The following is a 60948-nucleotide window of genomic DNA, read 5'->3' as shown; positions in this document are numbered from 1 at the left end:
CGTCTATGGCAAAGGAAAAGATCTTTTTGCCCTTTATTGTTTTCAGCAATTGGTGCAATCATACAACCAGAATGGTACAGATATATAGACCTCCAGAGTGGGAGGAGCGTGATGCACATAGCCCTGGTTGGCAAAGACTCTGGTTACTATTATTATCTTTCAAAAAAAAAGAAAAATTCCTTTGTACTCTGTCAGTTCACTTTCAGGCAGTTTTGAGGAATTTTGTTCACTTATTTTCCTCTTAGCGATAGCACACTTCAGAAATCTCCATGGCAAGTTCCAGGCATTCACCAGTCTCGTGGCAGGACTCAAAAAGGCTGCAATCAATGTCACAGTCACAGTTGCAATCGTTGTTGGCGTGGTCTTCATTGGAGGTCTGGTAGTATCTATTGGATGGACAACAGGTATCTGTCAGCCAATGTTCACAGGTATCAGGCAGCATTATAAGAAAGTCCCAAAATTGGCAGAACAAGCAGGCCAGGATAAGTGTTGCGCATTCATCTAAGAAAAAGGAAAAGCAGCGAGACATAAGAAAAAGGGCATGCTTGATTACCCAGGTTTGGGCTAGTGTGACTACACAGAAATGAGATGCAAGGCAGCACTCAGAGCACACATTGATGGTAACTACTTCCATAGAGTAAAATGAAAAGATTTAATTTCTATATTCTTTGTACTGGAAAAACAACGGCGGCATGAAAATAATTTGAATGAAAATATTCTGTGTCAGTGAAGTTCAGAGGAACAAGTAGAATCGTAGTACTCTGAATCAACTTTGTGGTTAGACTCTATGATCTTGAAGGTCTTTTCCAACCTAAATGATTCTATGATTCCATACTCTTGAAGTACTTGGGCTATAACTTTTAGCACAGGAGTGAACCTCACTCAGCAGGGATGCTCTGCTGGGGGTTCCGCAGTCTTGCAGGAGTTTGGAAGTGCTGCTGCTTTGTGATGCCACTTAGGCTACCTGACCAACACATGTAACACCAGAGTTTTTCTTTTTCATAAGAGTTTGCAATTAAAGATAAAAATCATCAGGCTGCTCCTGCTATTTCCAGGAAGGCCAAAAGAAAAATCAACAAAATAAACCCCAAAAATCTCTCAGGGACATTTTTGTCTGCATATTTATGTCTTGCTTTGTACATGGTTAGTCTGGATGCATGGGATAGTTCATCCCTGGCCTATGATTTCAGTTTGGCATCTGGGTAATCTTCTGAGGTGATCTTATGAACAAGACCAAATTCACACACGAGGAAAAAAAGAGTACAGACTCATCATCTGCTTATAGTTTTATTTCTGTAAGTATTCTGTTTCAGTAAAAAATGTTTAAGGAGAGCTAGATTGCCTAACCAAAGATAGGGGAGCAAAAGCAAGTCTGGAGAACAGCATTTACAGAGGGCAGTGAGATGATCGATTCTCAACCCAGGGTCCTTACCCTTCCCCACTTAAATGGGTTTCTCACATTTTCATTCACAAACCTGTTAATTTTTGAAAGGTGACGAAAGTTTAGAAAATAATATCAGCTGCGACGCGTATTTAAAACCAGTGAGTATTCCTGAAAGCCTGGCAACAGCAACGAAAACTTTGTGTTATACTTGTTCCCCTCAAAAATCAACTAATTAACTACCCACGGTTCAAACTACAGCATCTGGGGAGGCTGCCTCCCAGGGCTCGGAGCAGGTGTGAGATTCCGACTGTGTGAATCCAGTTGGAGTGCAAAGACCCAGACCTTTCAATTTTATTTTTTTTTCTCTCCTTGTTTTTGGAAAGGAAAACTGCCTTCAACAATATGAATGCCTTTTCATTGGTTCTTTCAGGAAAGCATATGGTTATAACCACATTTCTTGCCCTAGGATGACTAACTGTGAACTCATTCAACTGCATTGGTTCTGTTGTGGCATTTTCTATCTCACGTAACACAAAGTTCACTGCCAGGAAGTTTCCAGAATTATGCTCTATTTTTTTTTTTTTTTTCCTTTTTAAGAAAGCTTTCTTGATGAAAAACAAAATTAAAATATCATTCCAGCTTCTTTATAAAAAAAAGGCAGCTAAAGCAGGTAGAAAAAATAAATAGCATGTGATTGAACTTCTTTGTAAGTAGCACATCATCACCAATGTTATAAATTTTAATACTTATTTAAATATGTCAAAATCTATTTAAGTTCAGACAAGCACAACTAACTTATAAGTCAGTTCTGTAGAATAAGAATGACTAGATTTCAGTGATACTTAGTAAATTCATGCTTATATTTTTTCTAACTAAATGAACTGAAATAATTACAAAATTGAAACATTTTATAAGGTGACACCACTGCATTTAATTGTATGAAATTTACAGTGTAGAAAATGTAATCATTTTATCCAGTAGTCCATGGTGTAATTAAGACTATTCTTTTAAGATATCTTATGTTTATGAAATTTCCTTGCTATATATAGACATGAGAGATGAAATCCCAATTTATATATCAATTAAGGATCTTTCAAATTTTTTTCCTCTCCAAAGATGTGTTTTCTAGTAACAGTTTTTTTCATGAATGTGTTAACCATAATGGTGCTTATGTAATATGGAGCAAATATATATGATTCTTAGGGCTTCATCCAGAGAAGAAAGCACACAAAAAGCACAAGATTTTAATAATAAAGTAATGTTTCAGCACAGAGTCTGTGATGTGCAGTAAAGATGCTTTTAAATTCCCATCAGAGCACACACCATGAACTGTGATAATGGATGTAACACATTTCGAAAAATCTGCATGTATGAGGCTTTTTTGTCCTGTTTTAAGTGGGGTAATGTATATAAATAATAGATATTAGCAATTAAACATCCATTCCTATGCATTCATTTATAGATTTGAAAATAAATTAGCCACAAACTGCATAAAAGAAGCAGCAATCTCCTGTTTTCTCTTCTGTTTTCCCTGCTGTTTGCAAAACGGCATTACTGCATTTATCTCAGTGAGAACAACGACCTCAGCTCTCGTTCTCTGCATTAGCAGATTAATTACCACAAAATAAGAACTTGTAATAATTTTGCTAGCCTGCCTTATCTCTAAGTTTTCCTGCTCTTGTTTGGAGGTTGTCAGCTCACCCTCTGCTCATGCAGATGATACCCTCAACAAACCTGGTCCAAAGCTCACGGCAGCCACAATGGCCACCCTTGGTGACACCTGTGAGCTTTGGATCTGCTCCTCTCAGAGCTCTGGGAACAAAATAACCAAGCATGTCCTCAGCTATTGCTCTGCCTTCAGAGGTTCTCCATGCACCAGCGAACGGGATTTGGCCTTGTGTGTGGAATAAGCAGTAACTTGTCAGAGTAGAGTGAACAGAGTATGCAGTGACAACCACAAATCTGGCTTCCTTTGGTTTCCTTGGCTTCCATCCAGCCCTTAACATTATTAATTGAGCACAGATTGTTTTTTTTGTTAATTTCCTTCACTTTTAGCTTTTTTAAGGAGTATGAAATCTGTTATTTGCATCACATGGTACACACCTGTGTGCCAGTAATGGCTGAGGGGCCAGATCAGATAGTCAGCAAACTCAGAAAATACTGGAGTGTCTGGACTAGAAGACTAGTCCCCTAAATGAAATAAATACCTCAAATCCTTCATTGAAATTAAATATATTCTAACAGATGTATCAGAGACATGCCTTCTATTACAGGATCAGCGATACAATAGAGATAGCAATGGTTCCTGAAGAACATAGTGGTTTATTGTGTTGATCTGTCTCTAAAAATTCTTAATTTAGGAACTGAGAAATTATATACTGATAGATCCCAGCTTCATTGGATATCACACATTAATCCATTATTGTAAGAGATGCACGTAAGAAACTTCAAAAATGCTTCACAGAAGCACTTTTTTTCACATCCACTGGAATAAGCAGGAACAGCTGTTTCTCAGCATCATTTCACTAAAATCAGGGGTGTTATATTAATTAGATTAGCAGGAGTCATGCCCCTTGGTCTGTAATAAGTATTCACAACCCCTTATCTTCCTTAAATCTTGGTTAAACTATTGCCTCTGAAGCTCTTACAATAACAATGCAGGTATGCAGCTCTTTAGCTTGTGCTTTTACGCAATAGAAAAGGATCATCTCCCTTTTGGAAAAGGTAGGACAGCTCTGATTATTAGCCCCAGACCAAGTTACATTTTAGCATTTTTTTATTATTATTATGAACATGTGTTTGAACAACTGGACTTCTGCTGCAATTTTGGTTTGTATCTACCTTTCATAGCACTTTTTTTTCAAACATGCTTTTTCAAAACTCAGGGCATACTGAACTAACCAGGAGTTGTATCCACTTGTATCGACCTGGCCCAGCCATCAGAGACAGTTTTCTGCAGAAGCAGAGCAGAGTGTGAAGAGAGCTTCTCATCCTCACCCATGTGAGTTTTGCAGTGTAGTCAGCAGAGGGAGGGTTTGGTGATGGGTCAGCAGAATGACAGAGTTGGATGTAATGCTCCATACAAGAACTCCATGTACAAGTCCATAGAAGTAATAAACTGATCACCAAACATGGCATCTGTTCAGCAACTACAGCAGCTGCTGCAGTACCAATGGCAAAAGCAGCAGCCTCTGCTACTGGGAGAAATGTGTCCATGTGAGATATTCTCTTTATCTGATACCAACACTAGTGTCTTGAGCAAAGACACATTACAAAAGTATAAATGCTCTGTTGTACAATAGACTGTAAGTTTCTCTTCTATTACTTTAATATCACTGTCAATTTAAGGTCATCTTCTACAGATTCTCATCTATCACAAAAAAGTCTGCCGGGAAACTTAATGCTGCTTTTGGCTATGTGCTTGAATCTCCTGTTCAGCATGTAAGCATTTATTTCAAGTTAGATACACATAGTGCTCTTGGAATGGACGTTATTTAGAAATCAGCTTAAATGAGATCTGTTTTATAAAACATACCGTCACTGTCTCTCTGATGTACTGATGCGTCATCTTCAATGTAAGTGAATTCTCTGCATTTCTCCAGGGAAGCAATGGATGATGTGCTCGCATCTGACAATTTCTTCTCATTTTTGGTACCCTTTGATGGAGCATCTGTGATGTTGAATTCTGCGACAGAACTCATAACAATACCTTTCATAGGCTTTTCATCTGTATGTTTTTCATTTGTAAGCTGGTTATCTGGTGGGATTAAGAAAAAAAAAGAAAGACTTGTTTGCAACGCTAAAAGATCTGAAAGAATAACATATGTAGAATTTCCAAGCCTACAGTTGTTTACTTCCAAGCCCTAACACTACTTACCTAATAATTTCAGGCTCTTTCCACAAGTAAAGTTTAATTACAGTATAAGTATTTGTGAACTTGCATTCTAAGGTTTTTCTCTTAAATCCAGTGGATCTAGAGGCTAGGTAATAATTCACTTCGACTGGGTAGGATCAGGTTAGGTGAGAGAACAGAATTATTACCTCAGTTGACATCTATTTCGGGTGTGATATCCTAACTCCAATTTGTGATATAAAAGAAGGCAAAACAATTATCTTGTTCTTTTTCAACAGCAGCTCTGTTTGCCGAAATTTACAGCCAACAGTGTGTGTGTGTAGGTGGTACCTAGATGCAGATGTGCCAGATCACCATGGCTTGTAGCACCATCTTGTAGCAAAGAAAGCCAGATGGTCTCTGTTTAACATCCGGATTCATTATTTCATAACTGCATCCACACTTGTGTTGTTGGCCTGGAAGTCAGCTAGAAGATGGGATACTTCACATGCTGTCAGCGCGCCAGAGAGGCAGCTCAAAAACCAGAAAGAGAGCTTAATTTTAAGCCCCAACTAGGGGAAAGGTTAAGAAGAGTTCTGAGCTCAATTTATTCTCAAAGAACTTCTCAGGCACAGATAAACATGGGTTGATATATAGTTTCACTTACTCTCCGAAGTGATCAAGAGGCCAAGAAAGACAGTCATTCTCTCTGTGGCTGGGATGATAAAACCTCATCAGTTCTTATCTACAGCTGATTAACTCCTGCACCTCACATCAAGCACAGCCTCACTTTTTATCTTACTTAAATCTTGTGATATGCTTGCTCTTGAGCTATATACAGAAAATCAATCTTTACAAACACCTCAGTTTTGCAAACATTACTTTCTGAGAGGAACAGTCAGTGCTCTAAAGCATTTAGTCTGTGCTCTGCTGCAAGGAGCCAGAAGAGATACTTGCATATCTCTTGTTTTTCAGGTGCCTTTGACCCTTGACATATATTAAAGAAAAGCCAAGAAAAGGTTGATAGAGAGTGAAAGCTTGATGAGACTGCAGTTTTGTCCCGTAGTAACCTTGCAACGAAAAGGAAGAAATGTGAATGGGATGGGTGGATTGCAAGGTAAGTGAAAGACCACTGGGACTGTTTGGCTTGAAGTCAGAGAAAGCAAGAATTTGAGGTCTCACTAGTACCAGGGAAGACCATGAAGGTGGCAAGGGGTCTGGAGCATCTGATATATAAAGAGAGGCTGAAGGATCTAGGCTTGGTTGGCCTGAAGAAGAGAAGGCAAAGAATGGTGCTAGATACTGTTTTCCACTTCATAACCAGGGTAATGGAGAAGCCAAACCCCCAGCTCCTCCTTGAAGTACACAGAGGTGAAAGGATATGAAGCCATTGTCACAAGCTGCAACAAGGTCAATTGGGATTTCATATTGGACATATTCTTCATCATGGAAGGTCTAAAGCACCAAGGCAGCCCCTGGTGAGGCTGGGGAGGTGTGAAGAGCTTAGCTGGGGACAGACCCCAGCAACCAGCTCTTACTGCAGGATTAGCCTGGGTTTGTGGCAAAGGTGACTTCTGTAAGTCCCTTCTAAGCTTAACTTTTCTATGATTTCTATGATTCTGTTTACTTACAGAATGGTGAGCAATTAATTTAAATTTTTACTCAAAGTCAGATTTCATGCTGTTTTGTACCAGTTTCATGTGATAAAAAATGTAGAAGCAGACAAGCTGGGTAGAGGTTAGCAGAGTAAAACCTTGGGAGAGGACAAGAAGAAATACTAAGCTATCATAAAATCATAGAATGTCTTGACTTGGAAGGGACCCACAAGGATTATTGAGTCCAGCTCCTGTCCCTGCATATGACAACCTCAAAATTCACACCATGTATCTGACAGCATTGTCCAGTCTCTTCTTGAACACTGTCAGGCTTGGGGCTGTGACACCTCCTGTTCCAGTGCTCCAGCACCCTCTGGGTGAAGAACCTTTTCCTGTCCAACCTAAACCTCCCCTGGCACATCTTCCTGCCATTCCCTCGGGATCTGTTGTTGGTTGCCAGAGAGAAGAGTTCGGCGCCTGCCCCTGCTCCTCCCGTTGTGAGGAAGCTGTAGACTGCAATGAGGTCTCCTCTTAGTCTCCTCTTCTCCAAGCTGAACAAACCAAGTGACTTTAGCCACTCCTCATACAGCTTCCCCTCTAAACCTTTCAACATTTCATCTTCATTTCAACTTTAAATCACTGCTTTAAAAATGTGTGTTGTCAGATGTACTGGCTTGATATTTAAGCTTGTAATAATGAAAAAGTCTACCATGAAGGGAGTGAGGATTTTCCCTGTCCTGGAGACTTTACAGGTTGGCCTTAGGCAGGGAGAGAGCAGTGGGATAGAGAAAAGTGGAAGGAAGGAGACAGTAAGACAACAGTACGCACAGAAAGGAGTTTCAGAAACCTATAACTGTCAGGTTCTGTGAGTGTTAGGAGGAAGACAAGCCACAGGCGACACTTGGGAGGGGCAGGAGATGTGGTGGCTCCTTCGGATGTGAAGCAGCAGTGCAAAGCACAGTGGTGCTTCACTGCAGGTTATACACTTGGTCATGAGAAACCAGTATCCTGGGCAAAGCATATCTGATTTTGTCCATCTGTGATAATTTGTTTATGGTTTTCCCCACATAGTGACTACATATAGCTCACCGCCCCCGGCTCTGACCTCTTGGCCAGCCTCTTGATTCCAAAATGTGAAAATTCATGCATTTTGGATGCACTTACACATACAGTAACCACTGTTTTCCAGTGTTCATAAATCAATGACATATCACTATTTTTCCTGCATTTACATTCAATAACATACCATCTCCAGGAAAAGTTGTGCTAGTTGAAGTAGCAGAGCTCTGGAGGAACCAATGTCTCTTTATGTATTGGATTTATTGGATAATAATTGATTTGTGAGTCCAAAAGACACATGCCCCACCTGTTATTTAGGTGCCAAACTTACAAATGGATCTTGTTTGTCTAGGTTGAGAGCTACACACAGGCTGAGCAGTTGAATACACATGGATCAGACTGAAAGGTCTAGGCAAGAACAACAATTTCTATCATTTTCTACTTTCAAACTTAGAGCAAAAGTCTAAACTGGATATATTTTAAATCTCAATATGTCTGTTAAGTTCCCCATTTCTGCAACAATACAATGGTCACAGAATGTATTTAAGCATTCACTAAACACAACTGAAAAAAATCAGACACAAATAATCAGTAAATGCCAGACTAACATTTACTGTATCCACTGACTTTTCCTATTCATGCTTTGAGTCAATTTTAATTCTTGAAGTGCTGTTGAAGAGAAATCAAAACCAGAAATAGGAAGGCATAGACATAACCTGAATTTTTCAATACAGCACCATTAAACAAAAGGGTAACAAAAGCTGTCATTCAAGGACTCTTCTGTTTGTTAAAGCATACTACATCTTTGAAAATACAGTACATTTTAGTGTCAGACTCTTAGTTTGAAAAGCTCCCTTTAAGTAATGTTATACTTGTCTTGTACAGCTAGATCAAGTCTTCATGCAATCACTGTAACAAGCAACTTGCTATGACAAGTGAGATCCTTGCTTCCACAAAACAGTGTGATAGAGGCTAAAGCAGTGTACAATTATAGGTCTCCATTTCATTTTAATGCAATTACCTTCAGTTCAGCTGTGGGTCTATCTACATTGTGCTTTTTATCAATTTAATGTTTGCACAAAGTGTCTAAAGAAATATAATAAAGATTATGCTAGACCAGCATTAAAAAAAAAAAGGTGGTTAGCACTTTTTTCCTTTATAGTTTGTTGCTGCATGGAACAGTAGCAGGGTGAGAGTTTGGAATAAATAAGTGGACCCAAATAGGCTTTAAAAATATGTTATGCACAAATGATATTATTTATGATTAGTGTTAAATAAGAACGTAAAAATAAAATACAATTAGAGAGGGGCAGGAGTGTCAACTTTGTTAGTCTTTTAAGAGCCTGTGTTCAGCTTCAGATATTCACAAATGTCTATGTTTTTAATATGTAGAAATCATCCACTGAAGTAAATTAAAAGGGAAAATAGTAAGTGTATCATGATGAAGGAAGCTTAGATTACCCAGTGTTAGACTGTTAGGCAAAGGTAAACTCCCACAATGTGCCATTTTTAAACAGTATCATGAAGAAGCAACTTTCTTCCCCATACGGGCAAGCTGGGTCTTGCCTTGGCTGTTGCAGTGGAAGACTGGGATCATTCACCTATGTTTGTATTAAAGATAGAGGTAGTCTCAATAATGACACGAAATTCCTAGTCTTTTTAAAGTTAGGTGATTCAGGCAGCTGACTATAGTGTATAATGCAAGAAAGCACAAAGTAAATCACTTACTTTCCACTGATGCCAGCCCAGGATCCCTCTGGATAATAGCAAGGAGCAGCAATACCGAGACCGACATTTACAGTAGGTTCCCTGACCTCTTTTTCTCTTCATTGGCTTAGGCACAAACCAGGGTCTTGCAGCCTTGGAGAATGGGAGGTTGAAGTTTCCTATCATGGTTTTATATAGCTTTTATATAATGGCATGTAAGGACCCTAAGTCTGCTTTTGGCAAGGGACAGGGAAGACAAGAGGTACTCTGTTCTGCTGTATGGGGGCTGCAGCAAAATGGGTAATAACAAAGAGCTCTTTGGAGCAACAGGTTAGGGGGAGTTGCCACTGAAAGAGAAGGAGAACTGATCTATCACCCTATGTAGGGCTTATACGCATCTTACAAGCAAAGGACAAGGGAGCCTGTGGCTCTACTCACTGGTGGCATTTGCTCCCAATCCATTCTGGCAGTGGTCCTTTGCCTCAGACCCCTGCGGCAAAGAGTCCATAGGGTTAATGATGAACTGTGTGGAAACCTCTAGCAGTTTAGGATGTGTAACTTTTTAATTTCACCGTGAGGCATCTTTGTGTATCAGTGCAGTGAGAGAACCAAAGGAACTCCTGGCTGATCGTCCTGCCATTCATTATCCCATGCACTGCTGTCACTCCCTGTCTATTTAATATATCACGTACTCATCACTAAAAGGGCTGTGTGCCACGTCCATTCAGTCCTGAGATGAAGCAGGCAGAGCTACATCAGAACTGATGGATGATAACTTCTAAGTATAAAGGCTTGAAATGAACTCCCTTGGTTTGAAAAGATTCATGCTATACCCAAACCCCAGGTTTCGATGGCCATGTTTCAAAAATGAAAAAGAAAAAAAGAAAAAGTAAAAAGAAAAACAGAATGCTATCTCTTGCCAGCCTAAAGGACATAATTCATTTGCCATCCGCAATGGGAGGGGATGCCAGGGCTATCTCTGCATGGTGTGACACATGTATGGGGCCAGCAGCTTACCTGAATGTTCCTCACTGCTCAGCGTCACCTTGGGAAGCGCCGAGAGGTGCAGGGAGCTGGTGCAGCTGTCTTGGTGGAAAAAACGAAACAACATTGCAGAGGGACACTATAAATAAATGTGGCTTGGCACATGTATATCCCCCAACCACCTGGTGACAGTCATTGTCTTCAGGAGTTGTTGCTTTGGGGGCAAATAGAAACAAGTGTGATACCTTGCAAGGGGAGCTTACATGGGATGTTGCACAGTTTCTGTTACTCCCTGCCTCATTTCTGGAAAGGAAGCCACAAGAAAAATTTGCTAAGAGAGAAAGTTTCTTCTGGGAAGAGGATCACTGGCAAACACTGAAGTTCCTGTCTCAGGTAGGTGCAGAAAACTTGGGAGCAGGGAGGTCTGTGGTGAAATGTGGGGCATCATCCATGTCCAAACACTCCAGAAACCTTAGATGAGGTTCCCAAACCATTAGCAAAGGAGGAAAGAGGGAATTGCACCCCCAAACTCCAACTTCTATGGTTTAGTCTTCTTTACGGACAAGATGCCCAAGGTACTTGTGGTGGCAAGCCCAGGTCCCCATGTGGGTGCTGAGCTGCCATCCATTCCCTGCAGAGGACTTGGAGGCTTAAATCTTCCTTCTCTCTCCTAGGGTCAGGGAGGAAAAGTAGGAGGTGGGAGTGTGGGACTGGCCCTACCGTGAGTGCAGCAGATGAGAAAAACTCCAGGGGAACTGCTCTCATCCAGGTAGGAGAGGCCAGAGGGAGAATGGGTGTCACGGTCAACTGAAAGCAACCTGCTTGAGACTCATATATCATGGGTGTTTTCATAGTTTTGTGTCCATTACATTTTGCTGAGCTCAGGTGTAAGGATACAGCGGATTTAGAGACTGTTTATTTTTGTCATATGGAAACAGGAAATAGTACACAAGGCCACTAATATATTTTGGTTTTCATATGACATCATGAACCTGTGCAAGTGCTTCTCTTCTGATTTATGATGATGGACTGGTAATTCACAGGAGCTTTGGGTTTACTTTTTTTTGCTGTTGCAGTAACAAAGTTAATGGTGCGATCCCTGGAGGGGGTATTTTATCAATAGTGAATTTTTGACCTCATTGCACACATTTTAACTTCATGAATTAGTGACCCAGCTGACTGTAAAGCCTTCTATAGGCTTATTATAAATCTATCACAGGACTGGCAAAAAAATTTGGCCCGGATCCTAAACTCTGACAGGCATGTGTTGATGGACTGCATAGCAAGCACTTCCACTAATATTTCTCACTAATTATACCATATATTTTAAAAAAAATGAATGAAGCCAATGTTTATATGCAGCTTTAACTGCTTTTGATATAAGAAAGCAACACAATCCCTAATAAATTTTCACCTTCAACATTTCTATTCATTATAATTTTTACCATGATGAATGAAGTTAGAACTGAAAGGGGGGGGTTCATCTTGAAATCTGTTCAGTGAATGACTGAATTTTCTTCCCTTGCCCAACTTGCGTTGAGGAAGGAGGGAACAGATGGACACAGGAAGAAGAGGGAGGCGAGTGCGGAATGAAGGAGATGGGTGAGGAACAGATGGAGTTGGGGGAAAGCGAAGAGGAGAATCAGCAAGGATGGTAGGAAAGTTTTCCACTTGACCTTGAGTTGAAATGAAAATCTGCATAGACCATGGGGCATCTAGATTTTGCTTTGTGATGCATCCTTTTTTCTCTCTGTGGCACCTATGCCTTAAGTCTTGTGGGCCATCCCAGTAGTCCATTCCATCCCAGGGTGTCTGCAGAACCAGAAACTAGATTTTTTTTTGAGTGGCCAGCTGCTGCAAGAGGGCATCTGCACTGTCTTCAAGCCCCATAGGTAATCACAGGGGAGAAATGAATGCAAAGATGGTGCCTAAAATGGGTTGGGATGTGGCAAGTCTCCCAGGCATCCAGCCAACCCAGAAACTGGAGCTTATGATTTCAAAGAGGTGTCCTACACTCTGTTTGTTAGCATCCAATGGCCAAAATAATCAAAGTGATTTATGGTTTTACCTGCTTAAAGTAAGACATTCGAGATGGCCTGATTTTCAGAATATGCTGAGCATCTGCACTTTGAGGTGTATTGAATTATATAGCCCAAATCACTGGCAAGTCCTGGAAAATCTTGATTATATTCTTAATTCTATTAAATTGCCTACATATAGTCCATTGGTTCTGGGTTTGCTAGCTGAAGAATGGAAGAGGTGAAAGTTAAATATTGGCCATGTGTGTCATTCCCTTTGAAGAAAATGGGAGCCATGTGCACTCACCTAACAGCGAAGTTTGGCCCCAACTATGATTTCACAGCTGGGCCTTGACTTCAGGAATGCCAAAGCACTAAATGACTCAATTGGAGTAACTTGATCAATGCTGTATTTTCACTGTGGATTTAAATTGCACACACAGCAAGAGCAGAGTTAGTTTTCTTCTCCCTCAAAATCACTTTTCTCTGCAGATTTGATAGCATAAATATGAAGTTTTGCTCTCATCACACCAATAAGTGAAATGGCAGAAAACGTATGTCAAATAAAATGCACAACATTAAGTCCTTTTTACTTTTTGGAGGCTGTTTAAGAAAATGGCTTCATTAATTTTGACTGAATAAAAGGTTTCTTTAAGGGATTTCAATAGATGACATGAAAAATGTTAATATGAATGATCAAGACAATGGAGGTTAAAACTGTTTTGAAAATATGTTTCTTTTATGGATCTCAGCTGTTGGAAGAGTTACAGAATAAATATAAGGTAGTGCTGACATTCAGTGCTGTTTCATCTTAGCAAAAGAGTTTTTAATAAAGAAAATTCTTTTCAAGGAATGCTTTCTGCAGCCAGTCTTCAAAAAGAGGTTTTCCCCCCTCCTAGTTTAATAAAATTAAAGTAATTTATGTCATATTGATATGTCGATATGTTTTTCAATAAACTTTTTCACAGAGATTTTTTTAAATTCTCTTCACTTTAAAAATTATAATTATATGTCTTCCTCCCACTTTGAAAATGGCACAAGGTGCTCATTTGCAGAGCTCTACTGTTCAAATCTTCACTGAGAATAGAAATGTCATGACTCAGTTAACAATGCTTTATTATTCACATTGATCTTTTTTTACAGTGTTCTTTATCTCAAAAACATTGTAAATCAGATATCTTCCTCCCACTCTTTTGTTCATTTGCAAATTTTTATTATTCTAGTTTAAAAAAGCAATGGAGTGTCAAGAGTCAGTGTATATTGTTTATGTTCTTTTTTGCTTTAAAATTACTTTTAACTATAAAAAGTAAGATGTACAGCAGTGGAAAAAAAATGCATTTAAGGATGCTTAAAAAAGAATTGAAGGGATCAGTGTGATTTTTTTATATTGTTCGCTTACACTTTAGAGTTGTAACAGACTTTGCAAGAAGGGGTACCAAACACTTTATGAGAAGGTTTTTATGTGCTAATTCAAATGTCTCTATTGCACCAGACATCATCATCCACATTAAACACTGGACATAATTCATGCTCTCAATGAACACAGCAGCAAAATTCACAACTGCTTTTCTAGCATGTTCACCGGATGGTTTACAGGTGCCTGCCCACAGACCTGCACTCTCCATCGCTCTGTGTGAGAATGTGGCACCGGATCTCCAGGAGCCCTTGGCTGACAAGCGTCAAGATAAATCACTGCATTTGCACAGGAACTTCACAGCTTTGGTATCAAGTCTAAACTGCAGCAGAAACATAACCTCAGCTGGTCAACAGGCAACGCAATCACTGAAACCCATGGGCCAGGGTGCAGGATACAGTCATGCATCCTCCAGCAGAGTCATGCTGGAGCCCACAGGGTTTGTTTCTACATTGAATCTTTCAAATTCTCCTTCAGCCACTGTTTCGTTCCCTATCAAGTTTTTATTTTGGTCTGTATTTATGTCCTGGCTTTTGTGATGGTATGAAATGGCCTCCATGAAACAACTCCGTGATAGTAATTGGGGTTAGTCCAGAGAGCAGCAGGATCTCCTGACATTTCACATACTGCTTGCTGACAGGTATTATTTTTTTCTTTTGCCTGTTTTGAATTAATTTTCCCAGTTTATGATCAGCACATTCTGGCACCCTGTGGTTACTCCAGCAGCTCTTGAAAGAGATCATCCTCTCTGGGAGTCTCTGCGAAGGAGTGGCTATTTCTGAAGTAGAATTTAAGCCACAGATTTTAAATTTTGTTCTTTTAGGTGGTATGGTGGCTGTATCATATGAAACAGCTCTAATATATTTTATAAAGAAAAATAAAGTCTTCTTTTCATATTCTTTTGTTTCTTTATTTCTGTTTCAAGGCTGCACTCTCCTGACATTTTGCTAAAAGGGATAATTAAACAGAGCAAGTAAATCTCAAACTGAACTGAACCAAAAATGAAAACACACAGCCTTGACTTTCCCTCTCCAAGAGGAGGACTAAACATCTTTTTTTTCTTTTTTGTTTTATGTCAGTAGGTCACCCTTGTCATCATAGGGCCTTTCCCACTGTTCATGGGCAGCTGCTTGATATATTGCAGGGATAACTCAAAACCTCAAATTCTCTTTATTCCTCACTGCAGAGTGTGAAGCTGGAGATTTTCATGCATTATCTTATCTGAATTGATCATGTTGTTTTCAAGTTAAAGAAAAAACAAACATCATTATTATTATTATTATTATTATTATTATTATTATTATTATTATTATCCCTGCCTCAACAGCACTACTGCATTAATTCAGTCTTCTTTCCTCTCATGGTTAGTTACTCACTCCATCAATGAGGTTAAGACTGTCTGCCAATATGATCAAGTTTCAGAAAAAAAATCCTAACCAGAAGAGAGTAACCAGAAGTGACAGGGCTTTATTTAATATCCCGGCACAGTAACTAAAGGTAAGTCTCACACATCGACATGCTTATATCCTCTCTGTTTAGTTTGGGAAATTTATCGGTAATGTAAAACAGAAAATACTGACTTTATTACAACTGATTTTTTTTTCCACGTTAAACTCTGTGTCATTAAATTTGGAAAGCCCTTAAATTCTCGATTTTATTTTTGGTAAGCAGTATCTATTGAAAAGTAAAAACATCAGAGGGGTTTCTAGGCAGAATTTGTGAACTTCCCAATAAAAGATAGCACAGTGTCTTCCTTTCGTGTCTCTAGGTCTTTGGCAACTGTGCTACATTCCGAATGACACTGAAGTTATGTTCCAAAAGTTTATTCCCAAAGCAGGTATTACACACCGTTATGGTCACAAAGATATCCTTGCACAACGTTAATGCCAGAGGAGCTCTGAGGCAGTCAATATTTTGATTTGATGGGGGGAAACACCATCAAAACCGTGTATATTCTTAAAAAAAATATTTAAACAGCTTAAATGAAGTCAAATAGAGCTGCAAATCACAGAAGATGCAGCTTTTCTCATAGAAGGTCCTTAAAGCTCTACTCACTGTAATTTGTCATGTGATAATATATGGCTACAAAACCCCATGTCTGCTAATAAATTGTAAAAGCTTTTCTTTGATTTGAATCCAACAATGAGTGGCAATCTGTGAGAATCTAACATCTTCTAGAGAATTTCCTAGCAAACACTTCTATTTTTTTCCTCTCTCATCTGCATACTGTACTAGAAAACCACTGGGAGCTGGACTTGTCCACTCTAGTAAACATTATTAATCTCATCACCATCTGAGCAGCTCCCAAGTGCTGCTGAGCATCTTTTGCTGGATTGTGCTGGAAAAGCATTTGATTAGCTCTACAAGGGCCTGATCCAGTATCAACAAGTGTCAATGAAAAGAATTCCAGGGAGCACAGCAGATCAGGCTCCAAAACAACCTGCAATACAGTAGCCTTCCCTGGATTTCTTCGCTCTTTTCCTCAGAAAAAGTTGTAGATAAAGCAATTCGCAATATCTGAAACAGATATAGTATTATACTATACATCTTTTCACACACACAGAAAGTTCCTAGGGGACACCAGAGAAGCGAAACATCTATTCTGAGGGCACACAGGTGACATCCACTGCTTCTTAATTATGTAATAAGTAGTTTTAGAACAGTGTAGTCTTGTCAGCTCTGGCAAAGACAAACATGGTAACTGTTCTGCTCACAGTATTAGGTACGCTTCTCTTGCTGTGTAGTGGAAGGATGTGTTTAAACTCACAGTCTATCACTATTCCTGGATAGTGTAGGAGAGTCCAGGAACACTCAAGATGTCTTTTCCTGTGTATATGAACTTGTTCAGAACAAAATAGTTTTCTTAGAAAACAAGAATCTTAAGGCAGAAGAAAGTTCCCTTCATGACTGTGCTACAAAGGTTTCAAAACAGCTCCTTGTTCATTTGGGTGCATGAAATATTAGGTTCAGCATGCTCACAAGCACAAACACATAATTTCTTCTCACCATGGCACCTTCACTGCGGTCATTTCCATCTGGCTTTGTAATGTTGGCAAGTGCAGTACTAGCACAATGTGTTCATTGTATGAGCTTTCAGAGGAGAGCTGCAGAGTTCCTGCAACCTTGGTGAAGTGCCAGCCTCTCTCCAATGCCAGCTGTTTGTCTGCTTTGCAAGGAACCGCACTCCCCAGGAGTTTTGCTGGTCTCTGATATGAGCAGTGAACACCAGAGGTTTCAGGTGTTGATATGGTAGGTCGGCATGTTCCCACCCATCTGTGGACCATGCACAAGTACCAAAGGGTTGGTTGGGTGACCTTCAGTGCACTGAGCTCGCCAAAGCCCCAGGAACAGTACCCGTCATCCATCCCCCTCGGGGCTGCCTGGGTATGGGGGCAGGTGAGATTTCAAGCCTCCCCTCAACACCTTCTCACATCAAAACATTCATTGGAGCTTTTGCTCTAGGCTCAGGTGTACAACCCCTTCTGAGCAAGGAGGTCTGAGAGGAAAAAGAGGGTGTCAATGAAATGGAAGAGGTGTCACTGTTTTAACACAGAGATTAGGCAAAATCTAACCCCCATTAATCCTTCAGAGCAGGGCCTCTGGTTCGTTCTTTTTTCAATCTATTCTGTATTCAAAGCAAGTACATTTTTTCTGTCACTATACCACTATTGTTAACAACTATAAATGTATTAAAAACACAGGGGCATTTTAGTATGTGTATTGTGCATAAGAAATATTGTTACATGACAAGCTCCAATTGGCAAGTGAAAAGAGGTTTTATTGAAGGAAATAGCAGTAGCAAACAGTGAACTATGCAGAATAATGGTAATTGTTCCTTTAACATTGGCAGCACACGTTCACTTAATATGACTGCTCCTCTGTCTCTGCCTCATCCAGACCCAGAGGACCTGTTAGACAAGCAGGCAGCCACCTCTCTCTGGGATCAAGCTGTCAATGCAAACTTGCTTTCTTTCTATTTCTCAGAGCTAAGCTATACCCCCAGAGCTCCCTAAGCTTTTCCTGAGTGAAAGCTTTAAAAAAGCTCCATTCTAAATTACATCACACGAGCTGTTCTCTTCAGACTGACAGAACAAAAGCGGGGGGGTAGGAGTGGGGGGAAGCCAAAAGTACCATCTGAATGACTTCTGAGTTGCACAGAATGATTTACCTCCTCATGTTTTATGACAGTAGACTAACGTTGTCTTGACCTTGCCTACCAAAGCCCCAGCAATGTCCTCTAAGTAGCAGAGAAAGTTTGCATCATGTGTGTCTGCAATACAAACAAATACAGAGGGGTTGGGTGCAGGCTTTTTGCTTGCAACAATAGGGTTTTGGATGCCCCATTAAAAAAGGTTGTAATGGGGGCATAGTGCTTTCTCAACTTTTTGTAGATGATATGGTCTCTAACACAGCCAGCTTATTGTTACTGGAAGAGCCCAGCCACGTGGTGCTGCACAGCCTGGTGTGCTCACCCTCTAAGCAATGACACCCCAATTAATGGTCATGGTGAGGACTGTTGAGGGCCCCTGCCAAAATCTGAGAGGTCTCTCAGATTGGTTCCAGCTGGGACTCTCTAATTAGAGGTCATAATCAGAAGTAAAGGGAGCAGATAAGCACTACCCACTTCTGCAGTAGCTGAGTAGGAAGCAGATAAATTGGCAAATCCCCTCTTTCTAAAGGATTTCAGATGGTACCAATTTGTTCAACAATCCTTGGTCAGGAAAGCATTGGCAGTCAGTAAAGGAGGGGGCCATGTGCCTTCCTCCTTCTTTAGCAGATAAATAAAGGTAAGAGGAAGAAAGTAATGTCATGGTTGTTCTCCAGGTATGGTGCAGAATTAGCAGCCCTTGTACAGTGGCTAGGTGTAAGTTTGGGGGTTTCCTTATCCCAAAGTAATTTACTGAGATCCTGCAAGTTGAAATAAGCAGGTTTTTGTGTGGCTCAGAAGCTGACCCTTTTGAGGTTCTTGCTAAGTTTTCATAAGAAAATAATTGTGAGGTTACGAGCTTGTTATCTTCATAATAAAAAGCTGGTAGGCTTAGTCCCCTTGTGCAGAACTTCTATTCTTGTTCTACTGTTTGAGTAAACCTTAAAATATTTCTTTAAATAATTAATATAAATAATAGTCTCATTTTAAAGATGGGCTGAAATTTGAAACAGATGATGAGTCAGTATTAATGCAAAATTGTTGCTTGCATCCCCATGAAATTAGTATAATTGAGCTCATTTTTTTGCATGAAAGGGGCCACTTCAATAGTCTTAAAGATATGGTGCTGTGCACAGTGGGGAGAAGGAACTGAGAAGGTGGAGGACTTACCTGAGTCTCCAAGGGGTTGTAGGATGGGGCTGTCCAGTTCTGGAAAACAAGAATGGGAGAGAAACGCTTCACTAAGCAAGAAAAGCTCCTCAGCTGGTGAAGTGCTTTGTTATCCCACTCAGGCACCAGGGTCTTGTAAACTGCTCAAAACTGTATTGTTATCAGAGGAAAGAGAAAAGTCAGGCTACTGCTGGACACTTAGCTCCCTAATTGACTTCACAAGTATGAAAAACAATTGCTTTTAACAGAAAGATCCTTAAGAATCTGTTGTCTGGCCTCTCAGAGGTTATTATTTTTTTTCCCCAGGGGACACAGCCAGTTTTCATATGGCCAACACACGTTGTCTTATCCAGAGAAGCAGAGGCTGCTCAAGGATCCTGACTCACTAACACGGTGTTCATCTCTGAGTTTCTGAGTGAGTAAAGTTTATGGTTTTTGCTGTGTATTTTTGTTGGATTATGGATGAGTTTTCTTCATGCACCTGATCAGTGAAATGTCTCCGCTTTGATCCGTAAGGGACCATATTAATGTTAATGGAAATGTTTGTCTTCAGCGCATACTATATCAGGTGTTGTATCTGCTTCCTTTGCCAAATTGTGAGAATCTTAATTAGGCAAAATCTTCATTAAATAATTGCAACTGAGGAAAACACTGATAATGAACCTGAATACAAACCTCATCACTCTGTGCTTCATCACATCCCTGTTCCTATCAATGGTACATATGAAGATGCTGGCCTTTCAGTTTTGAAGCTAGCAGAATAAATTATTATGAATGATTATATGAAAGGGTTTCAAGTTTAGCTCACCAATCTTTATTTTTATTTTTTTCAGCATGGCAATGCTTCTTACACTTTTAGCTATATTAGGGCTTTGCAGTGCCTTTCACAACTATGATATCTGAGTATCTCAAAATCAATGGTGATGGCAAAGCAGAAAACTTCATGGTGTTTGTAGCACTTTGAATTTCTCCTCTGCTTGGAGGTGAAGGCATAGACCTCATCTAAATGACCGAATACTTGAGTGGAATTGTGGTCCCACTGGGTGTAGGATTTTGTGTCATATAGGGGTCACTAAAAGAAATAATGTTCTGCAGTTTTTTTTGATAAATCTGCATCTGAATGTTAATTGTGGAAAATACCAGCCTACCCTGTAAATCTGAACTTGTGCTTGTAATAGTGGCAACCAGAAGGTTGCTTATAAAATGAGGAAAATATGATTTGAAGATGATCTTGAGACAACAGGCAAGGTGCCATGGTCCTATTTCCAGGCTTCTGATTCAAGCGTAGCTGGGCTTTCAGCAGGACACCCAGCAAAGCTCCTCATGGCATGGGGACAAGTGTGATTATAGGCAAAAGCTCATGAGTCTCTGACAATAAGCCACAAGCAAGACCTGGAATCGATGAGGCACTGTGTGGCTGAGAAGAGATTAATTTGCTTATGCCACCATGTAGATGGAGTGATTCTCATCCTGTGTTGCTCTACCTTATATGCTGCTAGCTATATGCTTTGGGGATGTGTATTGTGGTTTTCTTACTCTCATCTGGACTGAGATCCAGAAAGTTTACTTAGAAACCTGTAGATAACTTTCCTCCCTTTTCTTCTACAAGTACCTGTAAGCCAAGCTTTATGCCTTACTAAAAAGAGAACAGAAACACATGCCTTTTTCCATGTGTTTATTTCAAGCCATGATTCTTTTGGGAAGTGTGATTTGTTTGCATCCTCCCATAACAAATGACAATGTTTAAGGCTGCATCTCTGCCAACCTCTTCCTAAGTGGTTTCAAGTGGTTTACTTAAAGAGGGATTATTTCATCTGCCACAGCACACAAAGCAGCTCTGAGGTAGTGTCTAGCTTGTACAGAACAAGGCCACCTAACTCCAGCTTAAGGCAGGAAATTTAAGGTCCAGTAGACAGTAATATCACAAGAACACTGACTGATAGTTTGTAAGTGTGCTGCACCTGAAAAAAAGAGAAATCACTTGAATTTTCCTTTCCTGATGGTACCAGAAAGACCAGAATAGGCTAGAATCATCAACTGCCCATTGGAGGTGGTGACTGCTTAAATCCTGGCTGTCCCTTAGTGAGTGCTTGCGCTAACCATTTAATTCTTGTGTCTCAATTAATCCCTTACAAAGTGGAGATATGTATAGTTTTTAATTGTATGTGGTTGTTTGGGTGCTGAAGTCATGTTTATAAATGAAACTATGCTCTGTAAGTACCAATGTCGATGTCTTGTGGTTGCCTTGTTTAGTTTCAGAAAGTCTTAAATTTTTATGCGGCAAACTTCTGCAAACTGTTACAGCTTCTGGTCACTAGTTAGCTACAGCAGGAGGGTCAAACTTTGGAAACTGTATTTCTTTACAGCTTGTAGGTTTCCTCCTCCTTCAAGTCTGTTTTCTACTCTTGCCAGTACCCTTCCTTCTGTTTAAAGGCATTAGTAATACCAAATAAAGCTAAAGATGCTCGTTATAACAACTTTTCCTTTTTAATCAGAGCACATGCTTATGCCAGATTTGGCATGAAGAATCTGTATGTGTCTGGTTTAGGGCACAGTAAGCTGATCATTTGTTAGACTAGTGCATTATATGTAATTTTGCTTTTAGTTGTACAATTTACTGGAAGGTTGGTATGAGCATTAGTGATCTGATTTTGGCTTGGTTGGAGACGGTGGAAATACAAAGAATTGACTAAAAGGCTATTGCCATGTGTGCTGAATAGTGCTTTGGTAGCAGGAGTTGTAGCTAAGTGGTCATGAAAATCTTTCTTGGAGTGGCAATAAATTACAAAAATCTTCAGAAAATATATCAGTTTTCAAAGAGTAAAGAAAGATGCAGCAATTATTGTGACACAGGTTTACAGTCTGTTTCTGATTATCCTTTTGGCTGGAGAGTTGAGGTTTCTAATTGTAAGGTTAAGGAATCCTTTTTATCTGTCTCTTGCCTCCTAATCCTATACTAGACAATATTGTTTTCTGTGCCTTTTGTCTTCTGGGGAAGGAGACAATCTCTGGCTCATGCAAACATCTTGTTAAAGTCTGCTGAGGATTAGGGGGTGTGACAGTTTTCTTGCTGAGCCTTTTTATTGGGGATTTTTATGCCTGCTTTTCTGGGAGGTCTTTGAAATGTCTTTTATGTAGCAATCATTTCGCTCTTTGTTGTCTCAAATGTTGAGGCTGTATTCTTCTCATCTGTTCCTGTTTATATTCCATACTAGCGGGTCATAACAGTTTAGCTTGAAACTATCATCACGCTGTGTGCTTCTGAACTGTAGGAGTGTTGCTAACTGCTCTAGGACAATTGCAAATTTGAGCTTAACTTTAGGGCATCTGAAGCTTTAGCATGGTTGTTTGGTATGAAATACTGTTAAGGAGGTTCCAGATGAAAAATAATAATCTAGGAGTTGGACATTTGAAATGTCCACAGGGAAGCATAGGCATTTAAAATTTCTCCTGCTATAATGAGATGGGTCCCCCTCAGGGTGATGTTCAGTCTGGCCTAAACTACAATGATGGAAGGGACAAGTGTGTCCTGCTGGTAAGTCATCCTGTCTTGGCAGAATAGTTTAACCCAGGAAGAAATTGCTCTTTGGAAGACTTGTTTTGTCCCTATTCTCACACCACTCCCCTGCAGTTGGCTGTAAACAAAATATAGATAAATACCCAGACCAGAAACCAAAATTCTAGATGACTAAAGTTAGATAGTACAAAGACTAATCCTGGCCAAAGAAATGAAAGAACTTAGCTTTTCAGAAGAAATTTGGAAAACTTTGGTAATTTCAAATCTCTGTTTCAAAAAGTGATAGGCTCATTCAATGTACAGGTAAAACACAAGACTTTGTTTCATGAAGTTGTTATTGAATCAATGTTTCTATGTCTTTAGTGTCTATCTTAAGACATACATGGACTTCTCATATTGTCTTTTTAATGAGATAAGCACATTATTGCTGATTTCCCACAGTACTTCTTTCTGACACTGTGTAAGCTCAGGTACCAGCTGGGGAGATCCCAGATTCAATGTTAAGCAAGGAGCCAGGGTTATGTAGTCTTGCTGATAATGAAGGTATCAGAGGCAGGTTTCTGAGACATTTGTATGGAAAAACTCGTTCATCACCTTTCCCTTTGAGAAGACTGAGGTGAAATTGTGTTCTCATGAAGTCATTACCAAAGCTGAGTGACTAATGTGCACAAGATGCTATTTCAATTTTTTTTTTAATCTAGCTAAACCCTATTTCCCTAAAAGGCGTATCATATCTTTACAGAGGAAGAAGCTACCTGCTTAGAAGCTTAACTTTTGCTTCAATAAATACCTTCCTAAAAGCTGTTTTTCCCTCTCTATCAAAACATTTACTCCATGTAACACAGCATTTCCACCTGCCTTTGCTTACAGCCTCTCTAGCTTAATTTTTAGTGTCTAAAGCCATATATAATATCATTCCATTTCACACTTAACCACAAAACCCACTCTTCCAGATATTACCTCAGTTTATTTTATATCACACATCTTTTTCTTAAGGTATTTTATACATAGCATAATATGCAATGATACGGCACTGATGTTTATCAAAATTGTTTCACGCTGTACTTATTTCTATTCTTGTCTTTTTGGATCAAGTACAATACATCTGCAGACTAATAACACCTTTTAAAATAGGTTTAACGTGTTTATTTTCTTACCACATTCACTCCATCCACTAACTTGTTGTATGGATTGTATTTAATGGGAATTTTGTGGGACTATCAAAGGGCATTTATTTTCTATTGAAATAACAATTAATATAACACATAAACTAATATAGTAATCAAATAAACCTGACAAATAACAAACTTTTTAAAAGCTGCGGAGGCATGCTAACAAATCTATTTGATCAATATACGGGATGTGAAAAAAGAGGAGACAAGATTGACTGATGAATAAAATGGAACTGACACAAATAGGCTGACAGCCAGTCGCAAGTCTCTTTAGGGCAAATGCAATTAACTTAGAATAATAGACTCAAATTTGATGGTTAGAAATGCATTTTTATTAACAATCACAGCCTGAATCATTATGCACTCTTATGAATAAAATTGTAGTTATACTGAAAGTCTGTGTATACATGTATGCATGTACATACAGAAAAGCCTTGTTGAAGGAGAGAGCTTTTTTTATTGTGCCAGAATAGCTGTATGATATTTAAAATATAAAGCATACACAAGTATCAATCTAAATATTCAAACCAGTAATATAAAAATCACATATGTGGTTTGCTAGTATTAATGATAAAGGCAATAAGCATCGGTCCCAGGACTGCTTGTTCTTTTGGGATGTGAAATTGCAATCAGGGATTTACAGATTTCATTCTGAGGCAGCGAAGTCATTACTAGAAACATAAGCTCATTCTTTTTACTTTAATAGCTATTTTAAATCATTCATTTAGAAAATACATTAACTATTTATTGTATAGGCAGTACATTTCTATTGGCATTCAATTTTCATGCTGTTTTATAATCCTTTTTAACAAATTATTTTATTAAAAGAAGATTAGAATTAGTAAAAGGATCCTACCAATTTTTGAAAATGCTACTCTTGAAGAAGGATATTTCCCATTATTAACAGGTATGCAGTATTAAAACTTTAAAGGGAGGGAAGATATTCAATTGCTAACATGTCCTTTTTCTTTTGACCTTCATTGCAGAGGCTGATTGCCATTTGTAAATTACTTTCAAAATTATTAATCTCATTTAATTTCTGAATACATACATAATCTTCTTTATTCCCCCCAAAAATCCTTGGGATTTAGATGTGAAAAGAGCTGCCTATAGAATATGTTATGGTGCAGACTTCTCTTATTTGTGAGAAAAGATAAAAGACACCACTTAATTCAGAGAAACTCTACATGGTATTAGCAAAGTGTAACACGAATATGAAACCATGATACCCACAATGCTAGGAGCTTAAATATTTTGAGGCAAAAATGTGTAACAGTAGGAAGTAAAACTTCACTGGAAATCATTTAAATCCAGCATTCTCCAGATCAGTGTACTTGGTGGACCACTGGTTGGCCAGGGACAGGATAGCAGCAAAATGTGATGCTCTGTCTTTGTCTGTGTAACATGAAGAAGCTGGGGTAAAACATCATCCTTGTTCTCAGACAGTTTCTGGGGTTACTGCCACCACACTGTCTTCTCCACTCTGAAGATGGTTTTAATCCTCCCCATTTGTCAGGAACGAGAAGTGCGTAGATGTACTGGGAAGACAGACGGACTAGTGTCTGTTACGGGAGAGGCCCGTGGAAACCACACCAGCATGTGGCTGGGGAACAGGGTTTTTTTGTGGTAAACACCTGGTGTCTAATGTGTTTGTAGGCTGCCATTTTGGTTTTCTGCCTCTAATTAGACTTAGTCATTGCCATGAGGGAGAAACTTCTTGGGAACTCCAATGGTTGCTGGAGACTTTCCAGCTGTTTGTTTTGTTTTTTTTTTTTTTTTTCTTGTCTCATAAGCTATTCTAGACACTCACAACATTTCCTGAGCTGACTTCTTGAATAGCTGGTATTGCCTATTCTTAGAGATTAGATGGAGACATCACATGTTGTTCTAGCACCACCAAACCTGCTGTGTGCCTAAAAAGGGAGTAATACTGTCAGGTCTAGCATGGTTGTTTTACTTTGACACAGAAATGGTTGCAAAATGCTGAGACTTGGACTGCTGAAGATTTCTCACAGAACTACATTTGGTGTAGAGGGAGTTTGAGTAGTCAAATTTACATGATCTATTCATTTTCTCCTTACTATCTATGTAGATGTGTCACTGGAGACCTATGGAAGAACAGTTACTTGAATGTGATGCCAGAAAAAAGAATACGTATTCTTTTATGACCACAGTTACTTAATATTTTAAATGACAAACAGGTCTTAAAATAATTGTATGAGAGGTTTAATAGGTAAACAGACTAAGGAAGAAAGACAGACCAGAAGGTCTGCTGATTTAAATAGGGACAGCTTCTTTGTAGTCAATGCACAACCGGGGATGGGCAGTGGGCTCAGATCTTCCATCTTGTCGGTATTAGGGTGGTGAAATACTGGTGCACTCCACACAATGTTTCCTGATGTATGGTGATGTAAGAGAAAGGAGGCTCAGACCCTGCATGATGATAGACTAATTCTCCACTGATGTAATCATCCAACCAGAACAAGAATGACTCACTCCATCCATAAATATCTTGAGGCCTACTTCTGATCACATTTAAATTCATTCATACCAACCTCATCTCATTTGCTTGAATGGTCTTTCTCCTGAGTTAGAATGATACATGTAAGAGAAAATCCAGGCCCTTAAAAATCAAATCATAATTAGTTTCTCTTAATAGCTGTTCTATTAAAAAAGTCAGAACTTGCAAAAATACATTAGAAAGCAAAAGAAGATGCTTTTAAGTGTGCTAAGGTTTTTGGTTCAGTTTTTTTTTATTTTAACCCAGCAGCGGTAGACTTGTTGGTGATGTATCATACTTACAATATGTTTCTATTGGCATTCAGGCTCCATATTTTTTATGCTCCCTTTTCAGAAGTTATTTCATTAAAAGAAGACTAGAACTAACAAAATGTAACTGCCAGGTTTTGAAAATGCTTATCCTGAGAAAAATATTTCTCCCTAGCACCTGCCATTTTATTCCACTCCATATTAACCTGTTCAAGTTCAGAACTCTGATTTCACCATCTCATCAGTTTATACTTCACTGGTTTTTATCTGCTACAAATATGTTTTGGCCAAGATGTTCACCATGAAAGAGAAATACTTTTGCTTTACTTCCTCTTCACCTCATCCTCGAGCAGGTGCCAGGCAATCTGTGGTAGCTGTTCTTCTACCTGAGAAGTGTTCAGATATAGAAACACCAGGGCAGACTCCGTTGTCACAGCATGGAAAGCCAAAAATAGATGACACGAGAACATATTTCTTCCTATCAAGGTTTCTTCAGCTATTTGAATTCTTCAGATAACAGTGTTAGAAGAAAATATTGTTGGAAAATATCGTTGGAATGAAGAATCTACACTATACATTTATAATATAAAAATAGTCTCCATAATATATATTTGATTAGATAGGGATAAACAGACATATTTTAATATTCCTCCTTCCCCCAGTGATGAAGGATTGTGCCAACAACTGGTCCTCCATGTCAGGTGTAGGCTGTTTCTTACTGTTAGCATGACTGGAAAGCCACAGAAGAGTAAAATTTTTACCAAGGCAGTATTTGTAACTTATTTAATTGTACAACACTGGTGTGCTGTGTGATTCAAGACTATCCTGAAGGCTAAGTTGCACTAGACATCATATTGTGTTAGTACCACTGGCATGGGGGAAGACAGTGTATTTTAAAGCTGAGGAATGGTGCCAAAAAGAATTATAGACGGTGCATCTGGAAAGGACCTCCTAGTTCAGCTAGTCCCAGCCTTCATGACATGAAAATCTTTGTAGGCTAATCCCTTCGGTGTTTTCCCTCTCATTTCTTCTTGGATACCATCAAGTGACAGTGCCTGAAATGCTTCCTGAGGCAGAGCATTGACTAATTGTCCTTGTTTGGAAGATATTGTATTTCCCTACCATCCAAGCTACATTCTTTTTCTTTTCCCAAATAAGTGTAACAGCAGGTGTCCTGCTGTGGAAGTGGAAAGAAATTTAATGGGGTAAGTAATTCTAAGTGGAGTAAAGCAGTCAGAATTGCAGGTTCTTCAGAACTTGACTTTTCTGGAATAATTTGTTTCCTCCCTGGTCTTGGTGATGCTGCTTATTTGTGCTTTTCTTCATAGTAAAGGGTCACATTTTGTTCTCTCATGCACATTGTTTAAAACCAAATTGGTCTTAAAGACACCAAGGCAATTTTCATTATAGTTAGGACCTAGATTTGCTAAGGTCTGATAGGTATTTTATTTATAATAGACAGTGTCAGTGATGATAGAGCAAGGGATTAATTCTGCTTTGGCTTTTATGACAGTGTTAATAAAGTTCTCTGGCTCCCGGATAACATCTAACAAGCCCTATATGCAGTGTGAAATTTTATGGTTAAGACTCAGATGGTGGCTACTGTCCAGTAAATGTTCAACATATTTTAGTTGTACATTAGTAGAAAGTTAACTACAGTTACTGGTGATTTTTGCCACTACCAGAAATCTGTTGAACTAGATGCTCGGTGAGGACACAGTTGAAAGATCCTGTCCCTGCAAACCTAGGTCTAGGTAGACAGCTGAATCATGATGATGTTATAGATGATAAGCTGTTGTGTGGACACAGATCTTTTTTTTTTTTCCCTCCTCTTTTTCTAGAGAATACAAAGGCAGTCTAGGAATACCCAGGTATGAAACTTCTTTCTTTTGAGTGGTGAATGGATACTAGAAAGCACTTTTTTTTTTTTTTCCAGTTTTAAACAGTCTTGATCATAACCTTTGTCCTCTGTACTTCTTAAAAATCCTTGCATCATTTTTGTCTTTAAACAGGGAGAGGACTGCATTGATTCACTTTCTAGGTGGCTTTCTAGCTGTGTATAGTGTATATTTTAATTCATTTAGGTTCATTTTGAATTGTTCATAGAAGAACACTTAGGTAATTTCACTGAAACTTCTGATGTTATCCCAAGAGAAGGTGAATTTGTGAGTGTTGCGATTATGCTTATCTTCAGTCTCTCCCAAAATGTTAAGGAAAGAAAACCACAAAATTGCACTAAAATGGCAAAACCCCCACCTACATAAAATGTCACTTTGTGAAGCTAAGCAGAACTCTAACTACCTTGGAATTCAGAGTAGTCTATGGAGTGTTGTGATTTTTGGGGAACAGGCTAGTCCAGCACAATTATCTTCTCTGACTGCAGCTCATAGAACCATCCTCAATATTTTTCAATATTTTCAGGTGTATTTGTTCTTTGCTGCATTAGTGGATGCAGTCACACTCCGCAGTACATCACCAGAGGCCCTCATCTTTAAAGCCAGGTGCTGCTCCCTGAAAGTCAAAGGGGGTTTTGCCATTGACTTTGATGAAAGTAGGAATGAGCCCTTTATTTGCAACTTAAAGCAAGTAGGTTAGAGTTATGAAGAATGATTATTTAAAATAGCAATGATGTAATATCAGTGTCAATTCCATTATTTTAACAGATGTAAATTTGCTCTGCTCTTGAACTCTGGTGAATTTTAATGGCAATATTAAAGAGGTACTATTAAGACTACTTAAAAGAACTATTTGTAAAAAGTGTCTCCAGTTGGGGGGGGGGGGAAGGGGTGTTAAATTGCCTTTTTTTATTCAGTGTGCACAATTGTTTATTTGAATGGTTTTGTATATTACAAATTAATATGTATTAGAAGCTGAAAAGATCACATAATAATTCCAATAGTCGTTGGATATGGGAGAACTTGCGCCATTTAGGCAAAGCAAATAGACTTGTTATCCAGCCATAATTTAGGTAGTTGTCACCATAGTGCAAATAATGATTTTATGAGGTACATTTGGGACAACTGGATTAAAAAAAAAAAAGAAAAGTAATTGAAAGCAGCTATCTAAACAGTTTTAGGGTAAATTTACATACATTCCAAGGCAAACTCCATGTCAATGACTCCAGTGTAGTACCTAGCTGATGACAATTACTGTTGCTTTCCTGGTAGTCAAATGGAATCAAGGACTTGGAAGTATTTGCAGGATGTGGTTTTAACTTTACATACAATCTGCATTACAGTGGGACACCTATGGGAGAAGGTCACTGTGGCCAGTCCTGGAAAGAGACTTCTTGAAACTTGTGTACAAGACTGTTAGCATCTGCTGTCTCAAAAGTGTATTTTCTGGACTGAAATTGTAGTCCAGAGCTCATAAAATTAAATGGAAGATTTTGAACAGGCTGGGATTGCATAAACTAGGTTATCACAGGCCAAAATAGAAATTGCTGCCACTTAGGGATTTTTGGAAGAGAATTGAAAGAGTAACAAAACAAATACTAGAAAATGAGACTGAGAAACAGAGAAAGCCAGGTTCTAACAGTTCAGTACCAGCATTTTTATTAAGAGCTCAGCCTTCCTGTTGTTAAAAATCAATAGCAGTCCTTTGTGATCTTTACCTCACCTACAGCTACTAATTTTGTGTGCTACAATTATTACTGTTTATTTCTTGGAAACATGCAGAGAATATCTTTATTAAGAGGTCCTGGACACTGGCAACTGCAGTAAAGGATCTCAGCTACCCAGAAAGCTGCATATTTAGAATATCCAGGTGTTACTTCCAACTCAGGATATTCTATGATTCTATGATCTAACAAATACCTAATTTAACATTGGGTGTAAAAGTTTACTGTTGTCTCAATCTATAGGATGCCTGAGTCCCTCAGAATAAGTGGTGGTATAGGGGAAGATGAAACACGTCTGCAAAGTTGGGATCTAAACTGATCTGAAGTTTAAAAAGGCTCTGGGCTGAACTTTCACCTGGTTTGCTGTAGAGTATGTTCTTGTCCCGATGTCCAAATCAAAGAATTCATTTTACACTTCTAATTGCTTCTCCTCCACTCCTATTAATTACCTTCATGGAGCAAATAGTCTGTTTTAGTGGTTAATAACTGAAAAGGATTTGAGACTCTCAAATGAAAAATAAGAGTTTGTGATTTTTTTTTTTTGTTGTTGTTTTACCTGATTAGGAAAAAGAAAGTGCCCAAGTAGAGCTGGACATCATGAATCTTTTGACGTAGCAATTGTCTTATACTTAAGTATTCATGAGTATAGTCTGAAAATGCTTTCTTGGAAATATTCAGTTTTCATCTGAGAATAAGTGTCTCTTTCCATTAGTTTTTATTTCTTCCTTTTGCTGCAGACAAACTGGAATATTACAAAGGGCAAATCCATGAAACTTTCTCCAACTCTCCCTCAGGGAGGGAAAGCAGGCTTTTTAATCTTAAAATGACAGTATTTCAGTTGTGCAAAAAATGCCTTTCATTTTTGCATAAGCCATCACATTGAAAAATCTAGGCTGACCTATTGTGGCAGGAGAGAAGGCGAGGGTTTATTTGACTGTAGCATGCTTGTGTAAACTCACATACAGATAGATTTAGACATCACTGCATGTAAATACAATCCCCATGGGCAAATAGAGCTTTTTTCTGTCAATGGAATCACACTATGACTAGCAGTTTTTTGCTGTTATCTCAGGGTATAGCAGTGTTTTCTAGATTAAGCAACAAACCATAATGGCCAGCTGCTCAAAGTGCATCTCCTTGGGTACCAGATCACCCCAGTTCTGCCATGACTGACCCAGAGCAGGGTTCTCAGTGCAGCCCGTTTGTAGCAAAGTTGACAAAAGCAACTATAGCTCAAGGTAAACTTTTAAAGCAGAGCCAAATGCAGCCTAACAGGCAAGCTTGGAAGCGATCTGCCAGAATTCAAACCCTGTTCTGCCAGTCTGCTTGTAACTTACTAGTGCAGTCTACACATTGCTCTTGAGATTAATAAATATATAATCCTATATCCCACAGTCCTTTACCACAGTGTTTGAAATATTTCCCATTAACAAAACATAGTATGTGCAGGTTAAAAATATAAATGCAACTCATTGGGGGGGGGGGGGGGGGGGGGGGAGATAGAAAATATGTATTATATTAAAGCCAAGTTTTAGGCTTTTGTGTGAATTCTGAGGAGAAAAATGTATTTCTCCAGGTGGTCTCTCAAGTGGAGGGAAGGATACAGTTTCTTGGCTACACTAGCAATTAGAAACAGGGCAACACTATACCCAAGATGTGGCTTCTAATCTAAGCCAAGGCACTCTTCATCTTTTCTATCAGAAGCAGATTCAGCAACATGCCTAAGCACAAACCTAACTTCAAGCATATGAGTAGTTTAGTGAGTTTACTCTTTAAATCTTGGTCAAAAGAATCATATCCGATGTTTGCTTTTTGTCAGCATTGCATAGGTTGTTTCAGGTTGCATTGCAACCTGTGTAGTCCTCTGCTCTGATTTTATTCAGCAATAATAAAGAACTTGTGTGTGACAAAGAGATGAAGGTGGGGCTAAAGTATGGGTGGATTGAACCCTTGGGAAAAATAATACAGGAAAACTGTATGTGATGAATACATGCATTGCAGACCCATGACATGAAAAGCAAACAGGCCAAGCCACTTGAACCCTTGTGCAATTAAATCTTTTCTTAACATTTTATAGGAATGCTTGAGACTGAAATCAGTACTGCAAAATACTGTCAGAAGAGGAACACTAGCATTATTGACTTCAGTGACCATCTTATGTTCTTTAGGTCTTCATTGTTGACCCTCTGTTGAACCAACTTACACCTGGGCACAGAAATGCAGATGTTCAGTTTGTGTTCTGGGTCTGGCAGGGAGCTCAGTAGCTTGCTAGACACTCTGCCTGAAAGATGAGATTCAAGTTGACCAAAGCCCTTTGTTCTTGTGAGGAAATAAATAGTTCTTACCTAGTCTTTCAGTTCTTGGATTGGAATAATAACACCAATAATTTGGTGGGTGTTTATTTAAGGAAGAAGCTCTATTTCATATAGGTTTATAGAATTGTATACACCATATCTTGGATAATTGTAAGAATGTAGAGGATCCTAACAGGTTTCCTACCATGCTTTAGGGTAGCTTAGACAAAAGCTGGTCTATCAGTTTCTACCTAGGATCTTTCTACTTCATTGGTAGTGTTTCTGGAAAGCTCTTTAATCTATGGAAAAAAATGGTCAAAGAAATTAGAAGCTTGGAATGGGAGGTCTGCTACTTTTCTGCTCACATAAATTGCCTGCAAAACACAGGTGGCCCTTAAAGGGCCGTGTTGGGGTAACAATTCCCCTGGCAGCGCAGCACCACATGTTTCTGCTAGCCCATGCACTCCGTGCAGCTGCACAATGTATCACGTAACGGAGTCAACTGCAAGCACGCTCGCTTGCCATTCCAGTGGGGCCCCGAAAACTGTAAATAGCAATAGGCAAGAAAACTCCCCAAGACACAGTCCTGGCTGTGGGAGCACGAATGCTTGAACCAACTGCCCAAGGCTTCTACTCAATGCATGAGACTTGACAGGTGGCCGTGCCTGGCTCAAGACACTTAGTTTGTCCCAGGCTCTTGACACCATTGCATACCCTGGTCTTGAGTTCAGAGCCTGGCTGTCTGCCAGCATGGCTAAGAAGTTGCTGTGGCTAGCTTGGTGGCTGAAGAGGCACTGTGGCCTGCAGACTTGTGGCCAGACTCCTTGTAGGGTGCTGAGGATAATTGGGCCTCCCAAATCCTCTTGCTGACACTGCACTGAAAAATATTTCCATGAGCAGAAGGGGCACACAGTGTGCATGCAGCTAAACTTTTACTTGTTAGTCCAGTTAATGTCTGAACAGTCCAAATTCTTTAAATCAGAAAAACCTTTATTACATTGTCTGAACTGTTGTACGGTCCACAACTAACCTTCCCAGTAACTAGCCTCTTTATGTGGTGTTTTGCCCACCCTACCCATGGAGTCATCGTAGCAACTGTTGTTGTCCCATCCCACATGACATCCTGAAGCTCCTGCTGTGTTGCCACCTTGTCTATCTTACTCTGTCTCCAGGTAGCCCAGGTAATGCCCACCCAGAGATCTGAAACAGATGAGGACACTTTGGTAGAGCCAGGAGGGATATGCAGTTGGAGGCTTGTGACCTTAAGTAACTCATCTGTAAGGTCTATCAGGTTAAGCAGCAGGAGAGCATGAAGCAGCAATGAGGTTGTTTTCTCGTGTCTATCTCTTTGCCTCCATCCTTATTCAAACACTCTAGGAAGCTGCATGAGAAACGCTTCAGTGTTGCCAATAATAGCTGTCTTGGGCAGCCAGTGGTAAGCCCAAATCTTTATCCTGAACCATTGCTGGTGACTGCACACTGGGCAGTGCCATTCAGAAGGTTCAAACACTAGAAATGGCAAATGGTAGTGACTCGGCTGTGCAGCTTTGAAGAGGACTTTTCCTAGTATTGCTGGGCAGCAGCAAGGAGTCCTGCAAAGAGGAAATCCTATACATTCAATGTCTGCCCTGCACACAGTAGAGAGAAGTCTCTCTCTGGACACTCCTGTTCACGTCCAAATGGGCAGAAGGTGGGTGGAGAGCTGCCAGAGCCTTAGCTCTGCTACCTGAGTTTCTTGCAAGAGTAACTGTCCAGGTATGAGCCAGGAGATACATTAATTTTCACCTCTCTGTTGCTATGGGAGCATACCTTCAGTTGTAAAGCAAGAAGAGTGGGAGCAGTTCTGTGCTCACTGGGGCTTCTGGCAGGCAGGATGGGAGCCAAGGGAAGGTTGGGTTAGATGTTGGCCCCAAAGGCACTGAAGAGACATGTGCATCATTTGTTTTCCTAAAGCTGGTGAGAATATATCATTATAGTTCAATCATTCACTGCTCACTTATCAGACAAGTTTTTGTTTTATGAAGTATGTTCACAGACTAAAAAAAATAAAACCACCAACTTGGGAAAACTATGGCATTTTACATAAAAAACTGTTTTATTTTGTGTGAAATTTAACTGAAATGATCTTAATGACTTATGTAAAGTGAAATATTGGGTTTTCCTTTTTCTTTCTCTTTTAAGTCCTGGTCTCACACAGGCATATTAATGATTATTTGTCAAAATCACACTGTTTGCTTACAAGGTACGAAGGCTTTTTAGACACTATAATGACAGCTTTTGATTCACTTGATAATATTTAGAATAAGCCATAAAAGCCAATCTCTGAACGAACAGACCGCTTTTATTGGCTTTTAGTGCTATTACTGCTATCATAAGTGGTAAATTGGCCTAATGCAAGTAATACTGCTGTGTCATACTGTAAAAAGAAAAAAAACCCACACCACTGCTTAGTTTGATTTTATTTTTTATGAAAAAAAATTTAAGATGTGGAGACTGTACTACCCTCCTACAACTGTTGGTGATTCCATCCAAGTGAGACCTGGGGAAGCTTTTCCTGCTTTTTGGACTTTCTTTGCTTAGTGATTGACACCTCTGATGGGACAGGGCTGATCATAAAGTTTGAGACCAAGTGTGTGAGTCAAGTAAATACCTGAAGCTCACAGGCTATTTATTTATTTATTTAAATCATACATAAACTGCAAAAAAAAAATTATTGCTTAGCTGGAAGCTGAAATGGACACATTTAAAATGCTTTATGCTATATTTTTTATGTGTTGTTTTATAATAAAAATTGTATTTTATAAAATATTAAACCCTTAAAATATCTGAAGAAGACAATACATATGGTCACAACTTTGTCTAACCAGAGTGAGTACTAGGTGCAATAATCACTTTTTCCTGTGGTTCTTTTGCCTGTCGTCTTCTGCCTCTCATCATCTCTTCTATTATTTTGCCCACTCCTGGATTTCAGAGTTTTAAAATTCCAGTTACATACCACTTCTCTTTTTCTTTTAACCAGGAGAAAATTAAAAAAAATTATCACAGCATTTTGTTCGATTTTGTAATATTTTTATATGAGGGAAATTGTTAAGAAGAAACAAAGTGAAAAGGCTTACATTTATTTTTTAGTTTCCATTCTTTTATCTTCCCCTTTGCTCACATACTGTCAAAGTGGACTCTCTTCAGTCAGGAATATTGACTGATTTATCAGTTGTGATGTAAGTTTAGAACTAGCAGTCAACATGCATTATATGTTCATATTACAATCTTAAAGCCATTGAATTTCAACTTGATCTGAGTCAAATTCAGAATTATGTATGTAATAGTGCAGATTGTTCAACATATTAAGCTTCTGTTAATCAACAAGAGAGAAGTTGCAATTTAGTTTAGTATTGACTGCTTTGGTGTTCAATGAGTGTGCAGAGCAAGGGCAGTTCACATGATGGAAAGCTGAAAGAACATCACCAGATAGAAATATGTTACACAAAGCAGTCCTACAAAATTGTAATTACCTGAGGATGCACTTTAAGACTTTTTCAAAGACTCTGGTCAACTTATATCTAAGGTCTATGTAGTAAGACTGAGTGTCATGCAGAGAGCCATCATGAAGTATGGGTTAACAGAGTGAAGTTAACCTTGAAGACCCTTTTTCTGACTGTCAACACAAAGGAGTTAGTAATCCTAGGAAGCCTAGAGATAGGAAATACCAGTCTGAATTTAGCTTTAGTGGTACATAAAAAGAACATGAGGTTGGAGCTGATTTATATGAGAAGCAACAGTGAGACAACAAAGAATGATAAATTATTCTTGTTTTGGGGAGGAAATGTGTATTGCATTTTAAATTTAGCTAAAACTTGAATGTTCTGAAGCCCAATATAACTTCATTATGGTTTAATATGTGGCCATTAAAAAATTAGTCTAATGACAGAGAAAAGTCTATCTGAGTAATAATCACTAATTTTACTGAACGCATGCTTAAAATAATTATTTACTTTCAGTATGCTGTGGGAACAGAAAGAATCATATTCCAGCTGTAATTTTGATGTCCAAGTATTTGTGGCTACATGATAGCATTTTGGCACATATGTTAGTTGCCATGGGTGTGTAACAAAACAGAAAATTTGGTGTCAGAAGGGTTTAACTCCTTTAAGACAACTGTCTACAAAGACCACACAGCAGAAAACTCTTATCTGTAAATCTGGTGTCTGATGAGTTTGCTTCAGTAGGAAGATACTGATTTGACCTGTATTTTACTCTGAACAACTCAAGTGAGCTTATTTACCTAGAATCTACACCTCTGCTTTTATTTTACAGGTGCAGTACTGCAGCCAAATAGGGCTCTTATTTGCATCTTTGCTACAATAGCATTTTCTTTCCTTCTTAACTGCATATAGGCATATTTCAGCAAGAACATAATTTGTCAGTAATCATTTCTCAGACGTCTCAACTCTATCATGGCAATGTTTGTTTTCCTGTAGAGCACAACAGTGCATCTACTTCTTTATCTCTGGAGCCTACTGAGGTATTCAGGCAGAAGTTTTTCTTCCTGCACATATTTCCGTACTGTGTATATTCATTTATGTGTGAGTGAAGAAAACATTATCATGTTTAACTGCTGCAATCATAAGCACATTAAGTAGACAGATAATAAACAATCTATCTGAATTTATGATTAAGTTAATTGTGTCTGTGTTTTTCTAAAGTGTTTATTCAGATTAAAGACTGAAATTAGAATGAGACTATGTAATCAGGAGACCCTGGGAGACGGTTTGACACCTATAAAATATAAATTAATTTAGTTTAGGGGGATAGCAAAGATCTCTGTAGCACTTAAATATTGATTAGGTGGTAAAGAGGCCTTCTGCAATTCTCTGTTGCAGTAAGAGCCTTTGAGAAACTTGGCTGACACTGAGGGCTTCAGCACCTGATTTTTGCATATGCCTTTCCACTGAGATTCAACATTCTATACAGCACATGCAGAAGATGAGGTAACTGGGAGCAATAAGCTGATGGGAGAGGTTAGGAAATGAGGAATTAAAGTAGGAAAACTACTGGAAGGAATGGGGAGAAGGGCCACCTTGATGTACTTATGGCTGCTTCACTTGCATTAGACACCTCTGCCAGCCACTGCTCCTGAGGCAGAGCCGGAGGAGATGCTCTGGTCCCTTCCTGCCTACAGGAGTGAGATCCCTGCTGGTGAGAGCAGCTGGTGGATTGGACATAACCCAGGCTCAAATCCCTCTGCCTGTGCTCAGCAGTTTGTTGAGAAGACCTCCCAAAGTTTTTCCATATTTTACAAGAGGTTCCACTTAAATATGAGAAGAAACTTCTTCACGGTGAGGGTAACAGACTGCCCAGAGAGTTCGTGTAGTCTCCTTCTCTGGAGACACTCAAAACCTGCCTGGATGCCTTCCTGTGTAATCTCATCTAGGTGTTGCTGCTCCAGCAGGGGGATTGAACTAGATGATCTTTTGAGGTCCCTTCCAGTCCTTAACATTCTGTGATTCTGTGATGTGATACCTGGGGACCAGAGTTTTCTTCTAGAAGTTGTGAATTTAAGTCCTTTCATGCAATCATATGTTCTCAGCCCGGATTTGAAGTCCCAGAAATACTCACTAATCACTAAGCTTTTCTGGTAAGGGTTTTATGTCCAGTATTTTATTATTGGACATTTAGAGCAGTCACTCTTAATGTGTAAGTATCTTTCTATTTGGATTTAGTTCTAAATGCTTATTTAAAAAATAGATGGAGAAATAATTCCTTTGAACCTCAGCAAACAATGAATATTTAAATTAATTCCACTTTTCTGTAATATGTTTCATAAGCAGTAGATAACCAGCATGCCCAGGATTTAGCACATCTACTGCATTTTGTTTTGAGTACTTAGAAGCAGTTGTACTTTGGAGAATGATCATAAATCTTCAATGAGAAGAAGGGAGACCTGTTGTTTTTTTTTGTTTTTTCATAATCTAATTCTCTTTAAATATTTCATTGAACCCCTTCAATGCTAAGGATTTTGCTACGCTTCTACATGACTGCCAGTCTGGCAGCTCTACATATCAGTGTATAATCTTGCAGACCTATAAAACACTTTTTGAAAACTGGCACTGTGCTGCTTACATTCATTATTATCCTGACTTCAAGCTCAGGGTAGAAGTAAATCAGGCCTGCATAGTGGTTGTTTTGATGGGATTTCTATCAAGGAATTAAGTTCTATAAATGAACCAAATGTTCATTAATAGGTTTGAAATGTCTGTTTTTCATAGCTTTTAAACATATAATACCCAATTACATTCAAACTTCTTACTGTCTCCTTCCAGTAGAAACTGATAATAGTCGAGGACATTCGCCTTACTACTCCAGATTAGAATGAATACAAATAATTATTTTTTTTGAACTTTCAGAGTAAGGCTGACTAAAGAAACAGACATTTTCCACCTTGAAGAGAAGAAAACCACTATGTTAAAGTGATATATGTATTGGAATCTAAGGCAAATAATATCCCTAATAGCATGCAGTTATACAATCAAATACTAAAAATTCTGAAGCTTCTGAAATCCTTATCACTTTTATTAGTACTGTGCTTTCTTTATCATCCAGGTTACTGAATTCTGTTTAGTACAGGCATCTTTCTGTATTGTATTGCCTTAGATCTAGGAGACCAATTTGGCATTTGACCCTCCATGAATTGAAATGGTAAAAATGAGAGGTTGCTTCATTCCTTCTCCCTCATTGATGCACTAAGATGATTACAGGTATCTGTCCTAGACATACTGGGACAAAAGGAATCTTCTGCAAGCCAGTGTAGCTCTGTTGCTTTAATGGAATTACTCATCACTTTGACACTGACACTTAGGTTAAGATTTTCTGTTCACCACAGTTTGCCATCTCAAGTAGAAAGCACTATAGAGGTCCCTGAATATGTGGATTCTGCTCTAACATGTATGTTGCTGAGTAAATCAACAACTAATGGATGTCTATATTGTTGTTGCGTGTTTTGCTCTACTGATACAACTGAGGGCAAAATTCTGAATATTTTGCCTAAGTACAGTGAAGAATAGAATTGGTCTGGAGAACTTCCAGAGGTGAATGAAATAACATCTCCAGATCTTCTCCAGCATTGACAGTTGAATGAAACAGGCTTTTCTCTCCATTAGTGCAACAAATGTGCTGAAGGTAATCAAAGCTAAATAAGCCTTCACTTACATTTTTACAGTCAATATGTAGCATAGGAGTGTGACTTTAAATTTAACCCTATCACCCAGAGGACTACCACTATCCTTACTATACATTCAATCTACTTTCATGGCAGTATTCAAAGTCTTACATCTCTAAGGACCCTCCAGTTCAAAGATCAAGGACCAGTCAGTTTATAAACCATAATTAGGAGTAGTGAGCTGGGACCATTGCAGATTTCATATACTCCTTTTCCATTGGAAGAGAGTCTTTAAATCTGCTGGTTTACAACTTAAACGAAGGGTTGTCTTGATTAATTCATTTGGTCGTAGTCCTGAAGCTGACAAGGCATCTTCCAGGAATTTGAGCCCCCTGGGATCCTTGTCATCAGTTTTTAAATGTGCTTTTTTTGTGCGTGTGGTATTCTTATCTGGAAACAGTCTGCTTGGATTACAGCACTCATCTTATAAGCATTTGGCATTTTCTGTTACATGAAACTGAGAGATATTTCTTTGCTATCAGTCTTCTGTAAAGCTTTTCAATCCAATGACTTAATTCAGACTGGAAGAAGAGAGTGAAAAAAGCTTCTGGCCTCAAGTCAGCAAAATTCAGGAAACAAGTGTCCAAGCATGTATGTAAAATTGCATTAACTTCTGAGTTTTTAGAAATAATTTCTAAAAATGTCATTTAGCTCCCTAAATGCAGGGATGTGTGTCAGATCAGAACACTCTGCTGAGAATAATCTCCCTGAAACCCAAGTACAAGCCCTGCAAATCAGGTAAAAAGCTGGAAGGTTGTAAAAGAATAGGGAAATTCCCTGGGTGTCTCCAGGACAACTCTCACTTCTGCAAAACCAGTCTCATGGTGTAATGTCCACCCCACTTTGTTATTTCCTGTAAATGACTCTCAGAGCCCCTGGGTAACCAGCAAGAGGGGCATGCTGGGGAAAAGGCATTTCTGAGTGCCGCAGAATAGGATTGTTTTGCTAATACCCCCAGGAATATAACCCTAAGTCCGGGCTGTGGAATGTTTTGGTCTGGTGCAGGTTAGGAATAGTTTGCTCTGGATTTCTGGGATGTACCACTACGAAATGTGGCACAATCTCACCCAATGGGATTACTTCTGGAATAAAGTATTATTTGAATAATGTGAATAATGTCACTACAGCCAGGTCTATGATATGAGAAAATCTCCCTTTTCATATGAACTGTGGTCCTTGGAGGGGTGAAATATAATACTGAACAGAGGCTCTATTTACCACTTAAGCCCTGTTTTATGGTTTAAGTGTTGACCTTGTACTGACCCTCAGTACAGGGCTGAATTTCACCCTCCAGCAAAAAACTGCTGGCTAGAAGAGCCGATTAAAGAAATTGGGGCTAGACTTTTTACTATTTTCAAGACAATGAAAACAGGCTTATTTTAGACAAAAATATTTCTGATTTATGAGAATTTTAGTGCAGAAAGGGGCTATTTTGGAGAAAGTCTTGAGATTAGCATTTCAGTTATATTTTTGGCAGGAAAGTAAGGAAGCCATTTCATTAACTTTTCACTGGAAGTTATATACCGAGGGCATTTGTGTACACAGCTGGGCAGCATAAAACAAGAGGGCTTTGTGTGAAAATATCCCAAAAATAAATGAAATTTCTGTGCAACTTGGATCTGTGTTCCCAGGTTGCTGTGGCCGGTTTTGGATGAAACCGTCGGAGGGCAGTATGAAGCCCTCACACCTTGTCCCTTGCATTTGTGATGGATGGAGAAAGAGTGATCAGACCACTGCTGGCCCCTGTGCAAAATCAGTGCCACCTTTCACAGCTTTGTGTCAGTCAGATCAGCTCCTGCCTGCTCCCACGTATCCATATGGCTGTAATCATCAAGTGATACCAGAAGATTAAATGTTTGTAAGGAACTCCTAAAGCCACATGCTGAGGCTGGTGTGAATTTAGCTCTGCTTTGACCTCTCTTCCCACCAGATGGCTGCTAATCTGGCATTAAATCACCACCATGGTGAAAAGAGGCCTGGTCCATGTGGAAGAGGCAGCTCTGTGGTTGTGGCTGAGCTGTGCAAGGTGGGAGCATCCCTGAGTCAGCCCCTGGGAGTGTTACTCATCCTTGGGCACTGCATTTCTAAAGACAAGTCCTGTGTATCTCCCAGATTCAATAGGACCCTCTAATAACTGTGCTTGATTGAGGGCCCACACAGATGTTTCTTGCTCGGAGTGTGATGGTCTATTTGTTGCACATCTTGTGGGTGCATGAAACAGGTGGGAACACAGGCTCATGCAGAGGACGTTTCTTTAATATTACCTTCAAGTAGCTTTAATATTACCTTAACTTTATTATTACTTTCAAATTACATTGGTAGTTCTTGTACATGTATATTTGTATTTTATACACTTCATATTTTATATCATTTTGTGCATGTCTGGGCAAAATGTGTATAAGTGGGGTAACACAGGTGCTGAGTGGTCCTGCCTTAGTTTTTCAGGGCAGAAATGCAGAAAACTTTGCAAATGCTTCTTTGCAAATGAGCCCATGTTTTGCTCTGCCCTGATGGTTTGTAGATGTTGGCATGGGGAGCTCTCTACTTCCACCTAGAACTGCTTCCCATCTCTGATGAGCTCTTCCCCATGGGAACAAACAAGCAGAGATAACTGCCTGCACTCCTACACAAAATAGGAATCATTCTCTGGCTTTATTTCTGTGTCCCAGACTTTCCTTGAGTCAGTTCACACCAGTGCTAAGGTCAGACAAGCCTAAAAAAGGCCAAGAACTGCCTTTTCTCACTGCTCATTTATGCCAATTCTGGGTGATTTGCATGTGATGGTCTGATGCATACCCTCCAAACACAGGCTTTCTCATCTGTTGTGTGATCTTTAGAAATAATAATCCTGAGGAACATGCCATACTATCAGAAAAGATTGCTGGTGTGAATTCTTCACTCTGAGACATCTTGGGATAGGACTGTTAACATTTCACCATCCTCATTTGCACAATCAAGACAGGGAGTCTCTCATGTTTTCCACATCCAGACTCAAGTGTTAAGGAGGTGCAGAGATGTCTTAGGACTTTCTTAAAGTCTAGCAAACCTACAGCATGCATTGACCAGTCTGCTTCCTTGTTTACATTTTTATTTCATTATAATTCTGGAGTCTGCTAGGTGCTGCGAAGGACCTCAGGCCCTCCATTAGAAAAATGTTTGTTTGGATAAGAAAGAAATAAAAAGAGAGGGAAAATGTGCCAATGTCCACTTAAAAAATACAATCTAGGGCCATGATTATGTAGGTGTTTATCTCCATGACTGTGCTGCCTTGTGCAGCATTATTTTTTCCATGTCATCTTCAACTCTCATCAGTCTTCTGGTGCACTCATGACAGGGATGCAGGAGCACAGAAGTGGGTGCAAGTTGCTTACTGAGAGGTAGAGGTGTAAGTAGGACTACTTATGTTCTTCCTGCTGATAAGATACAATCCTATATGCACAGCCTAATGTTTCTCTAAAATACAATTCATTAGGCTTATTTGGTTTCTGTTTTGCTTTGTGGAAGTTTTCCCTTGGAATGAGGGTTTGATTTCTGCTTTTAGAGGCTTAAAGACACAAGCAAAGTTTCTTCTTCCAAAAAAAGCACAAGATAAATAACCAGCAGCCAGATTAAAATCCCCCTCCCTCCTTTCATGATTAAACAGCCTATTATGTTGAAAGCCAACAAAAAACCAATAGGTACCTTATTTTGGTGTTGACCCACTGCACTACCACCAGTCCATGAGTTATTACTTTGCAAAGCATTGGGAAAAAAATGAAGTCTAGGAAAGACACTAAAGCTGCAGCCTAGTCTATATTTTTTGTTTATTTCTGATTTTATGTGGTTCATGATTGTTTCTTTTAGAAGGAACAAATAATCAATACAAAACCATGAATAAAAATAACTTTTCTTTAAAACTGGATGCTAAAAGAACATATAGTCTTCTTACTGTGCTTGATGGAAACAGTATAAGTCTGTTCTCCACAATTCATTGTTTATTGGAATGCCTGAAATCTATACGTGAGATATTTTTAAAACATTTAAACATAGAAGTTAATCTTCTGCTCCAGACAATTTGCTTCACCATATTCTAAAAACCCGCAGAAGTGCTCAAAGCAAAGAAAAAATATCAAAAATTTTAAATTTCAATATAAGATAAAATAACATGCATAGTTTTATCTCAAAGAAAATTTCCTTTCATTTTGAGACACATTTCACCTCTTTATTGACTCAGCTGCTGTACAAGGCCTTCAAGGCCCAATTCTACCCTATGGCACTTTAGAGAGAAGAGATGCCAATAGACAGCATTTAGCTCTTTCTGAAAGAGATTAGCTTCTCCAAGTACAAAACAATCAAAATGTTAATAATGACCTAGAACCTCTGAGGGAGGTGTAGAAATAAAACATTGTGAATGAGTATCACTGAAGTGAAATGAACTCGGACACGTACAGGTGTGAGAGATGTGTCACCTGGCTTCTGGAACAGCTCTGGACCAGAGGATAAACAACTGTATGGGACTCTGAGAGCCCATGACATTGGTCTTATCCTGTTCAGAGACATGGACCAGTTAAAGTCTGCTGTACCTTTATACCCCTTTCATAAATCTGCGAATCTCATGTTCTTTATTCTGATGGAATATATGTTCAGTTCAGTTACATGTCTGATGTCCACAAGCTAAAGTGCAATGTGCCTTTGTAGGATCAGACCCAGATCTCACTCAGCTCTATCGCTGTGATGCTCAAACTGCAAATTTTCTGCTTGCAGAGATTTGACTGAAGTTAGCTGACACCTTGCAAGCGGAGGACTTTGGGTGTCCAGCCAAACACAGCCTGCATGCTGGCCAGCCAGCTCTGCTCCAGCCTGTGATTTCCATTCTGCAAAGTGCTGCATAAACAATGAGGACTGCAAGGCAGATGCATTAATTTAGGCCTGCTTTATGGCAGCCCCTATTGCAGCTAAACGCTCTAACCTACAATTAACTACATGAGCTTAAAATAGTGACGCAAATTTACAGATGATGCAATAGTGGCTATAAATGAGCCTTTTCTTCAGTATCTCTCTAGTTAATGTTTTCAAAGTATGAGGTCACTTGTTGAGTCTTCCCAAAACACTTTTGTTAGGATAGAATGTAACTGTTCTCACTAAAAAAATAATTTGCACCTAACCACAGATATTTAGTTTGTATCATGTGCATCTTCAAAGTCTCTGCTTTGAGACTCGTTCTTCTTGTGTATATGGAATACAATAAAGTAACTCTGCTATGATCAACAAACTTATGTAAAGACAATAAGATCTGTTCTAACTTGGCAAATCTTTTTTTCCAGCAAGAAATATATCCTAAGAACCTCCTTTCTTTATACATACAGGCATATGCGATAAGAAAACCTTTACAATTGTATGTCTGTCTTCCAAATAATTTAACCAACATAATGTAGTATTTCAAATACCAGTATTTTACACAAATTATTTACTTAATAGCTGTCATTTTTCAGCCTTTAAAATTGGAAAGGTCTCCTATACTTGTTTAAAACTTCTTTGCATCTGAGAGTCTGTATTTCATAAACCGCTAACAATGGATGATATTTTTTTCTAAGATAACACACTGCCAAATTCAAAGATTCAGGGTTGATCTTTACTCAAGTTTGAGAAAACCAAACAAATCTTAATCCAACACAGTAATATCTTAAGTTCATACAAACATTTCATCAGAATCAAGATGATGGTCCATACTTCTTAAAGGCTTTTAGTTCAGATCAAATAAAACATCCCCAGGAATGCAAGGAAATTAGAAAAAATGAGCTTTCAGGTTACTTTAAAACTTGGTAATCTAGGCCTTTCTGTATCATAAGCGAATGTACATGATGTTTCGTAGAAGTTAAGTTATGGAATTTGCATGGTAGAAATTCCCAGCCATATTTAAGTCTGCAAAGTATTCTTATGCCTTTTTTCTTCAAAAAAGATGTTGTTTTTTTTTTTAATAAACAAGAAATATCCCTGAACGCATACCAGTAATTATTAACTCAGCAATGTAACTTACCTTTCTTCAACCAAGAAATATTTTGCTTGCCATGTTCAAAACTTTCTGCTGGTTTGCTATTTACCTTGTCTGTCTCTGCTTCTGACATCTGCAGGGGGGAAGAAAAGAATTTTGGGATGTCAAGTTCTTTTAAAGAAAGTCTCTGACAAAAAAAAAATATGTTCTCTGTTTTTGTTCCTGCTATAATAAATTGTGATTACTTACATTACAGACACTTTTTTTTTAGATTGATGCTATGTAATACCTCAGTCGTTAAATTTATGTTCTGTTCCTAAATGCTTTATCAATATTACATAGTTGCTGTTTGTAGATGGACTCCTTTGTAATGTAACTATAAATTACATTAAGAAATGAATGAGTGATAGGCACATAGCATACTGGTAATAGAGGTACATATAACACAGAATATATACAGTCTGGCTAAAAAAGAGGCATCCATTCTGTCTGTTTATTGTGGTTCAAAGTTGCTGTAAAGCCTGCTGTCAGACAGAGGTATAATTATGTAAATAATGGTAAATATTTATAAAGGCAACTTGAACAAAGTGTATAAAAAAAAAATCTTTACTGCCACTTGCAACAATTTATTTGCTGTAATGGGAGGAATCACATGCAAGTTACAGTACCTGAGGTTATTATGTATACCGTAGCTCTCTGCCCATACACTGTGGTTTACTTCCATTGCCTGCTAAGAATAAGATTAGGCTGTCCGGGCTCCTTCTAACTGCTTTATATTTTTGCTGAATCCAATTAGCTAAAGCGTTTCTCTATTTTTTACCTGTATCTTCCAACCGAGGGTGAAAGGAGCCGGGTTCAGATGCTGAGGAGGAATGCTTTCGGCCAGATCCCTCGCTGCGTGTTGGTGTCCAGCATTCCCATACACTGACAAAACCGAAAGGATGAGCAGTGCACTCTCTGCCTGCCTGCTGTGTGGTGCTAGATTTGTCTTGCTGCCAGAATCAGCCAACTTATTGCTGAGGGTTTTTTTTTCCTTTTTGTTTGCATGCACTTCTAGAGCTGGGTAGGATAGGGAAGGAGCAGGGTAGTCAGCATCCCAGCATTAGTAAAGTGATTAAAAAAAAAAAAAGCCTTGCAAAAACAAAAAAATAGTCTGGAAAGGTTATTTTTGCAGTTCATAACCCAGGGAATCTGTAGCAGGAGAAAGGAAATAAAAAGAGAACTAGGAAATGAATAGTGGAAAAAATGGATAAATATGTCAATCTTTTGGCTAAATGTGAAGTTAAAATACTGAAAGGATGTAGAAGTTAGACCCTAAATGTCTATTTAAACCTGTCACTTAGGATTAGACCTTTTCTTTGCCAGTGGGGAGCTGAGTGCTGTGACCCCCCCGAGCTCAGGAGGGTGAAATCTGTCATCCCCCAGCAGAGCGGGTCTGCAGAGATGAACAGTTGTTCCCTCCATCACACCAAGTCTGGGTGGTCTCTGTTGGGGACAGTCCTGGTACTGGGTGGGCTTGAGAGCAGCACAGAGGGCAGGGTGTCAGTCTGGACTACTCTGTACCCTGAAAGCATTAAAAATTTGTTATTAGTTGGCCTCAGAAATTATTTTGCCATAGTTACCAGCAATGTTGCTGTAATATTAGTAGGAGAAGAGTCAAGCCCAAAGAAAGATTTTAGAGTGCTTAGATGTTGCATCTTCTTCTCTAGGACAAAAAGAAAATGTCACGCTGCTTCCCAGAAATGAATTTTGAAAGTGTTGGTTGCAGGGCACATTCAGAATTATTCGGTTATGTTACCTTTTAAACTATATTTACAAAACTTCAAGCAGCATTTGTCACCAGATACTGTAATCCAAGATCCTAGTGCTTAAGTATGGCCAATAAATAATAACATATTCCCTTTGTTATGACAATTATCTTCCTCTACTCTCCCATCACATGTCATTCTTGCAAGAAAAAACTGTTTTCTTTCTTTTTTTTTTTTTCAGTCCCTCATACCAATATGACTGTGATTCTTCTACTATCTTCAGCTAATTGCGAACTGCATGCGAAATGCCTACTTACGTCTCCAACTCACAATGATTAGCCTTGCATGGTTTGAAAACCCATTTTAAGCAGGGTACATTAGGAATAATTGCAACTACAGAGGGGGCAACATCTAGGGGTAATATTTTGAGATCTTTGTTCATTCCCCTTGGATGAAGCTTTGAGAACCATGTATTTTCAGTTGCAGTTCCTGTCTCCCAGAAACATTCACATTTTTTGATGTTGTACCTGCAATGCTTTAAATTTATTGGTGGTCCTGATTCTTCTATTAGATTTGTCAGGACAAACCATATTGCTCCTGGTGGGTCCTGATAAAAAGCAGCTGGGCTCCATGCAGATCAGCCTAGACCTATCTGATTGCAACTTGGACCTGATGCTACTGTGCATTGCAGAAGTGCTGTTTAAAATGAAGATATGGGTTGTTTCCAAAACAAACTACAGAGAAAATTCTTTCTAGCTCATTCAGCACCCCTCCCTATTTTTCTAGAGATTTTGTCAATATCCTGATGTCTCTCAAAGAATATAAAACAGACAAGAAAAGCCCCTCCAACCCCACAGCCTCAAAAGCTGCTGTTGCTTGAAATAATGACCCCTGAATTCTTGTCCTTAAGGTTCTGGGATTTTTCTTCCTAGCAGATGCTAAGAGTGAGTCTGAACTCTGTCTCCAGGAATGCAAGAAACCAGCATTGCTGACAGGTCATTGCTAAATGTATCCCCCAAACCACAATACAAGTTTGATGGAAGCAAGCAAACACAAAGCTGGCTTTATAACTGTGCTTTGACAAAGATGATGCAGATTTCTGTTCTGAGATGATCTCTTCACCTGCTGGTCTCAGCTGAAATGCCCTGTAGTTCCCTGTTGCACATTGGTAGCATGCAAATCTGCAGAAGTTACCTAACCTGAACCTCAGGAAATAGCTCACCAGCAAGTTAAGAAAACCTTAAATGAATTTCCCATTCTTAGTATTCTCCATTGCTGACATTCAATTAATGGTCCTAATGTTTTCAATCCAGGAATTTTAAATGTAACCTTTCTTAATCTCAATCAACTCCAGTTTTCTACTGAGACATGTTTCTGTGTGCTATTTTTTGCCTCATTTAATTAAGCGATTTTGGATAAATGCGTCAATATTTCTGTTTCCTAATCAATCTTAAAGTAGTTAGAGGAAAGGTAGGCTTGTCATGCATCTTCAGTAATGTCAGGCTTTGCAAAGGAGAAAGAAAACATTATGAGAGAAGGTCATTAAAATATTGAGTAAACTTGTTCTATTAAAGCTGTAATTGAATTTTTAAAACCATGGCCCATTTTAAACACCGAACTTTAGTTTATGGTTTGATAATTCATTTCACTTTTATTTTATAGGTTTTATTTTATAGCTATTAAACAGCTATGGGCCATCACTTGTTCCTTTTTCCTTCCAGACTGTGAAATAGAGCATTTATATGGAGGATTAAAAAAAAAAAAAAAAAGAAAATCATAATGCCAAAAGAGATGTGATATCAATCAGTTGCCAGATAAATGTACTGTATCAAGTGCTTGTTGAGATTTGAGAGTGTATTTCTGGTCTGCTCAACTGGGAATGCATTCAAGTCTTTGCAGAGTTAGAGAACAGGAAACTTTAATAGGCTGTAATAATCACCAAAGCTGAGGAGAGAACTAATTGTTTGTCCTAGCAAGCATCAAAACTATTGAGGTTTCCTTGTGTGCTTAATGTTAGGTCAGGTGTCCAGAATCAGATCCTGTCCTGACTCTAAAGGAGGATGTGTAGCTGCCAGGCTACTGTAATCAGGAGAGTTTTTGGTTACATCTTTGTGTACAACATTTACAACATTATGTTTTACTACCTAAAGTGACTTTTCACTTGAGGATATGACCTGTGTACCTAGAAGTTGAATTTTCCAGCACGAGTTTTCTGCTGCACAACATTAACTTCAGCAGTTATTTCTTTCTTGCACAATCCAGGTAAAATTTAGCCACTTGTCAACTGGCAAGTGGCGCTCTGTAGCTTTGGAATACCCCACATTGCAGTAAATGTGGTGGTTTTTTTTAAAAAAAAAAAAAAAAAAGTACGATGAAACTATATCTCTGTTCCCTTTTGCACCCTGAGGTGATCATTTCCAATAATAAAGTGAGTATAATGTGATGTGCCCTGTCAAAGTTAAGGAATCTCTTCTTGATCATGCATCTGTAGGTAGAATACTAAGTTGTGGGAACACGATATACAGCCAAATTATCCTGGTGATTACATGTAAAATGCATGGTTTTTTAGCCGAACCATCATGTCCTGTGAGTGCTTCAAATGCAAAACAGCCTGTTTATAGACTACCTCAAACTGGCACTGACAAATGATCTATATGCTGCACAGGCTCTAAGCAGTACAAAGACAGTAGGATTTTACTCCTCATCATTCTGCCTCGTAGACACTCTAGATGATTTTTCAGTGACTCTGTGTCCTGCAAGAGGAGACATGGGGCTTTATTTCACTTTTCCACTCAGTGCTGCTATAGGTTGGTGAATGTCTGGGAATATGCTTAGGTTGGAGGATGGAATAAAAGCCATTTAAAGGCTTGATTTGGTGCATTTAGAAGGAGAAGTGAAACAGAACCCTTGGGTGGACACCTGCTGCAGCAGACCTTTCTGGACAAATATTTGAAAGCCTCTTGGGCATTATAGCAAAAATTGGGAAAGACTTGATGAGAAAGTAAATAAGCTGAATGGGTGTAATTGCTGCCACATCACAGTGTATACTGGTGTGAGGATGACAGGAATGTGACTTTCTCATGTAGGTCATATATCCTTTGGCAGATGAGTGTAGCCCACTTTAGTTAGGCTTTTATGGGATTGTACAGCAATTTGTGTAAAAGGTGTAAAAAATGATGGTTGCATCTTTCTTGTAACAGTTCATTACTACTGCTTAGGAAATGGCTATCTCAGGTTACTGCGAGACCCCAGTTGAATATTTTTACAGGAATTATGAAGAATCTCAGGAGATCACTTGCTCCTTGTTTAGCTGAGTGCATGATCGAGTTTGTCTCCTTGCCAATGCTCAGTCAACCTGTTCTTGCAATCCCACAAAGACATCCAGGTACAAGCCCTTTCAGTGTACTCTACTCCAGTGCTTTTCTATCCTGACAACAAATATAAAAATATTAATTGATGTCTAACCTAACTCCTCCTTTGCTGCAGATTCAGCCCATTACTGCTTGTCCTTCCTGTTCTGCCTGTGCAAAGCTGAGTTTCCTATCCCTTTGCAACACTGTTTTCTGCAGATAAGGAGCATCATCATACCTTCCCTCATCTTTTTTCAACACATACCTGTAGAGCATATTTATTGGCTTATGATCAATCTTATGATCTTTGTTGAGCTCCACCTTTATGGTAGTGTGATGTCTGAAAGCGGTTACAGTTCTCCTAAGACTTTGCTCACACAGGATGGAGCAGTGAGGTTACTTGCATGTTTTACTATATTTCTTCCTGTTTATGTATCCCAGTATAATGGTTGTCTCTTTCATTACAGCACAAAGTTGTTGATTTATAATTAGTTTATAATCCTTCCTGTTCCCCAGATTCTGTTCTGCAGCATAGTAAGGTAAGCAGCTTTTTTTTTAATGCAACTGATTATTCCTGTCTAAGCATAGAACTGTGCAGCTGTGCTTCCTGAATTTCATCCCAGTCCTCTCCATACTATTTTCCTTGTTAGTGAAGATGGTTTTGAACTCTCATCCTGTCCTTCAAAGTGCTTATTAGCTCTTACTGTGGGTTGTGTTAGAGGATGCTTCCAGAGCTGCTGTGGAAATCACTTGCCTCTGCTATATAGGCTCTTGGAGTAGGTCAGAAATAAAGCTTGGTGTTTCCCAGATTGCACTTTCATGGATGGCATGTGTTTCCCCAGAATTTGTTCCCTTGCAGGAATCCACTAATACCTTTCATCTCTGGTTCTTCATGGTTTGATGAATTACAGAGGCAGAGTTGGAGTACCAGTATGACACATCTGTGTGCAGAAGTATGTATGTGGGGCCATAGAGAAAAGTCCCTCATGTTTCCAGCAGGTGCAGCATACATACTGGGATTGCTGACAGCCAGATCATGCAGTCTTTAACATTATTTGCAAGCCAGGTAGGCAGAGCTGCAATTTGCTGCATCTTCCATCATATATAAAAAGCTAGTGGCAAGTGTTTTTTTAATGAAGAGGAATTTGAGTACTTACGGATTCCTTTGCTGACCAACAAAGCTTGACAGCACCTCCCTGAACAGCACTATCCTGGATAAGATGTCAGTGAAAGCACTGTGCTTTTTAAACAGAGAAAAAACTAATTTAACTGTTTTCCCTTCATGCTTTTAAGTAAGCTGCTTCCCAACAGTGGTTGAAATGTGGTCGCCTTCTTGGAGGTGCTGAGTCCAGCTGAGAAGGAGAAGGGGTTTTGTCTCAATTACTCTTATAAGAAAAAGACAAAATTAGATCTCTACCTTGTTTCAGGAAGATGTCAAGAGAACTTGCAGCTGCCTTGAACTCAGCACTACTATTTCTCAGGTAACCACTATCGAAATGAGTTACTTTTTCTTTCACTCAGTTATTTCTCTGTGTTTAAATCCTTATCAGGCCAGAGAGAAAGCAGCAGTAGAGAGAAAACAGCAGCTTTGTGAACTCTTAGGTAAGGTCTCTCTGGGGTACAAGAAACCTCAGGTCAAGCTCCTTCTGAATGATTATATTAGTTTCTAGCTGAAGTGAAACAAGTCTAACAGGAGAGACTAAGAACTCCTCCTAAAGGAACTGATAAGTTGTTCGTTATGGGAATTACTTGGGATCTTTCTCGCTAATGCTTCTATGAGGTGCTTTGTAAAGGTCTGTGATTTGGAGCAGTGAAATCAGAAAAAAATGTGAAGTCTCAAAGTTTTGTGGAGGAAGGAACATGTTTCCTGCCTGAGCACATACAGCTGCAACTGAAGTCAGCGTGAGCTCTGGGAGTTCAGCACCATGAAAATAAGGCCTGATGTCTAAATGAAATTGAACTTCAAATGAAAAGTAGTTTTCTTGCCCTTTTGGAGCCAAAACAAAAAAGTATTTATTCTATTTGATCAGCTATTCACAAATTATGCCTTTGTATCTTTAACTACAAACCAAATTCAAAACTGGAAGCTCTCATCTTTGATGTTATCTGCAGATAAGATAGAGCTTTGAAGCACTAACAGAGACTAATTGGAACAGAATACCAATACAACCAAAAATTAATGGAAAACACAAGAACTGTTTGGAGCACTATCACTCTAAACTGGGACTATTTCTTTTCAAATGCTATAGAATTTCAGGGAGAAAAAAAAATATTGCAGTTATCTGGAGTGTAGATGAAAGAGGAGAATTTTCTGTTTCAATGTAGTATGATACTTAAAATTACAATGAATACATACAAATAACTTTAAACTCTATGTTTTTGAACTATCAAATTATTTCAAATATGTCACAAGTTGGAAGAGGGTGGGGAAGGTATGTCACAGGTGAAATAGTATCAAATTCATATTTTTGTTTGAAACAGAATCCTTTTTTGTGTTTTGTTTTGAGGAGAGCATTTCTTTCCATCCTGAGCTTGAGAAGAATTTGTTGAAATTTCTGGAAGGGAAGAAAAAAAAAGTATGGTAGTGCTATATATAGAAAGCATGCAGATGAGAATAGAGTAAAATTATATCTGCAATCAACCCTAGACCTGAATGCAGATAATAAATTGTCATCACTCCTAACAGTATGCAAGTCATATAAAGGAGACTAAAATTTGCCCTGGAGTTTCAACTCATCTCTTGTAGGCCAAGCCTCCTCCGATGCTCTACAAGATTTGGTTTGCTCACGGAGAAACAAACCAGGGAATGTCAAAAGCAGAGTGGAAATGTACTTTGGAGCTACTCTGGGGAACAACTTGCCCTGGTGCAAGTTCAGGCAGCACTTTGAATGTGCTGCTTTGCACTGTGGGCAACCTCAGCCACCAATCTGGGAGGATCCTTTCCAAATCTGCCAAGGTAGACTTGTATGTTGCTTTATATCCTTGCTTCTAGTAGCATCTGAAGGCAGTGTGCTCTCTAGATCTGTCCAAGAAACCCACTTGGAATTAAAATAAAATTATTCCAGATGCTTAGCCAAGTACTCTGATATTAAGCAATGCCAGAACTGAGGTTGCTCAGGCAACCTTATTTCTACTCCCTCATTCATTAGAAGAAAAGGTGACCATGTAATTGAAGATTCTAACTTTTAGTTTAGACAGTATCTTTCGGTATAGACAAAGATTTGCACAAGACATCTTGTCCCACCATGGACATGTGATTCCATGAACACTTTGCCCTCTGTTCTCTCACCTTTCCAGGGTTATCCAGGCAGCCCAACCTCTGCACCCATGGCCCCATACACCCCTTTCTTCAGCTGTGGTTCTCACCTTGAGCAGAATATCTCTGACCAGACATATCCAGTGACTTCCAGGGAGTGGTCAGCCCTTTATCCTGGTTTAGTTGTGAAACACCATCTGTCATGTCAAAATTGCAATTGAAAATACCATTGATGTCATAGCCCAAATTGTTTCAAACCACTCACAGTGGGTGTTCTTAACATCTTTTAATGGTTTTCTACCTAAATAGTCATTAGTTCTTAGGTAACCTACTAGTGACTGTATTTTCAAATATTACTCAAGTGGTAAAACGTGGGATTTGTGTATTTTTGCGAAGATGTCCTTCTGCTATGTAGTTTGGATTAAAGCACAGTCTAACAGTCAACTATGCTTGGTTTTCTTCTTAAAAGCAAAAGATGTCTCTTTTATCAAACGCTAAAAAGTAGTACAGTATCAGCAGTTTTTGTTTTAATGTCTATTGCTGCTGCTTCTTGAGAATCTGGATTTTTGCAACGCTGTTAAGTGCTTGTTTTTTCCAATAAGTATTCTGCACTGTTGCTATATTTCAGTTGTTAGGTTTCTCAGGGGACAAGGGCAGTAAAGAAAGAAATTGAATGAATAAATAGCTCAAAGTCTTGAGTGTCCAAAAATATTGCAGTATCTTGATTCGAATAATCAAAAATAGAGACATTTTATTTGGGTACATTTCATCACACTGAAAGCTTTGCACGCAAATCTAATGCCTGCTGTTCTCCCCAATTCCTTTGAACGTTTTCATTGCCAATCTCTTTCTGTTTTGCCTGTTCCAATGAAAGGACAAACCAACCCTAATGTTATTTAAAATAAAGTTAACAAGTGTTGTATTTAATGTAAAAAAATGACCCATAGAATAGGAACTGGGGGGTGCGGTGCCTATCTTCCCACAGTTTTGCAATATCTAAATAAGATCCCTTCATTTTCTTCTTTTGTTTTACTGTAGGAATAGGAGAAATAGCCACCATTGATGTAGACTTATTTTACAATATTTTAAGTTTCACTTTTCTTAGTCTTAGCTGGAAATACTGGAAATAATTAATCTAATTAAAAACAGCGACAAGACCCCTGCTCCCCGTACTTTATTGGCAAGTTGGACTTAGGAGGGGGCTTAATGCCATCATCCCAAACGAGAACACTTCAGTGGACTTCTGTTTTTAATTAAACTTCAAAACAAAGCCAAGGGTCACCGAAGTCTGACTTCTCTCAACATCTGAGAATGCCAGGAGGGTTCATTCAAATTAGATCTTTGGTCCAGATCTGTTTCTTTGTGTCTGATTGCAAAACCAAGGAAAACATCCCAGGCAAACTTGAGTGAGGGGAAAAGCCTCATTGTTGCCATCCAGCCAGGCTTCAGTTCTTCCTGCAAGGTGCTTCTCCATAGGCTCCCCCAGTTCCTTCAGTTTGTGTCATGATCTAAAACCCTGCTGGCACAAAGTACACTGAAGAACCCAGAATCACTTCTGAACATACTTGGATACACCTGTATCTCCAGGTCTATCCCAAAAACATAAAGAGAAATTCAGGGTCACTGACAGGGCAGGGCAGTGACATTCATGGAGGAAGCTGGCCGGGTCTGGGGCTGTGTCATCCATCAGCTGAGATCCTGATGCAGCCCTTGGAGATGGCAGTGAGTGACATGAGTACATTGTGATGGGGGCTTCCAAAGGCGCTCTTTGCCTGGCCTGGCTTGTTTGACAGTACTTAATTTTTAAGATGTGGAAATTTCTGAAATATGCATCTTAGAATATCTGCTTAGCTTGCCTAGAAAGCTTTAATAATTAATGGAAATTCAGAGTTGAGGTATAGTAATGATTTATATGTGGAGCTGTCTTTACACAATCTACTCCCAAAGCTTTCTAGAGTATTACTCTTAGTGTCTAATTAACTTCCGAAGAGTGATACCACTCCTTTCACTACGCTGATTGATCAAGGGCTTAACTGCAAGTCATATTTTCCAAGCAATTCCCCAGTGTCCTCTCAGCTCTTAGGAGTTCTTGCTGAGGAACAGAACTGTCTTGGACATCAAAAACTACTTTCAAGTTTTCAGATGCAGCACCTTAGACATTAGGGTGTTCCTTTTGCTGTTTAGGCCACATAGACATAGCACAGAAATTTCTAGTCTTTAGATATGACATTGTATGATGTGATCTAAATATTTTTCTTTTCCACAGTAGCAAGTCTTCCTGGTACATACTTTGGACCATGTTCCTTTCACTCTTTATAATTCATAGTGATAAAAATACCTTAATATACTAAAATACACTAAAAATTCAAATAACTAATAGTGATTTAGAGCAAAGATGTAGTATTGCAACTACCAACTGCTAACTAAGGACTTGAAAATATGGGGTCATTTCCTTGTTCTGCAATTTATATGGTGAGAGAGCTGAGTAAATCCTTGTATTGTTCCCATCTGTAAAAGAGACTGTGATAATATGTTCTGATCTAGATAGGGAAAAAATCTGTAGAGATGCTAGGACTACAATAATTAGTACCATACCTGCTTTCAGGCTGTTGGACATTTTATTTGTTTAATTTGGAGCTGCGTGAGAGTGAAAAGATGACAGGACTGTGAAAAGGAGCAGGGAAGGTCTCGTGCACCTTGGGTTTGTTCTTATCTCCACTAAATTTCGGCCATTTCAAGTAATACAAAGTCCTAGAGATCCATGGCACAGGAAACACAAAGCACATCACAGCTTTTTCAGAATCACTCTTTTCTGAAGAACATATCAGTCCCTTCACAGAATCATTTTTAGAGTTGCTAGAGGATGCTGGGCCAAAATGCCTAAATTTCTCAGTATTCCCTCAAATTTTGAGGCCTGTTTGTCCCACCACTTCCCTGTTCTTTGCTTGTGATCTCAATTAGTTTTTGGCACAAGTTACTTAGTTGCTTTGCTGTAAGTAGCCAGCACATCTTACAACTATTGGCTCACGTATGGCTACATTTACATTTTATATTATCAGCCCATCATGGGCTGATGAAACAGACCTCAAAGAGAGGCAATTCTTCACAAGGCAGCCCAGTTCCTCTTGGGCTGCAGACAGGCTGTCTTGACCCCAGGAGATCATACTAACACTGGCATCTTCGAATCTATCAGGTTCTAAAATCTGTATTTTCTTAACCTGTTTCGTCCTCACTTATGATGGTGAAAGAGTCTTCTCCAGTGTAGGCTGCTCTTACATCAGGTACTGAGTGTGCCATGTATTCCCAGGATATTTTTTTTAACCTTTTCACAAAGACTCTGCCTCCACCTTGCACCTGAGGGCTTTGTAGTGATGGCATTGGCTTTGGAGACAATGTGTTCAGGCTCATCTATAACTGACAGCTACCAGCTTGAGAGTATCTACTTCCCTAGGATCCAGATATTCTTATGACAGGATTAATGGTTGCACCTTTTAAGAAATTAGCTGTATCTCCATTTCCTCTTTCCATCCAAACAGCATTTCTGATACTAATAACATCAGCCAGAGAGAGATAAAAGCACTGGTGGCAGAGTTCCACATGTGAAGAAAGGTGTCATAAAGCCTTGGAGGATACATCCAGGGTTTGTACCAAAATTAATAACTAGCTTTGTCATTTAAATCAGTCTGGAACCCTAATGTATTTATTCTGAAACTTCTTCAGACAAAAGCTAGCCTGAGAGTCCTATGCTGGAACTTCTTAGAGAATTTAATTTCTCTGGAGCCAGAATGAGATACTAAGCATATCTCCACAAGTTACAAGCAGAGGTTAATAACTTAATTCAGGAACTTTTTTTTTCCTTATATGGAGATATGTTGTTGAACATTCAGGTATGAGGTTGGGGGGTACTTTGACAAATGCCTTATGCTGGAGTTCCCCAAGGAGAGCTGCACAGGGACAGATGCTCATGTTGATTTAGCTTTTCTTCAAAACTGAAGTATTGAGATGATGCAAATCACATTAGAGATATCCTATGGTCATGCTTTAACTAAATTCCTACCTCCTTTACCAATAGAGGAGAATACATGGAAAGTGAAGAGGAATCAGGGAAGTTCCCCAGACAGTTGTCTTAAACGTCAAAATTTTTTATATATATATATATATTTATATATTTATGTTTTTTTGTTTTTTTGGTTTTTTTTACTAGGTATTGGTTAAGGCTTGATCCTCCTATTTTTACCATCACTTTTGGAAAGAAACAGATTAGGATGATAAAAAAAAAAGTGTTAGATAGAGGCAAAATACAAATATAATTCCTTTCAGATAATAAGGCTTTGTCCAAATATGAAAATGTAATGCTGGCATTGTCTAATGTTCAGTGTTGGCCTAGTATGGGTCTTATGGAAGGATAAAACTATGTTTAGCTTCTCTGCACATTTTGTAAAGCTAACCTCTTGTGAAAATCTTACCCAAAATCAGTTACAGAAATATTGCCAAAGAAATACAGGTATGTTTATTATATGTAATATCTTAATGGTATTGATAGAAACACTTTAAATTTCTGTACCCTAAACCAAAAGTTTCCAAAATATGGCATGCCAGCTGTACCAAATAGGCACACAGTTTGATATGCCACTGTTACTACTCCTGGTGCTGCCTCCAACTTCTGAGCTACTCCTGATAAAAAAATTGTGAACCCCTGTACAAAAATAAGTGGTTTCTGGGTAACAGCAAGTATTAACCCATATAAGAAAGTGATTTCTTAATATAGATACCTGTACTTCCTGATGCAGATTGTTTATCTGCCTGCCTCCCTCCTTGTGGTATAGCATAGAACTGCTTTGTCTTAAAAACAAAAAAGGTGTGAGGAAAACCCTTACAAATCAAGGCAAACGGTTGTCTTAGTGCACATGAATCGTTCTGAAATGCTCACCTTCCTGTTATGGTAATTTTAATAACAAAACACATTGCCTATACAGCACGTTGTTAAATGTGTGCAGCTCTTCAGAGGAGGAGGGCAGCAGACAGCAACATGTAAATTATGGGGCCTCTGCGGGGTGAAGCTACACAAGAGCTGACTGGTAAAGCAAGAAATCACTGCTCTAGTGTGTGTAAGGGAAAGAGGTAATAGGGATGCTGCTACCTGAGGAAAAGGGCAAGTCCTCTTACAGATAAGGGAAGAGGGAGATGTAAGGGGAGAAAACCATGTAAGGAAAGATTAGAGTTTTTTAAAAGTGAAAAATTATTTAACGCTGAAGTTGTATCTCAAGCCAGTCCTGTCTATCCCAAGACCACTGCATGTTCATAACCTCAACTTTGCAGACCACACTGTTTCTCTTAGATAACACGGATACACAGATAGTAAGAGGCACAAAAATAAATTAGAAAATGATTTCTTTAATGCTTCTAATAATGTATTTGGACATGATTATCATAATGAATCTTGTAAAAGGAATTCACTGTTTCCCCTTTCATACGATGTATTTCTGACCTTAACCCACTTGATATGCGATTCCTATTCAGCGAAGGTGCCCATAATAGGGGGGCAAGAAGGATGATCAGAGTTCAAACAATAGGGTAAGAAATGCAGAGTAGTGGGAAAAAGCTTCCATTTTCCCATAAGCTGGGGCATAGAAGATAGTGCAGCCTCAGCTCTACAGTAGCTTATGAACAAACAAATTATGCATGAGTTTGCTCAGGGGACTACTCAGCTACTCAACAATAATGGGTAATTGCCCTCACAAACTTATCCTCATATCACTCATACACACCAACACTTATACTGAAAAGAAAAGACGTGAAGAACAAATTTCAATATAAAACACATTATTATTATGAAAATGACACATTTCCATTTAACCCCTTTCTAACAAAAAGAACTCCCTGCATTTCAAAGAAAATGGGGCTAGGAAATTTTAAACATTAGTCTCAGTATTTTCCCTTGGAAGGCACACTCAAGATTGTTTTACTTGGCACATTCTGTACTCTTCATTGTAGCAAAGGCTTGCGGGTATCTAATGACACAATCACAGAATGCCATAGAAATTTGGAACAAAATCCCCATCTTCGATACAATTCAGCAGATTCACGCCATATGGAAATCCTGCTGTTTAATGTAACACCATTAAAAGCCACATATTGCTAAATTCATCTCAAAGATTTTTGCAAAAGTTGCAGGAACAATATTATTTCTGAGTTTTTAACCTTTATTCAGCCTCCAGCATTCTTAAGAATCAAATGCATGTTTCATAACTGGAAATCAAGCCACTTCATATGCTGGTGATATTTTGATTTCTCAAACATACATAGTAATTTAATGGTCTTGTCTCCTTCATAAAGAACTAGTAAGTTACAACTTGATCAATAACTGGGAAACAGATGAACCATAGCTAGAGCTCAGTGTCCTAAAATATGACAGATTAATTTTAATTTATTCTATACATATTCACCCTAAGCGTCTTATTAATTCCTTCTGTTTTCTGTGTGCTTTCAGTTCTAGGTGGTAAGTTCCCTGAGCCTGAGATTGTGTGCTAACATTTTGAATTGTGACGCATTTTGTTATTTCTGGATTGCAAATGAAATAATTGAAGCTATAAGCTGCACAGCCACTCGTGCACATTTTCAGTCCATCCCTTTAGGAGAATCTTCTACTGAAGGTAGTCACTAAGGATGCACAACATGAGTAGGCAGAAGGAAGTTCTGGATGCTGTGTAGATGCTTCACTGAGGC

General features: G+C 38.9%; 1 protein-coding gene across 1 annotated transcript; it reads right to left on the bottom strand.

Moving 5' to 3' along the window:
- Positions 1–241: 241 nt before the first annotated feature.
- MDFIC2 (MyoD family inhibitor domain containing 2) lies at positions 242–46001 on the bottom strand (the record flags this gene model as incomplete). The annotated part of the gene is made up of 4 exons (XM_082060060.1): positions 242–501; positions 4920–5141; positions 19311–19349; positions 45914–46001. 4 exons carry the CDS (start codon positions 45999–46001, stop codon positions 242–244), a joined length of 609 nt encoding a protein of 202 aa, XP_081916186.1.
- Between the last annotated feature and the right edge of the window lie 14947 nt (positions 46002–60948).

Source organism: Streptopelia decaocto (assembly GCF_964273445.1).
Source record: "Streptopelia decaocto genome assembly, chromosome: 8".
Taxonomy (NCBI): Eukaryota; Metazoa; Chordata; class Aves; order Columbiformes; family Columbidae; genus Streptopelia; species Streptopelia decaocto.
The sequence above is the reverse complement of the archived record's forward strand: the minus strand, read 5'-3'. Positions and strand labels throughout refer to the sequence as shown.